Source organism: Fundulus heteroclitus, unplaced genomic scaffold (assembly GCF_011125445.2).
Source record: "Fundulus heteroclitus isolate FHET01 unplaced genomic scaffold, MU-UCD_Fhet_4.1 scaffold_156, whole genome shotgun sequence".
Taxonomy (NCBI): domain Eukaryota; kingdom Metazoa; phylum Chordata; class Actinopteri; order Cyprinodontiformes; family Fundulidae; genus Fundulus; species Fundulus heteroclitus.
Window position 1 is genome coordinate 334,554 of NW_023396568.1, and position 72,089 is coordinate 406,642.

The following is a 72,089-nucleotide window of genomic DNA, read 5'->3' on the forward strand; positions in this document are numbered from 1 at the left end:
TTACCCCAGCTGCTGCAGGATTCACACTTTCCAAAAAGTTTCACTTTTGTCTAGACGGTCCAGTAAACTTTATCAATATATGGTAAATGTAAAACAGCCTTTGTGTTGTTTTTGATCAGCAGTGGTTTTTATCTTGGAACTCTCCCGTGGATGCCATTTTTGCCCAGTTTCTTTTTTTTATTGTTGAGTCATGAACACTGGCCTTAACTGAGGGAGCTGCGGTGCTATAGACACTGTTATTACTTTGCTGTGTTTCTTTGTTTCTTTGTGTTTTACCTCCAGGATTATTTGTTGATGCACTCCTGGTTTTAAAGTTGATTGGCCACTCCAGGGAAAGTTCACCTCTGTTCAACATTTTCTTCATTTCCTCAGTGAGGCTCCGCTGGACTCTCCCCGCCTTACAAATGGTTCTGTAACCTTTTCCAGACTGACAGATTTCCGTCCCTCATCTGTCCGGACATTTCTTCGGATCAGGACAGAGGGTGCTGCTTTTTGAGATCTTTTAAATCTTGCCTGCCTTATGGTGTCAGGCAAAGAGTGAGTGAGCCACTTCTTCATTCTACTGATCTGTCAGTAGGCAGATTAGATTGTGGTTAAATTCAGTTTTCCAAAAACAATTTGTGTGTTTGTGGGTTTCATTTACAGTCAGTTCAAAATTCAGGGGAGCAATTACTTTTTCACATGAGGTTAGGTTGGTTTGTATAGATTGTTTAACCCTAATAAATAAACTCAGCAGCCACGGCACTGTAAGTAAATAAAGTAATTAATTTTAAAGGTTACTCTAAAAGATTATGGGCTCTACTGTACGTCTACACCTTCATTTTAGCTTTGTTTTTGTCAAATACACAATGAGAAATTCTAGGACGCTTTTCACTGTTGCTCATCTGAGGTTGCATTTAAGAAGCTTGAAAGGAAAGAAGGACCTTTTATGTTCTGATATATGAAACCTGACGCCTAAAGAAGGACGAGCACTGTTTTCAGTACAGCTGCAACTTCCAGCTTGATCAGATTCAATACAACAAGTGCAGCCTGAGCTGAATGAAAAGCACGCTGATGCTTCACAAAGCCGGTCTTCTTATCTTTCTTTGGGGTTGAATGGCTTTGATTGCATAGGTCTTCATGCAGTCATTATTGATGTCTCCTCTTTTAGAGTGCAAGTCATCTGAATTCTTTCCCTCACAGACCGGTCAAAAACATACCATTGTCTTTGTCGTCGCTTTTCATGTTTGTGGTGTAATTTCCTGCAGTTGACTCCTTTTCCAGCCAGCCCCTGGAAGGGACTCTGCGTTTTCTACAATAAGCAGTGACCCAGGGACACGAGAACAGGGAGGGGGAGGCTGTTGAAATGTGCAAATGAAGGGAGCAGTGCCTGCAGTCAGCAGTTGGATTCATATTTCTGCTGCAAACACACACACACACACACACACACATCTATATACAGTCTGCATGCACAGGGAGATAAACATGCTACCTCCTCCTCAGAGCGAAGATAGAAAGGCTGAGTGTAGCCTTATTCTCTATCATCATTCAGCACCAGTCTGTGTGGGTTGGTTCTCTTAGTCTTCTTTCCTGATATTATTTCTATTCCCCATTTTTCTTACTCTAATTTCTCCCATAATTTATACACGAGGAACTATTTCAATCCGTTGTTTTACTGTTGGTGCTGATTTTACTCAAATTATTAAGCCCCAGTACAGTAAACCCTTCAAAAGTATTTAGATCTTTTCCCCATTCTTCCAGTTTTTTTTTTTTTTTTTTAGAAGCAACGTTGCAGCAGTTATGCTTTTCATCAGCAGGGGCAGGGAAGCTTGTTAGGGTTGATGGGAAAATGGATCTGAAATACAAGACTATGATGAAAAAAAACCTGTTAGAAGCTGCACAACACTTGTAGCTTTAAGGTGAATGACCCTAAAAGTCCAGCCACAACTACAACGAAGTGGTATAGTCATGAATTCCTGCACAAATACAAATAAGAATTTCATATGCCTTTTTTATACAGCAGGATTTTAAAGATGTTGATTTTTAAACCCTGAGAGAGACCGGACGCGATGATAAAAAAGTCATAGATATAGCAAATTTGTGTGGTGTGCAGCCACATGTCACAAATACGTTTCACTCACAGACATTCAGAGGTCGGACGAGGAATCTTCCGAAACCTCTCGAGTTCAAACACGAGATCAGAGTAAATAAACATGGCAGATGAGAAGAACGACATGGACTAATTTTAACAGAGAAACAACATTGCAAAAAAAATAAAGGCATTGTTTAAAGGAATGGAGACAGCGCAAACAGGGGCTCTGTGTTTGTGGGGCTGTGGAAAAGAAGATGAAGTCCTACAGAAAGCGGCCGGTCTCTCTGGCAACAGTGACAGGATGCACCCACTCAACACGAGGGAGGCGTGCAAGGCTCTGTGGTCAACTACAGCCGCTGGCCGAACAAACGCAGCACAAAGAGACATCGTCTGTTATCTTTCTGTGGTGAATCAAGATTTAAAAGGTGAAAACACGTCAGAGTCTGAGTTTTTTTTTTTTTTTTTTGTGGCATTTTAATCAATACAGTCCACCATGATGCATCTTGTTTCATTTTCAAAAATAAAAAAATTCTTCTGCACTCAAACTACACATCTGTCGGCCACTGAAGCAGTGAGTGATGACTGACAGGGAGCGATATTGGGTCAACATGATAAATTATTCGGCCTTCCTTGTCCTCTCAAAGAGGACATTACAGCGAAAGGCGTTCGACAAGATCTCCCCGCCAACTCTGTTCTGTCCTTCCTCTTACGACAATTTCTTTTCTTTTCCTCTTCTGTAAATAAGAACATCCTAGGAACACGCAGACAAATAGAAGAACACATGTTTATGGCCCAAACATCTGATATCAAAAAGTGTTGCTCTCACTTTAGCTGGCAGCCTAAATGCTGCCACGGTGACAAACCTAAAATAATGAGACATTTCGCCCCCTGTTTCTCACAAAAAGTGAGAGTTAGCACTTCTTTCCTATTCTTACAAGGAAGCATAAAAGTCTTTCGGGAGGCAAAAATAAATTTGCTCTTCCTAATTATGCTTTTTTTATTTTGATTAAATATATGTGTATCACACCTTTTCCCTTTATCTGTTAATTATTCATCTACAAATTAACTTGTGTGGACTACAATTTTATTAAAAAGTGTAAATTTACCCCTAAAATTAGAATCACGCTTTAACAACTTTCAATCAAAGTCTAATAGACTTTAGACATGCTTTTGTTGAGCTTCCAGAGCTTTGTTTTTTTCCGGTTTCTCTGTGTTTGTGTCTCCTTCCTCGTTCTCACCTGATGGCAGCTGGAATGGTCTTCGGTCCCTCGTTTCTCTCAGCAGAGTAAAGCTGCTCTGAAACAGCAATCTAAGAAGCAGCTCTGAAAGGGCCGTTCAAAAGTAACTATATCCTGTGACCTTTATTCCCCTGTACAGACAGCTCAGTGATAACGGTACAAAGAAAAGCAGGGTTAGGTTACGAAACAGCACCCCAAGCATTGTTCAATCCAAACTGGAGTATGGCAAAACCTCAAACCAATCATTACATGGCTATCCACCTAAACTGTCCACCTAAACCAGAGAAAGAGCATTAACCTTAGAACCAGGCCCATGGTAACTCTAGAGGAGTTGTGGACTTCCACAGCTCGGGTGGTAACTATTAGTTTCATGCTAGACCAAGATGGCCTTTATGGACACCTGACAAAGTGCTGTTTATAGTTTGTCACAAGCCATGTAATGCCCACAGAAAACCTGTGGAAGAATACACTCTAGTCAGAAGAACCCTAAACAAAGCAAAATAAACCGTTGTTCAGAAAGACCAACCCTGCCCATTGCCCTGAACACACCATCCCTACCGGTCATGATGCTTGGGTGTTTGTGTTTTGATTTCGTTGTAATTTTGAATCATGCTTTTGTTAGTTATGTATTCTTCGCGGTTTGTTTAGTTCAATTAAATTTTATTTATAGAGTGCCAATTTTATTATATTTTTTTTATTTATTTATTTGACAGGGACAGTACAATTAAACATTGCAACCAAACAGGTGGCCGATGACCAAGTACATAAGGCTTGTAGCCATGGGCTAATTTGCAGCCTTCGTCCCTGGTTAGGCTTTTAAAAGATGTAAGCATTAAGGGGGAGGGAGGATAGTAACGGCACACAAATGCATAAAAAACAAGAGAAGTTAAAAGAAACAATACAGTACAAGCCAGTTTAGTGTTCACACTTTTGATTATCTTTGAGCCATTTTTTCAATCTTGTGGAGAAAAGTCGAACATCAGTCTGTGACTTAAGCTCCAGAGGCAAAGAGTTCCATAAATGTGATGCTTTCACTGAGAAGGCGGACTGACCCATAGATGTCCGACATCTTTTAATCCTGCAGTTCCCACTAGCTCCAGCTCTTGTCCTTCACAACACAACACATGTCCTCTCCAGGCACTTTAGAAAGTCATGTTAAAAGTAAAAAACTTTTCCTTTTTACCTAGTGAGTTTAGTTAGTAGATTCTGTTAGTTCCTTTTTGTTTCTGTTAAATCTCTGTTTTCTTCCTGTCTGCCCCGTCGTTATCCTCATTCACCCTCAGCTCTTCACCTTCATTGCTTTCACTTGTTTCACTGTCATCTGATTGGCTCTACCTGTTCTTCATTGTTCTCCTCTCGTGTCCTCCCCTGCATTCATACATCCCGGCCTTCACTGCCATTTGCCTGATGCTCAATTGCATCTCTTCCTGTTTGCTCCCTGCATTGTCAGAGTCTATAAGTTGTTGTTTTCATTTATTTAAGTGAACTACCTTCCCCAGGCGGCTCAGATGCTCTTGTTTGAATTTTGGATCAGCCTCCGCCTCAGAAAACATGGCATGACCATGAAACATGGTGGTGGTGGCATCATGATGTGAAGACACTCTCCAGCAAATCTGACTGTGATCTAGTGGTTTTGCAAAGAGTATTGGAAATAAAAACTTTTGTGTATGTGCAAAGCTGGTAGAGCCATACTCCTGAAGACTTCCAGCTGTGGTTACAGTGAAAAGTAGTTCAGTGAAAGCATTGACTTAAGTGGGGTTGAATAAAAATGCTCACCACACTTTTAGATCTTCATATCTATACTAATTTAGAAAATCACACCATTTCCCTTCTGACTTACAATTATGCATTACTTTCATGATCAGGACTAAATACAGTATCAAAACATCCAAAAGCAATGAATACTTGGGTGAGGCATGGTGTTTGAAAAATAACTTTTTCTATTCCTAATTTAAAATGTATTTCAGTAATCAGCGTCTTCAGAATCTTGAAGAGCAGATTTTATTTTTGTGTGTGTGTGGGATTTTTGTTTGACTTAAAGGTTTTTCTAATGAGAGCTGTAATTTTTTTAATACGTAACTAATGAGCAAGACAGCGATTAGCTTCTTTTCTTCTCGGCGCAGAACTTCTGTATATAGTGCTTAAAACTTGAAGCTCACGCTGGGCTATATTAACATTTCTGATTTGTTCAGTGGGAGGAAGTTATGACACTTGTTCCAGCTACAGGGGAGACAAAGGCAAAAATATCTGCTCACAAACCTACTGGCTGATTAGTCTTAAAAGGTTGACATTTAAACCCTTGCAATCAGTTATTAATCTGGATATCAAAATTTTCTGCAGACTTCAAGCAGCTAAATCAAGATTTGTTTAAAAAAACAGCCCCACATCTGGAATACGGGAAAAAATATAGTTTTCTGGAAAAATTATTCCAAATCAGAAAAGGTTGACCTTTATCCTACTTCTACGTAGACAGGAAGATCCCAAGCATTTAGTGTTTCTTTTGAATGTGCAGTGTCTGATAGCCGGTGAGGTTTGTTACACCGTGATGAATAAAGATGACTGTTGAACAATGCAGAGAAATCAACAGTCACGCTGAGCTCTAAGACTCAAAATTCCCTAATCCTCTTTTTTTTTTTTTTCAAAGCATGAACAAACAAACAAAGAAAACTATAACATATTTCTACACTGAACAAGGCAGTTGAAAATAATTTCCCATGAATGAGAGCCAGATGATTAGTACCCAGCCCTGAAGCTAGATTGCAGCGGCCCAGCCCTTATGGCATTGTGAAACGGGCGATCTGTGAGTTTGCGGGCTTCCTGTATGAGGTCTTTACCGTATGGTGGGGGACTGTGGTGGAGCACTCTTGAGAAAAGTATTTAACCTTTAACTGCCTCCTCTAATGTCACTCTGTCCCAGAGAAGGGCCATAAGCAAAACATGGGAGAAGAGGGGGGGGAATAATACTGTGGAGCAACGATGCCCCCATATGGAGAGAGGAGGAAACAAATTCTATAAATTAAAAAAATAAAACATTGATCCCAAAACCTCTGAGTTCTGTACTTAACAATATAAAAATTCTATTTGATATTTCGGTTCAGTATTTTGGATATTTTGCTGTCTTATATTTAACTAATTTGATACTGCCATCCTTTTCATTGTCATAGCTTTATCTTTAATAAATATACAAACTCTCTCTCTCTCTCTCTCTCTCTCTCTCTCTATATATATATATATATATATATATATATATATATATATATATATATATATATCGACAAGCTGATAAAATGCATTTTGTCCAATTTGGTTTAGGTTTCAATGAAAAACCTCACTTCAAGCAGTTACATGAGGATTTAGTCCCGGCTGAAAGTTTCCCATGTCCAGATTTTACAAACTGATAAAACATTATGGAAAATATCAAATGAGGGTATCAAATGAGAAAAAGACACTTTGACAGAGGTGCAGCATTTAACATAACAATAGCTTTCCCTTGTGAATGGGATTGGAAGCGGGGGGAGCAGAAGACAGATTTGAGAACATAAACTATAAGATCTTGGTTCTTGAGTCTGTATGCCTGAAAAGTCTTAGCTCAATATATGCGATTTAAATATAACCTGCAATTAGAAAAAAGTATTCATTCCTCTTGCGCTTTTCCCGATTTTGTCACACAACACAAACAAAACTTTCTGACCTACTTGCAAAATGATGCGAGGTGTAGCACTAATACTGCACATCACACTGAACCCACCATTCCTACAGTAAAACATGGTGGTGGTGCTCAATAGGCTGGACACTGAGCAGGCTAGTCACCTTCCAGCAGGACAGGAATGCTAAACCAACACCCAGAGGCACAGTCAAATTAATTACACCAAAGTCTATATCTTTGTTAGAATGTCAAGACCTAAGTCATATTAAGAGGCTGTGAAATGTAAAATGAGCTGCCTACAGATGCTCTATCAGGACGTCTGTCCAAGTTTCAGAAGAAGAATTGGCTGTTTTATTTAATGTATTGTATTTTTTTTTTCTTCTTTTTTTTTTTTTTTTGTTTTGTTTTGTTTTGTATTTTTTTCAAATCCAAGTAAGTCCTGTCAGATGCAAACTGATTTCACATCCAAGATACTGTATGGATTTAATGGGTCCTGTATGTATGCAGGTGCACATGTGATTCACGGAGCTCTGGTTTTTCATTAAACTTCAATGTGAAGGGGGGAAAAAAAGGGTCAGGGTTAGGGTTTGCAAAAAGTTCCATGCAGGCATTGACCTTTGGTCAGGAGCAGATCAAGAGTTTACCACATCCTGTAGCTTGTTTCTCACCAGGGTTGAGACTCTCAGCACTAAAAGATTCTTAAATTACAAGCTATGGCAGCACCTGAAGGTTTGCTATTGTTCAGCTCAAACGTCTTGTTTCAGGAGCAGCAACTTCAACATAACAGCCCTGATCAATAGTGCTTTTCATAGGGATTGTTTCATAGATGCGATCAATCAGATGTTTTGGAAGCCAGCTGGGGAGTCAGACACATCAAAGCGACGGCACAGACATAAACATGAAATCTCACCGAAAATATGAAATCTCACCTGAAGTATTCTTGCTCACGTTCCTTTTTCCCCCCCAAAAGGCATATTCAGACTTGTTACATGTTCAAACTATTTAGGAGGAGAAAATATGAAATTCACTAATTTATTCAGTATTTTGGGGCGACATTTTCAGTCTTCTCCAGCCATGATCCAATGTTGCTTAATAATTAATTGGTTCTGTGCGTTGCATAGTTCGAAGATACATTTTTAAATGATTTATGATCCAGTGACTGTATCTGCATGTCACTCTGGGCTTTTTAATACACATTTTTACCACACGGTTTTGGTCTAATCTGGGGGGGGGACTGGTAGCACTGTTGCCTAGCAGCAATAAAGTCCTGGGTTCAAATCCTTTCCTGAATGGAGTTTGCGTGCGTTCCTGCGTGTGTGGGTCCTCCTTTTTGTACTCCGGCTTCCTCCCACAGTCCAGAAAAATGCATATTAGGTAAACTGGTGTTAAATTGCCCCTAGTGTGAGTGCATGCATAGTTGTTTGTCCTCCTTGATCCACGATGTCCTGTTAGAAAGGGGACATGTCCAGGGTGCACCCCTCGCCCATTGACCCATGGAGACCAACATGCTGCACCCTTCCTCTGACCAGAAACAGGCTGGGATAGAAAATGTAAATGCTCACAAAGCTTTATATATCTTTATATGTAAAAAAAAAAAATCTATTTAGAATTGTACTTCTGCTTCATATATATCTATTATTTTGTGTTGATCTGTCACATATGATCAGAATTAAATTGAAGTTCTTAGTTTTAAAAGTGCCTGAATCACTTGAGTACCAAATACATCAGCAGGAACCTTACATAAAAATGAATTTGTTTCCTAAGACAAAGTTTCTGATTATGAAGAAAAATAAGTTTACTTTTTGATATCACGCTTCTACAAAAAAAAAAAAAAAAGTAGTACATGGACTGTGCAGAAAACATGTTACCTGTCATCTTTAGTTGCATCCAATTGTCTGTAGACTTTATGCACACAAAAAATCTCTTCTGGGAACAGTAGCGAAAGCTGCAAGAGAGTGGTTTTGTCAGGACAGGAAAGGAAATTCTGCTAAAATATTTACAGCTAATCTCGTTGCTTTGTATTGCTTCTGACATATGACAAAAAAATGTTAACTTTTTTTTGCCTTCATTTGTTTTTCAGCAGCTTAGAGAATTACAACAGGCCGGTTTGTGAGAATGACATCCAGCCAGGAGACAAAGATTCATTGAATTTTTGAAGAGCAAAAAATAGCAATGGACATGAAAGTGTTTTTTTTTTCCAGAAATGTCTCCAGTCCTTTGAGTGCAGAAACAGGAGCAGTGTGGCTGTAGGTGTCATGTAATCCCTAAATACCTCCAAAGATGTGTGAAGTGACTTGACCCTGGGTCACACTTGTTTTGATGTGGCAGAACAGGCTTGCTTCCCCTAAGAGGACACCCCACGTCAAATTTGCAGTTCCTATCTGGTCATATGCGGCAGATCTGTCTTCTAACGTGTGTGTGTGTGTGTGTGTGTGTGTGTGTGTGTGTGTGTGTGTGTGTGTGTGTGTGTGTGTGTGTGTGTGTGTGTGTGTGTGTGTGTGTGTGTGTGTGTGTGTGTGTGTGTGTGTGTGTGTGTGTGTGTGTGTGTGTGTGTGAAAAGCTCACTACTCTAACCAGATACATCTTTTAAGATTCTTCCAAGATTCTTCCGCACACAACACATTTTAATAAATTTAGACTCACGGAAATTACCGGTTTACAATTTACAATTACAAGACATTTTCTTAGAAAGTTGTATCTGGGTTTAGAAGTTTGCCATTGGTTTCAAAAGCCCATCAATGAAAGGTGTCAGCTTTTTCGTGTAAGGGCCTCCCAGGGATCAAGCGGTGCTGATCTTTGTTATTCGCTTTTCATTTATCTCCTGGAGAAATATACACCGTCTGAAGCTTGTATTACTCTCCAATGAGTGGATTGAAGCTAATCCATCATAACTGTGAAGGGGGAAAAGGTGCATCATTCCTCAAATTCCCTTGAAATACAGAAATTGTGACAAAATTCAGCAAATAATCTCAGATTGACCTAGTCTAGGTCTGGCGCAAGCTTGATTTTGGTCATGCCACAGGATCAAAGATTTCTTGTTTATCAAGACCTTTCATCAATATGTAATATAGCGCCGAGTGCAAATGGAGGTCAGATTTCAATGACACTTGAAAGTTTTAATACACAATCTGTGTTTAAGAAGGCTGCTCAAATTGAGCAGAATAGTCTAAAAAAATCAAATGCAAGTGTTTAAATTTTATACTGTGCAAAACACAGCGACAGACTTCTAGAGAGAACAGTTGCAGTCCACTGAATGTTCCCGTTCAATGAAGCAATTAATACATAAAATATGAGCTCATTAGGACAAAACACTGATTTTATTGCTTTTTTTAATCCTCAAATGTAGAATGTATTCCTTTTTTTCCTTAAGTCACACATTTGGCTATTCATTACCAAAGTGAATTAGTCATCTCAGGGTACTACTCCAAATGCATGCACAATGTTTGTGGAAATTAGTTCGGCCAGTTTTGCTAATTAAACCTTACCGCACTAGGGCCCCCACAAGTTTTGGTGTTTGCAAAATTCTACACACTTCTTTGGGTTTGTGTTCCTGGTTTAGGTCATTCATGTAAACTAAGTATTTGTCACAATGTTAGAGGTTTAACGAGTTAATTCTTTAACAAACGAGATTGTGTTTGGGCGTACTGTTACTCTTTCTTTTCTTTTAGATTTTAAAAAAGGTTACTTCTTCACTCGATTCAGATTTTCCAGAGTAAAATCTAATTGCCGTTCAATCCTAAATACTACATGCATGGAAATGTTGCTACTTTAAGAACATGTTACCTCATGGTCAATAGTTTTCTGAAAAAGTGGTTCTATGTTTGTAAAAAATAAAAAAAAATGAAAAAATAAAAAGTTAATTTTGATTCTGATCTATACTTTGTTATGAAACTAGAAAACTGAGAGTTTTCCCATGCGTGTCATATGCAGCACTGGAGAGAAATCAAGGATTCAGACAATATCCCTACTTTCTGTCACTAGATGGTGGTTTTCGGTTTTACAGAATCCTTTTGGTATTTGGACATCTTAACATCTGGATTCCTCCTATGATGACATTAAAAACCTAACGCCATCAAGCTGAAAACCAGAGTTGCAGCTTGTTTTCATTGAATGGGACAAAAAGGTGGCGGCTAGCATAATAATTAGTTGTTCTTTTATTTTCAGAAGTTGTTAGTTGGTTGTATTAAGCCGCGTGGTTGTCTTGCATCTCAATATGCAGCTGTGGAATGGTTAACATTTATTTTTCACATGTTTTCTGCCATATATAGTACTTCCTGTCAGTGACGGTGGCACCTCAAAGAGAGTGTTGATTAAACACGGAGGTGTTTGGAAAACTTTTGCCAATATGTACTCACACATCCATTCGCTTCATGTTTTTTTATCATTATTCATAGGCGTGTGTGTGTGTGTGTGTGTGTGTGTGTGTGTGTGCAGGAGGATGGGGGAGTACAAAGAAAACTGCCGAAGGCCTTTGAACATGACAGAATTTAATCAATGAGAAAAAAAAACAATGAAAAAAAAAACGCAGTGAACCTTCCAACTAGTGGCCGACCTACCAAATTTACATTAATAATGCATCGACAGAGAGGTCACCAAAGAACCCAAAACAACATCGTAAGCACTGCAGGACTAATTTGCCTCCATTAAGATCAGCGTTAGCGATTCAAGAATAAAAAAAGAGACTGGGTTCATTTGGAAGATTTTACCAGCTCTCGCATCTACAACAACCGTTTTGATATTCCTCAGAATTCTGCAGAAAATATGCTGATGACTTGTCAAAATAGAAGTAAAACCACATGGGAACGTATGCGTCCACTGAGGTTTGGCGTAAAACTTAAACTTACAGCATTTGTAAAAAGAGAAATGCTTACAGTCTTGGGTTGCTCTCCTTCCTCAGCAGTTCTTGATGGAGCCCTGAATTCTGCTCTCAACCAGAAATCCTGAATGCTCAGCCATCGGGTCGTGACTTTAAGCTCACAACTCGCTTTATGCAGCTGCAGAATGATCCAAAGTGTTATAAATAAATGAAGGCGTTGGAGTGGCCTAGGAAATGTCTGGATACTCGAACTGCAGGATGGACAAAAATTCCTCCATAGAAATGTAAAAGATTACTCACCAATTATTTTTACTATTGTTGCTCCCAATAGTGGCACAACCAGTTATTAAGTTAAATGGGGAAATTAGTTTTCCAGATAAGGTTATGTTGGGTTCGATAGCCTTTTTCCCCCTGAATCTCTAAAATCACCATGTGTACCTTCTTTTAGTATTGGCTCAGATGATCTTTAACTCGGATATTAGCCTTTTCTTAAGACGTAAAGCAATGTGACATAAAGGCAAAAATAAGAAACCTGTGTTAGAGGAACTACTTTTTCATGACACAATTTGTTAAAGTCCTAATGAAACACATGGATCAAAGTTCAGCTTTAGTAACAGCTTGCCAGCAGAGTAAATTCATAGGTGATTACTTTTGGAAAGAGTTATTTAAAAAACACTGTTTGTTTGAAGCAGTAAGTATAGCAACACTAAAAGGATTTTTTTCTCTTTAAATGAACACAACTTTCTAGTTGTTTATATGTGTAACAACAGTGCTATGTGTGTGCGTGTATGTTTGAGTCTTACCGACAGTAATTTTGATGTCTTTAAATTGTATCTTTCTTTCTGAGGTTCTTTCATTGAAAAATCTTTCTTTAAAAATATAATTCACCAACAAAATCTTGTGCACAACGTATTATTCTGGAATGCAGGAGCATCGCAGGAGTCTTTTGTTAACAACCGCCGGAGCCGGAAATATTAATATTGTCATAATTAATGCCAGTTGTGTTACATCTTGACCTGTGATGTCAAACTTTTACTCAGGATTACACAAGATCACCTTCCAGTTGCCCACCTTTTGCCCTCACACCGCTATAATTAAAACCATTTTCCTAATTTTCCTTCCCACTTCACCGAGGATGTCATCTGACTAGTTGCTCAAAGGGCCAAAGCATACGAGTGAGGGACTGTGGTAACTATGGAAACCGATTCTCAAAAGTTGTCCGTTAATGCTTAGATATGTGAGTTCACTCACTAAAGCTCCTCTGCCTCCCATCAGGAGGCACAAAACCATAAATCAAAGCCGCTTTCCGCTGAGCTAAATGATGACAGACAATGCACGCTTTTAAGCTTTACTGCTGAAAGATTTATGTGAAACGGACCGGACGATTCCGCAGGCAATTTCTTCATCCGCATCTGCCCTGGCACAAGAAACAAATAAAGTGAGCCATAAGAGCACAGGTCAGTGGTGATAAATCATCCACAGTTCTGACAGAAAGTATCTAAAAGGTACGTTTTGAATTACAAGCTGAATAAAAAAAATGACAGATGCGAGAAAACTATATATATTTTTTTTTATTTGCCATGAATGGAGCCCTGATATCTTGGCTTAATCTAAAGAAGTACCCAAACTCAGAAGGGAGGAAGGCTGGAGTCATCTAACACAATTTACATACAGTAGCTGTCTAACCTACAGCTCCGCAGAAAAGGAAATTCAGTGGAGGTAAAAAATAAATAAAAAAATAAGGTACAAAAACATAAATCAGGGTGGCTAGAAGCCTGGGTGTCCAGAAAGGAGCAGAAATAATCAGCAGACAAGAACAATCTGGCAAATGAGAACAAGTATGACTGATCGCTAAACGGTCTGTTGCAGAGGGAGGAAAGAGGAGTAATTAACGGAGCGGGAAACTAGCGGGGGGGTTCTTACAAATTTATCTTCTCTTTATTCTTTCTACTGAAGCAGAAACAGTTTAGAAAACAGAGAGAGTTTTTTTTCTTATTCCATCACTCTATGACACTGACTAAATTGATCCACATAAAACCTAACTAACAGTAATGAAGAAATGCCATTTCGCCAAAAAACAGAGCCACATCGGAAGGCTTTTCTTTTCAGTCTCAGAACTGAAGCAGAAAAGTAACAGAGGAGCTCGTCTAGCTGTTAGAAACAGGATGAGAGGCAGCTGTCTGCACCCTGAGCCGCTGCAACAGTTCGTCATAGACCTTTCCTAAAACAGTAAGGTTCTTTTTTTTAATCATCACCAGAAGGTTTGAAATCCTACACAGCAGATATAAAATATTTTATTCAATTATCCAAAATGGATTAAGTTCTCATCTTTGTTGAATTTTGTGACTGAAACCTAAATTTCAGGATATATCTTCCAAAGACAAAGCCACAAAATGAGCCTGCTTCCCAGAGAGCCTGAGAGTAAATTCAGACACAACAAACTGTCGCAGAAATGAATCTGTGAATCCCTCAGCTGTGCACCTTCATAAAACTAATTTGTAAAAAAAACAGGCTTGTTTTTTTTATTTTTACTAAAAATACACAGCTCTCTCTGTGAACCTGCTGGCCTTTCATCCAGATCATCAGCGTGGTTTTCATCCATAAGTACACGTACATTCACTCCTATAACCTTTTATTTTTGTCGCTAAAACCCTGAAAGTGTCAGACAGTTTGGAGAACCTTTTTCATTCTCAGTATATATTTAGATATACCAAGTGTAAACCAAGTGTTGTTGGAAATTCTGGCATCCAGTGACTACATTTGTCCAAACCGCCTAGCTGCGAGACATACATTTAGATATGATAATAATAATAATAATAATAATAATAATAATAATAATAATAATAATAATAATAATAATAATAATAATAATAATAATAAGTTGTTTGGGGTTAGGTTCATGAGCTTGGAAGTGAGTTTCTGCCTCACATGCAGTCTCTTGGCTTTTTTAATAAGGATAAACTGAGATTAGTTAGTCCTCGAGGCTAAAGCTAATAGGTATTATAACAGGGTAAATGCCCAAACAGACTTCTGCTATCTATCTTTAAATAACTCCAAAAATCAAAAATGACATTTTACGAGACTGCCATTTCATTAAGCCTTTAAACCAGGTTTGCATTTGGGCTGTTGTTGATTCAGAAGCTATGATAATAACAATAATCCTTTACGCATGAAGGGGAGAGGAAGCAGCGTGCTGCCAACGATCTTCCAACACATACCGAGAACAATACATAAGTTTTCCAACTTCATAAGACATTCTGGTTGTTTGTCCAACTTGGAACTCAGAAAATCTCACCTGTGAATGCAGGAAAAAAAATATTTGCTTTTAACCTTTGAACAGACCGAATTGGTCCTTTCATGCACTTTATTGGCCCTAATAACGTTATGGTTTAGGGACAAGGAGGTGGGCTTCTACCTTTTAGAAGTAAATACAATAATTATGTTGCTCTTACCTAAAACCTGCTGTTAAAATCCTTAGAAGGTAAGTTGTTTTGAAATTGTGCCACATTATTAACTCTACTACTTAACTTATTATCAGAGCCTTATTCCTTCAGGGTGTTCTGAGTCGCTTTTGGTCAGCGCCTCATGCATTCATGCAAACCTGTAATAGAGATCTGATTATGTGGGGTCTGAAGAAAACTTTAAGGTCCATACGTTTTCACACAACATCCCTCCCTGCTGGCTGATTTGTGCAAATAAGGGTGTTTGAATGGACTTTCTGCATAAACAACATTCGGCCCCCCTGATGTTGTTTTATTATGTGCATTGGAGGATCCCTGGGAGAAGTTGGTTGAAGTTGGTTGATTGAAGATGTCTAACGCTTCTGTGTGTGCGCGTCAAACCAGTTTAAAAACCTTATTGACTAAGGACAGAGAGAGGGACTGGAGTCCAAATAATGAATGTGCTCCATCATCCTCAGCCATAATGGGTGATAAGTGGCCTGGTATCAGGAGTCAATTATTTTGAGAAAGATGATTAAGGAGTATTTTTGATGGATTTTTCCCAGACAGACAGCTCTCTGTAAGCCTTGAATCAGATTGAACACGAGACCACGGAGCGCCTTGTTTACTCTCTTCTGCTTTTTGAATAGCCTAGAATCAATAGAAGTTGATGTGTCATGTCATAAATGTCATCTGCTCTTCACAGAAGGACTCTCTCCTCCTCTAAGACCTTTGCTAAGTTTTAATAGCAGCTATCTTATCCGTGGAGTGTTAGAAAACATACAATAAGCTGAAAAATCAAGTGATGAAACGGCGTTGATTTGCTGAAACTGTTAACCAGCCGCCTCTCGTGATCAAGCAAACCGTGATCCCCGTCTCTGTACCCTCCATCAGCTTGAATTTTAAATACCTTGTGTTTCACTGGCGCAGGAAGATCCATCGCAGCTCTTATATGCCGTGCATACCGGACATGCGTGCCACTGCTTTCACACGACTAATTCTCAAATACTACTATAATGACCAAGCTCAATCTCAAGCAACACAATTTACCCTGCCTGTGCTGATGAGCAAGCTCTCCCCTTAGGTTGTTGGGTCAAAGGTCATGAACCCCACCCTGACACATTTGAACACGTAATTCAACGCCCTGCATCCTATTACACGTGTACTATTCAATCCAGGGTAGCATCCGAAGCCATACACACACACCTCAAAGACATGGCAGGACTCAACATCCTACAAGCTGCAGGATGTTTTCTCAAGTTTCGACCTGTGTAACGTGTTCGTCAATGCGCCGACATCTTTTTGGTCTTTTTTTTTTCTTTTTTCCAATGTCGACATTTGTTCTGTTAGAATCTGGGCCTTTTTTCATGTTTCAGAGCGAGTCATTGAGTTTCAGGCCTGTCATACATTCTAGAAAAGGCCCCATGTGGCTAATTGGGGCTAATAATAAAGTTAGAATATTCTAGTGAGTGATTTCAAGGGATGGTTAAACTGACAAAGAGTCTCAGAGTCCCACAAGAGCAACGGAGGGCTTTTGTTTTCAGTAAAAATATGCTCCTGACTGAAAACTAACCAAGAACTGTCTCATCAACAACAAATCCAAAATCCTTCATCCCAAATGTCCAGATCCCAATTTGCAGTTATCGCTCCAAACATTTATTTTTAACTTTTTCTGTCCTGTGGATGTATATTTACAGACCCCTCACATTTGACGGCGTGCTGGGCTGAAGAGTGAGCAGGGATGAGCGAAAGGTAATAGGCGTCTATATATGTTGTGGCCCAAAGGCTGAGCGAACAGACTCCCAGCACACCTACAAGCTCCCACTCATCTGATGGAAAGCAAACACTCACACAGCCATGTTTCTTGGCTCTGTTTCAGTGCTGCTTATTTCTCCATCCCAGCCTTCCCTCTTAACCGTCTCATAAATGTACACTGAGCCTGAGGCTGCAGGCTATTCTTCACCGAACAATCTCCTGCTCACTGTGTCCGTCTCAGAAGAATCACCCACCCTCTAAAATATACACCAAGCTATGAAACCTTTGCCCTGAGCACATCTCCAAACAATCTGAAATGAACTTATATTGGTTTGCGCCTCAGCAGGAGCCTGACGCTTGCTCCTGTGTGTATACTCCAAATATATGGTCGTGTCACCGGGGCTTTCTGGCCATCTAGCAGGCGGTTCTAACCTAAACAGTGATCCAGAATTACAATCTACTGCCCACTCTGTCCTGTTCCTGACCGGCTCCTCCGCGGAGAATACAAGAACAGAGATGAAGCGATATGAGGGAAAAGGTTATGTGGATTCATCCTGCTTTGTTATGTAGGGAATCTAAATGCAGAATTACTCTCTCGCCACCTCGCTTCTCGCTTTTATTTCTGTTCTTTGCGAAACGGTGGGCCGTTGCAGATAAGATTTTAAAAAGGCAGTCGGTTTAAAAGGCGCATCTCGTCATATTTCAATGCTAGAAAGCGTCAAACTCTTTAGAGAATAAACCATGAATTAATCACAGTTAGACTTATTGTTTTTAAAAAAGAAAATGGATTTCATTGGTCACTTTTGTGAGAGTAAGCCTTTGGATAGGGATGCTTTTTGCCTAAGGATTTAGACGCGTGTGTTTTTGTAAAATTATACAGTAAGATTGTTTTTTCATTGTTTCTGTAAGTATAAAACAGATCTTTTACTAAATGGATTAAACATGATTATTTGTGTTCTTACTTTTAGCTGCTTGGATTCTCTGGCTCAGTGTTGTCAGCAACCACTGCATGGCTCGCTATTATAACGGAGTCCAGCGACACAATTGTTGGGGAAAAATGGAAGTGCTGGTGAATGCCTGCGTGAGTTAGAGCAACAATGCTGGGTCAGAAACGGAGCAGAAATAAAATCTACCTGGACGCTGTTAGAATCATAGCTTTTTTATTATTATTATTATTATTATTATTATTACGATCTTTACCCCAAGTAGTTATTTAATAATGTTGGAGGAATACAGGTGTTACTTGGCTAGCTGCAGTGTGCTTTTAAATCCCTGGCTGGGATATCCGGTTTATTTGGTCTCCAAGCTACTGCTCTCACACAACATTTCTAATGACTTCTTCCTCTTCCTCACTGGACAAATCACCATACAACTTCAAGCGCGAGAGATTCCCAGGGGACCATTGTGTTATGCATCGATGTTCATAATTGGTGATGTTCAGTAAGCCCATGAATTTAATCTGTTTTATATTGTTTTCAATTTTGACCATAGAAATCATAACTCTTGTAAACTACAAGTCCCAACATAATTATAAAGAACATTGTTAAAATTCTATACATATATACATTTTCATTCTGGCATTCGGCTTAGGTTAAAAGGAACAAAAACATCTTAAATAAGACAATGACCTCAATTAAATATGAGGTTATTTATTTTTCTTTCCTGCTTCCATAAGGAGCATCCTATAGAGGTACAAATTATTATAAGTATATTTTCAGAAAATAGTCCCAGGCCTAGTTTGTGTCTTTGATACGCAGAACTCAGGTTTGAATCCCAGTTGCATCAGGAAGAATATCGGCAATAAAAACTGCCAAGTCTGCAGTGGTGGTTCTAGACCAAATTTCCCACAGGGGGCAGTGTTTTTTTCATGGGGGCAGAGAACAATCGTATGAAACAAAGAAAACGGGGCAATATTTCATTGTTTAATATGTCAAGTAGCCACTTGCCAATGAGCCACTTGTGGCTCTGGAACTTCCGGTCGGGGACCTCTGATTGAGCTGAAAACTGTGATCCTATCTCAATACGTCCTGTTGGCAGTGGTGGAGTGGCCTAGTAGTTAGAGCCCCTCTGAGTTCCCCTTAGCCCACAGCTCCTGACAAAGGATGAGTTCAATGCAGAGAAATACTGTCCTTGGGCATCAAAAAAGTATATAAAAGTCGAAAGATCAACCCCTAATTTTTTAATCATCGTTAAAGTCAAACTGTAAGAGTAAAAAATGAAATTGGTCCAAGAGACAAATCAGTTATAGTTTGTATGCCAGCAAATATAATCCTAAGAAATTGCTTAGTATTATGTCTTCAGTTCAGGGGCCATAACAGGAGCCAGGACAGGTTCTACAGGGGTTATGGCCCCTGTCTAGAACCACCCAACTCTGTGTGCAAGTTTTAAGGACTTGCTGTAGTGACCTCTGAATAAGGGAGCAGCCGATGGACTCGTACTTTCAGCCAGCAATTTAACATCAGCTATTCTTCAGTAACATCATGAAGGTCACTGTGAGATGAGTGCTGATTATCATGAAATGCTGATTATGGAGTGGCCTCTCCTTGAGAGTTGGAGACTGACTGCTGTTAATAGGTCTGGGTCAGCACCGATGAAAAAATGAGCTTCAAGCACCGAATTAAAGCAAAAGTCTGACCTGATAAAATCTAAAACGGCAATAAGCAAAGTTAAGTTTTCAAATCCCCCTTTGAGAAAGTTGTAGAGGGTCAACCAGTGACATTGTACATGTTTTTTTTTATGTTGTTGAGCTATTATTTTCCCGACATTTTTCTGCTTTTAATAACAAGTTATTCCCTTGTTCCTCATATTTTAACTAAGTTGTCATAAAGCTCAGTCAAACCTTGCCTCAAAACCAGAGGTGTCAAGTAACGCAGTAAAATACTTTGTTGCCTTACTTAAGTAGCAATTTTGGTTATTTATACTTTAGTGGAGTAATTATTTTTTAGCCTACTTTTGAAAATAGTCTCATTACTTCTATTTTATTTCAGCCTGTTTTTGTTCTGGCTTGTTAATAAAAAACATAAAGAAAAAAATGCATATAATTAGCGCTACGTTTGGAGGCAGTACTGCACCAAGTTGTCTGCCAAGGCCCCAACAAAAACTTATGAAGAACAAAACGTAGAAGAACATAGCAATTTTTGGAATATTTGTATTTTAATTTTTTCTTTTTTTGCTTAACCCCCAGGATTAATCAATAATTTTAATAACACTGTCTACTGTATACAGACAATTATACAATTATGTTATAAGAGGGTAATGCACTAATTTTCATATCCAATTTTGTTATCTTAAATCTGTTGCCCTCATCAGTTCTTGTAGCTGCGCTTGGATGTTCATTTACATTCTAATAAGTAAAAGGTTATTGATAATATGTCTCTGAAGTTTGACCTTTTGCACCAATACTTATAGACAAGAAGATATGCGTTTTCCTGCTCCAAAAACCCCATATTGATGCTCAGTATTACACCTATATAGACATTTAATATATTTGCGTTGTACTAAATGGTGGTTTTTCAATTGGACACATATGTAGGTGAAACTGCCAATCCCATTTTTTGTATATTAATATCATACTATACAATAATTCTAATGGGGTTGGGGGGTATTCTAACCTGACTCTAGCCATATGGATTTCACTCCGCCTAGCTCCACTTACATCCATCTGGGACCTCTCCATAGGAATTGCGTTTTTTGAAGGCTGGGCCTTATCAAAAATCCTTGCATATGATTGGATAAGCCACTTGTCTGTCATCTTTATCGACGTGCTATTTCAACCACTCACACCGAAGCTTACCCGTGACGCTGTGAGAGCGACGCAGGAAAAAACTAAACGTTTTAAATGTGTTTGCGGCTCTAGTGGCACGCGTTTTATTGACAATGAGCTGACAGGAAGAGGGTGGAAGAAGGGGGAAGACAGGCCCCCTCGACCTTTAGTCCTCGACCGCGTCGAGGACTAAAGGTCTCCTAATATCGTTTGCGCTAACCGTCCGCGCCCGCTGTGGCCGCGCCCCGGAAAACAAAACTTGACAAATCTGGTCGGGAGAAGGGCGAAAACATCGTTTCCACCAACAAAAGCCTTCAGAGGCGTTATCTGATGTTCTTTTAATGAAACAATATTAGGTAGATTGGACAACACGGAAGAAATAGCAGCATCAATGTTAACGCTTGCTTCCTCGATGCGAGCCGCTATTGTTGTCTGAATCAAAACAGTCTCACGGTCGCTTCTCCACTACGTCACATCTATGAAACTCCAGCCCTGCGTCCTGATTGGCTGGACAATAAAATTGGTTGGAGAAATCACTCTCTATGGGAGATGTCCCAGATGAATGTGAGTGAAGCTCGGCGGAGCGATATCAATCTGGCTAGGGTAGGGTTAGGGGTATTCTGCTTTAATACTTTAAGTAGTTTTATATCTGGTACTTTTAGATTTTTACTTGAGTAAAACCTGCTACTTATAGTACTTCTACAGAAGTATTTTTAAACCCTAGTGTCCATACTGCCACTTGAGTAATAGATGTGAATACTTTTGACACCTCTGCTCAAAACCTAACACTTAATGGTCTGATCTAAACTGGTGATGCCGTCACAGTTAAGATATCACTTAGACATGATATAATCTGTTAAATTCCGCTTATTGCGTGTTTTGTTACACTACATGGATTAGATAACTATAAAAACGTATCAAAATGTCTTACAGGAGTAGAAAGCCCCTCCATGAAGAGCAGATGGCATTCATGACATGACACACCAGCTTCCATCGATTCTCTGCCATTCAAGAAGCAGGAAAGTAAACAAGACGTGCCTTGGCTTTGTGTTCAGTGGGATTTAAAGCTTATCGTTGTCTGTCTAGACTGCATGAAATATCATTTTAGAGGTAAGCATTTGGATTCTTAAACGTAGAAAATACTAAATTCCAATCTCTTAACAGAAACTCTGTGCCAGGTATATCAAGAATACTGAATTCTGGTGAAATATTGCTCACAGTAATATATTTAGATTATTTATTTAGCATTTATTTGCACACTTATTTAACAAGCATCTGTGATTCTGTTGAAAAAGCATGTTCCATGTTAAGATTGAAAGAGTGAGTTTTTCATGTTAAAATGTTTTTTATGCCTTTAATTATTTGTAATTTTTTATCCCGTGGTATCAAAAATGGTATTGAGTATCAAATAATTTCCTGGGTGTCGATATCGTGTTTTTAATTTTAGCATTGTGACAATCCTAAAAAATATTTATTTATATATATATATATTTATATATATATATATATATATATATATATATATATATATATATATATATATATATATATATATATATACACACACACGACATTAATGCGGACTACAGGTCGAGCTAACATCAGTAATACGTTTAATGTATTAAATTATTAACAAGAACTTTAATTTACTTTATACACAAACATTTTCAATCAAAAATTGTGGTACTATTGAGATAATTAAATAAGACTACTTACAGCTTCTACGCATCTTTTCTGGGTAACAATATTGCTGTGACTGCCTATAAATTTGAAGTCAGGACACTAGCTATGTGAGATGTGATTATTACCAAACTGTACCCAGTGACCGCATTTAATGATGGGTTTGAATTTATTGATGCTCTCAAGGAAACAACAGGAGAAAACAGCAAAAATAACAATTCTGACAACACTGGCTGGTTTTGGGGTTTGTGATTGAAATAAAGCCAATTTTTTATGGAAATGTTTTCACAATAACTTTAATATGAATGCCCAGCTTTACTGAAAACCCTTGAAATCAACCTAAAGTTGCCTCACTGAGGCACTAACCCTGCTTTGTAGCACTGCCTGAACGTCCTAGACTCCTAAGATCCTCCTATGACTTCAGAGAACTACACAGAAAAAAAGCTTTAGTGGATACTGCTGGGACTTTAAAAAGGACAATTACAACCTAAGATTTGATTACTTTACAATAGTTACCATTTAATGAGTTGAGAACCTTTTTTGCTGAGGATAAAGAATTTGAAAGCCATGAGAAAAGAATTCAGACAGTGAGAATGGAGCAGTTTATTAGCCTGTGGTAAATATTTATCATAGAGAAAAGCAATTGAACAATAAAAGAACGGCCAAGGACAAAAGCAGAAACATTTCTGAAGTTTTTAACCAAATAGTTTCTTTTGTGAGGCAACCACAATTAGACAGCATTGTGTTTTTGTTAAGCCACTGGCAGCATGGAATATGTCACAACAAATATATACGTATTGCACGCTGCAGAGCTCATCTTCACTGTCGGCAGGAAGCGTTCAGGTTCTCAAGTGAGCATTCAGCAGCAAATAAAAAAATGCCTGTTTTTGTTTTAGCGATGACCTGCTTGACAGCCAAGCCCAACACAAGTCAACGATCTGCTGAATAGTCGCACACATACATTCAGATTAGGTCCTTCCTCGCACATAAAACCGCGTTTAAAATAATTACAGACCTGCCTGCGACCGTTTGAGCCGCGCGCTGCTTTAACGGAGCGCAGTGCGGAGGAACAGCGTGTGACGCAACGCGAGTCCCAGCCAGGGTTTCCAGCTCTGCAAAGAACCAAGGCTGCGAGGTCTGAAATGTCTCAACTATTTAAACTTTTATTTTAGTTCCTCGTAGACATGGAAATTCCCATATAAAGAAAGTTTAAATAAAAAAAAAAAAAAAGATTAAAACTGAAATACAGTCACAGTGCAGTAAATGTTTCCAAACTAATTTCACCGTCTCTGCTGGCTGTGATTCTTACAGCTGAGATCAGTGATCAGGGGCCACTATATCACTTAGTGTTGTAATTCAACATTCATCCAGTAGGTGGCGAAACTGTTATCCAACTTCTGCAACAACAAAAAAAAAACAAGGAGCAGAACAAGGGCCTGTGCCATAAAGTCTTATTGTGTAAACTAATATCAAAACACTGACTTAGTGCTACATCATTCATTACTTTTACAGAAAATATATATATTAACTCATTTTAACAGCGTTTAGAGCAGGAGTTTTGAGCACAAACCGAACAATAATTTGACACGGTTGCCAGACAACATGGGGTTGGAAACATCAGAGATAAACGGAGACAAGACGGTGATGGTGAGCCCGAATCCAAAAACTGTGCCCACAGCAGGTTTGTCGCCCAGAAGATCCAAAAGAAAGCTGAACAACGGCGCCAACTCTTTACAAAAGACATACCCAGGCTGGCTAGATCTTTCATGTTAAGCTGAATTCTCTGCTCTACAATCGTTTCCCCCTCCCCCCGGCAAGTCTTATGCTGCATATATATATTTTTTTCTTATTGCCAAACTCAAAAAGAAAAATATATTTTCAAAGACTTATTTCTTCAGCTCTACAATTTCCCCTAAAAGAAAACAATCAAAAAAAAAAAAGCAACCTGGGGGCATAATGCTGAACCAGGTGATATAATCCTTCATGAACAAAGTTTTCATTCAGTCCTACACTAAAGATAAATTATTCAACAGGAAAAAAAAGGCCCTTTTTTTTTTAGACGTCGAAGAGTTTGTTTTGGTCTTTTTTTGAGGTTTAAAACCCAACAAAAAACTCCAGCATTGAATGGTGAACCCATTTTAGACTTTGATGGTAAAGCTGTCTCCTTATTAATGCAGTTCAATTCAAACATTCGCATCCAGGAAATGGCCTGCGACACCTGGAGCAGAGGAGCTGGCGCAGACTTAAAGTTGGCCCAGAACATGTTCGTTTGACTCAGTTATTATGCTTTTAGGATTCAACAGAGGAGGCACCAACAAAATTAATAAACTACTTGATTTTGGTTTCTTTTTACCCGATAATTAGACGCCACTAACGCCACCCTTTTAACTCAACTCTAAAGACGTTCAAGGTAACAGTCCCATTTACACCATCTAGCCTATTAGATCCAGCCGTACAGGCAGAGAACCACCGATTATATAAAGTCCTTATGTGTTAACAGCCACCGTTGAGATGGATGGTTCAAAACCATCGGAGACCAAAACAAAAACGGCGATTCACTGCTGACGCTGAGCATCGTCGCCTCCTGAAAACCGCTGGCAGTCCGATAAAAAAAAAAAAAACAGAATTAGAAGACAACCAGTTTAAGTGGCCTGGGTTCTTTGAAACTCCTTCCACTGAACCAATTCCTCCAGATGTCGTCGCTCCTCTGAAACTCAAAGACCAGGTTATGTCCTTCCTGTAGCAGTGATGGTCATGGCATGCTCCATCGGCCACGGACGCCGATTCAGACCCGGGCCGTCGGCCTTGGTGCTGAAAACGAAGTACACTTCGGTCCGACATGGAAGCTTGACGATGTTCTGTAAACTTTGCTCCCTCCGCTCCCTGTGATGAGCAATGGTTGGTCAGAGGAGATGCGGGCAGGATAAACTTAATGACCTCTGAGTGAAGCTTGGGGGATGAGCCGGAGTTCAAAACGTGTCCCTCTCTTCTGTCCTTGTGTGCCTGCTCCCGCTGTCCTCTCATCCTTGTCCGCGCAGCCGGCTCTTCTAGAGGCACGACAGATGTTTCCATGTCCGGCGAGACGTCAGGAGATGTGAAAGCGTACGAGACGAGGGAGGGATGGGAGGCGCCGTTACCATATGTGAGATTCACAGTGAGTCATTTTAATGACGCCCACCCCTCCACCTAGCCGGCGGTAGTTCATTCCACCGTACAACCTGGAGACGGGTGACAAGACCGGTGAAGAGAAGAGGAAGCAGCAAAAAAATAAATAAATAAATACACGTTGAAACAATTAGTCATTAAATAAGTGATGGCAGCAGGTCAATACAAGAAACAAATACAGTGCCTTGCAAAGGTAACCTTGATTTTTATTTTTACATTTTGGAATTTTATAAACTTTAGTTGTTTTTTTATGTGAGATTTAACAAAGTAGCACAGAATTGAAAGGATAGGAAAATGAAACATTGCCTGCCCCCCCCCCCCCTTCCTTTATAAATGAAAATCTGAAAAGTTAGATGTGCCTTTGTATCCGCCTCGGTTTACTCTGGGTAATCTGGACAAAATTGGGGGCGTTAGATTTCATTCAGAAAGCTGCTAATCAGAAAACAGAGCTAAAAGCCGGGTTACGGTATGAAGCAACATCCCAAACTTTGAACATCGGCTGATGGTGGAAAGAGTAGTGCACACCTGCAATCCTACCAAGATGTGTCGACAGACAGACACGACAAGGAGAGCAGAGATCTGAGAAGCAGCAAAGAGGCTCACAGTAACTCTGGAGGAGCAGCAGAGATTCACCGCTCAGGTAGAGGAACCTGGTGATGCGACAGCAATTAGTCCTGCGCTCCACACTCTAGCAATGTTGAAAACCACCGCTGAGAGAAAGCTGCAAGAAGTTCTGTTTGCAGTTGGTCGCAGACCACGGAGGGCACATAGAAAATACGTCAAGCAGTAGTTCTGGTCGGATGAAACCAGGATTAAACGTTTTGCCTCACAGACCGGACTGTGGGTCGTGGAAAAGGAAAACTGCCCATCACCCTAAACGCACCATCCCCACAGTGACACATGGTGTAGACGCTGTTCTTCAGCAGAGAGGTCGGAAAGTGGATCGGTGTTATAAATACTTTTGCAAGGCACTGTAATGACGTTGCTGTATTTGACCATTTGTGCACAACCGTCCATCAACACTCACTATGACCTTTAGCCTAAGAGTTAGATGATTTTTATACCAAGCAGAAAGCAGAGCTTTCTTTTATCAATCAGCAAACTTAAATCAGCACATGCTTTAAAATATCTTTGACGTTGCCTGTACAGACTCTGAGTTATCCCAGTCAATGCAACAGCATAACCCAGCGTGACCACGCTCTCACTGCAAAAACAGAACTAAAAATAAAGTAAAATTTTCTTAAAATTAGTGTATCTGTCCTTGATTTGAGCAGGTAAATAAGATGATCTGCCAATAGAATAAGATTTTTGCACCTAAAATAGGAACAACTCATCTCCATCATCTTATTTCAAGTGCAGGATGTCTAATTATCTTAATTTAAGGGTCAAAATACTCATTCCACTGGCAAATTTTCACATTTACCTGCTCAGATAAAAAAAAAAAACACTATGTTTAAGAACATTTTGCTTATTTTTAGATCCGTTTTTGCAGTAGACAAAAACTGGTTCGTCCCAAAGACTGAGCGGCGTTGTTTTGGCGGCCCTTTAAACGAGGACTGCTCAGACTCCCACATGGGAGAAACTAAAGAGATGCTACATAAAGGCATGGCACAGCACAGGAGGGCCAGCAGCTCAGGGCAAGATTCAGCAGTCCACTCCCGCCTCAAGAACAAAGGGCGACAATGATGTCCAGATTTTGGACAGGGAGAACAGATGGGTTGAAAGAGGAGTGAAAGAAGCCATCTTGGTCAAAAGAGAAAAGCCATCACTGAACAGAGGGGGAGGATTGTTTACAGCTCGGTCCTTCAACACATTTCACAGAGATTACATCAGCAGACTCATCATGATTCAGGTGACCAAGTCCTCCACTCACACCAAGCAACAGCTTCTAACGACCCCGGGCAGTGACGGGTGGGTCACTGATTTGCATCTGACTTAGAATGAGCCTAGGATGATGGGCCTCCATGTGCTTAAAAGCAGCAGCGCTCCAACTGCAGGTTGCTCAGAACTAACAAAGACTGCTGGGTAGGTGCCAAAATGTTTTCAGGCACTCAGATAAACCATCATAAGTGTGATCTACATGGAAAGATTAATCTGTTTTAGAAAAAACATCCGTGTCCCTGTTTGATTCTTCAATAAACACCAACCCAACAGGGCTCCTCTGTCTAAAACCAAACGATTCCACATACTCACTTTACAGCTGCAATCATAAAGAAGTCATAAAATGTCCCATTTACCTCCATGTGTTGGCATCCGGGTCATACACCTCTATAGTTTTTAAATACGTTGTCCCATCAAAGCCACCTACTGCCATCAGCTGACCATTCACTACTGCCAAGCCCACCTATAGACACACACATTTACAGCTTTCAGTCACACATTTAAGAGTCCAATCATTTCCTGCGTCGGCCTGACACGCTCACCCCGCTACGTCTGGACGTCATGGCCACAACGGGAGACCACTGGTTGGTCCTGGGGTTGTACCGCTCGGCGCTGCTCAGCTCCGTGGTGTCGTCCCGCCCTCCCACGGAGTAAATCATGTCCTGGTAGACGGCGCAGCCGAGGTGCTTTCTTCTGGTGCCCATGGGAGACACCGTGTGCCAGCGGTTTTCTTGAGGGTTATAGCGCTCCACTGAGGGAAAGATGGACAGAAAACAAAAGCGACATTAGACGTCGGTGAGTTTTAGCAATTTGGGGGGGTCCCTTTCATTAAGTTTAAAAAAAAAAAGCTGGTTGAAGCTGGAAGTGGTTATTACTGCCCTTTTGCAGAGACAAAGTACCTGTGTTTAAAGGAGACGTCCCATCGGACCCTCCAACAGCATAGAGGAATCCTCCCAGCACAGCGACAGCTACACCAAGCCGTCTGGTGCTCATGGAGGCCACGCGAGTCCACTTATTCTCCTTTGGATCATACCTGGAAGCAAGTTACATTAAAATGCAGCTACTTACACAGCAACCCATTTCCATTAAAATAAGAAACAAGGCAAAGTTACATTCCACGTCACATTAGACAGACAGAAATGTTTGCTTACTAGCAGGAAATGAGATGAGTTGAGCATCGACAGGATTAAATATTTTATAAAGTGTAAAGATTCAGAATGGAGTGAGCTCATTAAATGCACACGGACACCAAACGATACCTTTCAACGATGTTGAGACAAGACACTCCGTCCTGTCCTCCCACAGCATACAGAAATCCACCAAGGACAGCGACACCCACGCTGGTCCGGCATGTGCTGGTGGGGGCCACGTCGCTGCTCCACTGGTTGGTTTTAGGGTCGTACCTGCACAGGTGGAAATCAAACTTTGGTTTGAAGACCATTTGATCACTTTGCGACTTCCTCAGTCTAAAAAAAAAAAAAAAAAAAAGGAGAAATATTCTGGAGATCAGCTTGTAAAGAGAACGAGCCGTTGTTGCAGCAACCTCTCCACGGAGTTGAGATAGGACGAGCCGTCGTGGCCGCCCACCGCGTACAGCAAGTCGTCCAGGACGCTGACGCCGACGCCGCACCGCCGTTTGCTCATCGACGCCACCATGCGCCACTCGTTAGTCTGTGGGTCGTAGCGCTCCACGCTGGAAATGGCGTCTCCGCTGCACCAGCCGCCAACTGCAGGACGGGATGGCATGAAAAGACTCGAACCATGTAAAGTCAGGACTTAAATACTAACATTTTAGAATTTCACACTTAACATATGAAATACTACTCTAATATGAAATATTATTCGTTTTGAAGCGCGCCTGAAGTCACCGACCTGCAAAAAGAACCTCTCCGCATCGAATAGGTTTGCGAGGGCGTGTTCTGGGGCCCTGCATCAGCGGCCTCTCTTGTGGAAGCAGAAGGTAATTCTTGGCCTCATCAACCAGGTCTCTGAAACAGCAGAGAAACTGTATGATGTCTTTGCATGTTTTATTTTAAATTGACAGGAATCAAAAAAAAAATTATTTTATTTTTTTAAAAAGCTAAATTTCTCCAGTTTGTTACACCACCCACCTGCATTCTTCATCACTTTTGATCAGAGGATCTGAACCCACGGTCCCCACCAGAAACTTAGGGCTCAGTAACGGCAGACGTACATGCTGCAAGACCTGCAGAGAACACAACAGGTCAGAGTGCATCACCCGTCTCATCCAAACATCAACACTGCAAAAACGGAACTACAAATAAGTAATTTTTTTTCTTGAAATTAGTGTATTTGTACTTTATTTGAGCAGGTAAATAAGATAATCTGCCAATGGAATAAGATTTTTGCACTTACAATAGGAAGAACTCATGTCCATCACCTTATTTCAAGTGCATTATATCTAATTATCTTATTTTAGGGGTAAAAATACTCATTCCATTGGCAGATAATCTTATTTACCTGCTCAAACCAAGGACAAATGCACTAATTTCGAGAAAATTGTATTTATTTTTAGTTCTGTTTTTGCAATGAATAGCTACCTCTACATGGAAAAAAGTCATCGGAACAAAGGGCCAAGTTAAAAATGGGTCATGTAAACAAGCCAATCGGAAAATTGTGATTGGATTAAGCTCAATAGGAATAAAATTGTATTCCGTACGAGGCAGGTGGTTTAGGCCGACTGACGATCCGATCCGCATGCATCTAAACGCTTGTTAGGATCAAGTTATTCTGAACGTGGTAAACTGATTGCGCCCCACGTCAATGTGCCGCATTTCTGCTTTGAGTGGCGGAAACACATCGGGGAGTAAAACTAGCTGTGCTTCAGATACAACTTTTCTATTCCTAACATTAAAAGAGCTCAAAATATTTATTTATTCTGTAACAACTCAACCGTAATTAGAACCGGGCGCAGGCCTATCCTGGATGCTGGGAAGACAAACTCATACACTACTGCTTGGTTTACTATTTTTTTTTTGCTCAGTAAAGACAAGTTCTTCTTCTTCTGTGTTTTTTTAAAGAAAAAACTGCACATGTCAGAGTGGTTCTATTCTGAATAAAGCCAGGTGGATAGAACCGCACATCACAACCAGATTATTTGATTATGTGCCCATATCAAAAGGTACTATCTGATTATTTTTTGGGTTTTTGATCCAAATACACTTCAATCCGATCATGAAATTTTGTGTATGTAAACATATCTACTAAGGAGATCCGACTAAAACATACAATCCATATATTTAGACAGAAAAAAAATAGACAAAAAGGAAATTACAACAAAACCAACAGTTTTAGATCAAGATCAAAAGAACAATCCGACGAGTAAATCAATCCAGAGAACCAGCGCTCCAACAAACCTGAGGTAGCTGGGGCCTGCGCTCCTGGATGCTGTACTTCACCCAGGCCATCACAGCGTTAAACACCTGCTCCTCACTGCGCACATTCAGCTCGTCACTGGAGATGATGTCGATCAGCTGGTTGGCAGGAAGCAGCATGAACTCCTCGCTCTCCATGACCTGCCGTCAGACGCAGAGCTTCCATTAGTACGGAGTTCTGAAACCGTTCCAGTCTACAGTTTCATGCTCCATAAAAGTGTTTTAGGATTTGAAATGTCATCCTTCTCGCTGTCATAATGTCAGGCACACAGTGCGGTAAAGGCAGATAATGCGTCTGAACATAATGGTAGCCGCGTCTTGAGAGTTTCAAGCACCGCAGTACCAACCGGGCAATGTTATTAAATTACCAGGACACACACGAGCAACACAATGCAGCAGAACAACTCTTCTCTGTCAAGTTTCTTTTCCTGTTGACCAATAAAAAAGTTTAATTTCTACTGACACGTGTATTCAACTCCCACATTAAATCAATTCAACAATGAAACTGACCTCACAGGTCGTTGTTTTTAATCATTATGTAAGCAGAAAACTCACAATGACCATTTAACTGCAGGGTTTAAAACCAAACATACTTGCTCCTGCCGTCACCTGATTCGCTCTACGGATTATTTTTCATAGAGATGCAAGACGGTGAAAAGCGCTGAAGAAAGAAAACTGGCAGTACATTTATTTGACCCCCATCTATTATGCGGCACACATTCTAGCTTAAAATAGTGGAAATAATTGTGGTGTATTAAAAAAAGGAGAGTTGAGTCATGGTTGTTCAGTAGACCTCTTAAGTGAATTTTTGAGCTTGTCCTTCAGCTTAACGAGGACTGATGCCTTGTGGCAAGATGGACGAAATCTAAATCACGATAGAAATGTGCTGCGTCTCCAATAAATTTAATTCCCCTGATGGAGCTTAAAAAGACAGGATCATTATATATATAAAAAAAAAAAAAAACATAACTTCCTCTTCTTAAAACTAATGCATCCATGCTTTTACCTCCTGGAAATTATGCTGCGTGAACTTGTCTGCGATTCGCAGCAGTTCGCGGCAGGAGTGGGTGTCGGCGAAGGCCCTGATGCCCAGACAGTTGGATGGATCCAGCTGTCTCTTCAGGAACTCACAGCAGGCCTCCTGGATCTCAGCCAGCTGGAGAAGGCAGGCGGCAGGAAGCAGCGTCTGGACATTCCCCTCCTCCACGGTCACCTGAAAGGCCAGAGACACACACAGATGTGATGGTTTTTTTTTTTTTTTTTTTCCATCCAGCTGACACAGGTAAGGGTTTTTCTAGGAGATTCACCCTCACCTTTTTAGTTTTAAAGAGTCTCACAGGCAGCTGCTGTTTGAATGAGTATTTCTATCATTTTTAGCTTTAGCATCCAACTGTAAATATAAGTGTTTTCACCCCCTAAACAAAGACCCCTCTTCCTACCTGTGAGGTGTAGGCAAAGTCGATGAGCAGCTCCATGGCTCTCTCATCAATGTCACGGATAACCACTTCTGTCTGCCTGCTCTCTGCCAACTCCCCCGTAAACATCGCCCTGGAGAGACCAGCAAAGCACAGATCCAATATTGCTGAGACCGGTTCTGAGGACCTTCTGATTACTGGCCTGAAATTTGATTAAAGAAGCCAAAAGCAACAAGCCAGAGTGAGACCCCAGGGAGCCTTTTCATACCTAAAGTACGGGCTGCAGGCGGAGAGGATCACGCGGTGAGCGTAAATCTTCTTGGCGCCCACCACCAGCACCACGTCGCACAGCTCCCGGTGTTTCCTCAGCAGATTGATCACTTCCAGCGTCTGCCGTGGGTGCTTGTCTGAAACGTAAGGCATGCGCGCTGGCTGGGGGACCCCTTCAGGGAGCTTGTTGGGGTCCCCCAGAGTACAGCGGCTGGTGATGTCCATTCCAGTGGCGTCCTGACGTGCGCTGGTGGCCCTTGGATTCAAGAAAGGAAATGAAAGGAAACATTTAACAAAGGAAAAATATATATATTTTTTATTAGAAGTTAAGAATCCTAATTATTTTTGTTTCGTAGCCAGAGGGCAAGTTTAGTTTTTTTTTTCATCTTTGTGTAAACTGGGAGAGATTAGGAATTAAATGAAGCTTAGTTAGGACAAAAGGAGCCTGTGGGGCAAATTTTATGAGGAAAAAATATGTATAATTATAGATACTGTGGATTTTATTTCCCCCTCTTGTACCAACTACAGTTTATAATACAGTCCTTTATCTATAATTACCTGGTCACAGATGTTACTGCACCTTAAACCATGTAAACAGCATTTTTTTTATATTTGAAAGCTCATAATCATGTTTTTCAGGTGTACTACAGTTTTCTCCAAGTCAAAAGAAAACCTCGCCGTCATATAAACACCATCTTAGAAAGTCTGTTGTTTTTTTTCATTATGACAAAAAGGAACAGAAACGTTTTATTCAGTGAAGCTTTAAGTAGCAGGAAATGAAAGAGTTTCGGGTCTGAAATAAACTTTAAGCCACCAACACAGAACCAACACAGAACGGACTGAAGCAACGAGGTCAGAGAGTGTTGAGATGTCGCCAGCACTGTTTGAAAGGTGAGGAGAGTGGTGACGGCTGGCCTTGGTGGCTCAGCACTCCAGCTGGCACTGCATGGGATAAGCAGCTCATCGTGTCTAGCATGGCACAGCATTACTACGCAGAACCTTTAATGGAAAACTTTAATGGAATAAGGTTTTATTAGAGGGCAAACCAAATGGATATTTTTCACTTCTCTGCACCAAAAAAAACCTCCAGGTTGCATGCGTTTATTCTCTATGGGCATATGATACTGATCTACTGCCACTGCACTGACCTGGGCTGATTCTTAGTCAGCTGAACCAAATATAGTAGAGCCGCTGACCCGTGGATGCAGCAGTCAGTGCAAGCGTATCCACACCAGACGGTACCCCGGTGCCCACCCCCCCCATGATCTTTTTAGCACAGAGACCACACAGTCACTTTGATGCTGGGTTTCACTGAAGCTTATGTTCACAGCACCAGTTTAAGATCGTTGGCATTTCAACTAGAGGTGCAACAATCCATCAATCCCCATCGATATGTCAATTCAATTATTAACGATCCAATTACATCGATGCAAAATGAAAATATCGATCATATTGTCATTTTAAAATGCACATTTATTTTGAATAAATGTTTATGATTTAAACGCCTGCTTAGAAATAAATTGGTCAAATCATGGCAGATGATATGGCATCATATCGGTCGGAAATCGTAACAGACTTTGTGATATCGGCAAATATTGTATTGTCATCTAAACAAATCGATGTAACATATTGTGACAAAGCTGCTGATTTGCACCCCTAATTTCAACGGATCTCACTTAACTTTATTGTTTCCTTGCCGTGTCTCAGTGGTCCCGGCTGTTAAATGAAGACAATAAATAGCAATCCAGAACATAAATGGTTAGAGTTTATTATCTGACGTTCAGTGAGACAAGTTCAGTGAGGGAGGGGCACCCATGTATTACAAACTCAAGGTGTTGTTTTGACAGACAATATCTACCAAAAATAAATCGAATCTGTTATACTCATAAAGCAACATGATCACTTTCCTTTGGAGCACAATTCAAAGCAAACAGACTGCTTTATTTCTGACCTTTTGCCTTCAACACAAAAGAGAATTATAGAAACCACAAGTCCTCGTTTCTAGGCTCCACTGATGCTTGGAGCTCATTAGCTCTAACTAAACTACTAAGACTCAATCACATCCACCGTGCCTTACCATAGCATTCATCCCCCCACAATTCATTAACATTTAGTCATGTTAGACACACAAACTACAACTGATTTTATTCAGCTATTAATTGGACACAAATAGCTAATATTTGAGAAGTGGATGGAAAATAAAAGCCAGTTTAGAATATTTTGCTTTAACACAAACGTGAAAACGACGGCATGTAATTTTATTCACCCTTGGTCTCCTGGCTACTTCTCTGATCAATGCTTTGCTTTCGGGGCATCTGAAGTTTAGTTGGACGGCCACTAAACTACCTCATGGAAACATGCATTTCCGTTGTCAAACAATGGATTGACCAGGGCTATGAAAGATGTTTAACCCGGTGTTTTTAGCCTAACTTCATCCACATCCTAACAGATGTGTTCCTTCATCTTCCTGATGCTGCTTATTCACTAACATTACCTCACAACCCTCTGGGACCTTCCCAGAACAGCTCTGTAGATATAATAATGAGGTGATCACAAATTCATACCTTGCTATTCAGTTATATTTATACAAAATTACTACAACCTTTACCTTCCACTTCACAATTATATTTGTGTACTTTGTGTTGGTCCGTCACATCAAAATGCAATAAAAGCATTGAAGCTAGTAGATGTAAAGTCACAAAATGTGAAAAAGTTACAGGGCTAGAAAGAAATCCTATTTTAATTCTCTTAAAAAAAGGTACATAGCAACATTATATGCTTATATTTAAAGAGAATAAAAAAAAAAAAAGACCAAAAACCATTTGATCATGATAAAATATGGTTTTATACACCAAGCGCCCATCCTGATAGTGGTTTGATGGTTTATTTAATATAATCCAGCATCGGGCGCAATGAGCAGATAAACGGACATGGCACCTACAAGCAGTATGGCAGAACTATCAGATAAATCACTAAGAAATAATGCCGGACCGAGTCTCACCCCCCGGCAATGCTTTGCGGTAAAGTGTCAGCTCCACATGATCGAACACCAACCGTTATTAATTAAATAAACCCATCCACAGCAACTCTAAGAGCCTCATGTCAGAACATCACAGAGAAAGGAAATTCTTGTCCATAAACCTAAACAGGGACACGGCATCAAGATAAGAAGAACCAATTAATCAATTTATGATCTTTGTACTTAAGACTAGAGGCTAAGCAGAGCATTGCTATTACTATTATCACAGGATTAATAAGGACGTTTATTCACGTCAGTCAACTCTGCAGTCATTTCTGAGCATTCGCAGGTTTAGCGTCTGCTTCAGTGAACACTAACATTCATACTGTATTCCCAGCACTATTCCAGTCTTTTCCCTCTTGGAATAATATTTTCTTTTTCTTACACTGGATCTTGGACATTTGTTCATTATTTCCATTACTTCGCTGGGAGATGCTAATAGCTGTTAGCTGCTTCCTTGTTTATCCCCTCCATGCACAGTGTCGAACTTCCGTTGTTATTATAAATAAGGGCTTTACTTACTAACAAATTGTGCAAAGACAAAGCGTAAAACACCAAATTAATGACTAATACGTCTGCAGGATGTGATAATACTTCAGAAAAAGTTTGTATGCAACCAGAGTGAGCTACTGATGTATAAATGAACAAAAAAAGTCAAATAACGTGCCTATGCACCTTTAAATAACATATAGCCACAGCAATAAATATAGCAACTCCTTTAAAGCAATTGATATATTGACTGATAATAAATATATGGAGGTGTTCAACATCAGCCCCCACCCCCTTTCACCAATTAACCTCTCCAGCCTCTTAAACCCCACTCACACATGGTAACCCAACAAGCTCTTTTTTTAGTTCTGGATAAAGGGCATGGGTTTGGTGCCGTTAGGCATGGTGATGCCAATAGTTTATTTATAGGATGTGGGTGTGTGTCTGTATGACCACATTCCTGTTCATCCTTCAACCAAGTCATTACGGCAGTAAAACATTAGGAGAATATGAGATACGCCATAATGTAATGTGGTCATTGTTGAGCTAATGGCAATGGGTCTGGCAATAAATAATCAAATAATTAAAATATGTTAATACCTTTCAGGCCTAGTGTCTTAATGACTCGACCACCTTAACAACTTTGTACCTTCTGGAACTTTAGATGCGGAGTTCAGCAACGAATGTCACCAGATATATTACAGGCACAAGACAGCCTGAATGCAAATATTTATTGCGGTTCTTGGCAATATGCATATTGCAAACACTGGTATTCTGATAATGCAAAATTTGCAACATACAGTGTTGTGCAGCCCTACAAGACCTTAACCCTAAGAGCTAGAGGATGAGCGCAGGTTTAAATAATAACCACAAAGAAAGAGACAAGATCAGATCCAACCCAACCTCAGTTAGGACGCAGTGGGGAATCCTGCCTGTAAACCAATCCCAAACAGTTTTTTTTTTTTTTTTTATATAAAAATTGTTCATTTTGATTTATTCTTCTTGTAGGTGAATGGGTGTGAAGAGTAAAATTGTATTTAGTTTCGTTCCAGAGCATTTTCCTCACCTTGTTAGGCCACTGACCTTTTCCCCTATGAATCACATTTAAATCTTGATCATTAAGCTGCAGTAGTACAATTAAATGCCCCCCAGAGGGAGCTCTAGAGCGAGTCCAGAAATAAGAAAGAAACACTGATATTCCACCTACCTTCGCATTGGTTTTGTATCCATGCACAGAAGAACAATATCTGGTTCAGGTCACCCTGTGATGACAACAAACAAATCACAATCTACTTTTAATCTGGGGGTTTTCCCTCCGACATATTTAAAGCTTGATTGCGTCAACCTCGATTTTTTTCTGCACCGATTTTCTTTTGAAAATATCGCACATGATTCCACAACCTTAAAGACCAGGCTTCTGTAAGATATCAAGTATATTAAACTACAGTAAAAAAAAAAATAATAAAAATAATGATGGGTTGAGTGTGCTTAAAATGTTCTTCCATCAACACCATAGCTGCCACAGTCCAGTCAGATTTGCTCTTCGTTGTTTGAAGATCCCAAACGATCTTCTAACAATTATTAATTACAACTTTATTGCAATGACAGGTGAAGTCAACAACACTGATGTATAGGTTGTTTCATACAAAAACTGTTAAGTCGTTACTTTAACTACCTTAAAGCGGCACGAGAATGTTACTATATTGCAGACAGGCAAATGGAAGACCCAGTTTAGACTGCACTGAGTTTGTGTTGAGGTCCTCTGATTTATTCTAGGGCTGCAGCTTTTGATTATTTTAGTCATCTATTATTCTATCCATTGTGTTTTCGATTAATCTAAAAAGAGATACTCTTCAGAAACATAAACGTACATTTTAAATGCATTGTAAGTGGCAGGAACATGCAAAAAAAAAACTCAATTTAATGCAAACATGGTAATTTAATAACCAAGATATCTATCTATATATCTATCAATCCACCTCTAAATCCCTGCTTGGTAACAAACCAGACAACATAACTAGGGATGCAACTATTATTTTGCCAATTGTTTAATCTGTGTACTATTTTTTGTTAAACAGTTTTCATTTTAAATGCAAAATTGTATATTTTTTTGTACTGTCCAGGCTTTGTTTACTGCTCTGAGTGGGTTTTTCTTTCAGCAAATTGCATATTTTAGAGCCTGTAGACTACAGCTAACAATGCGATTACTAACTTAGCTGACAATTATCTCAATGATCGATCACATTATCATGATTAATCGGATGAATTGTTCCAGCCCTAATTTATTCCAATCAAATTTAAGCATTTACAGCTAAACCATTTGAAAGTATGATGTGAAGACCACTGGAAGCTTTGTGAACTTTGAAAATGTTATTATTATAATTATTATAATTATCGTCATTATTATTAAATCACAAATAAGTAATCTCTGAAGAACAAAGATTAATTTATCCCTTTCTTTATGTTCTGGTAGAAAATGGCAGGTGCTTAGGTTAACATAAATAAGGCATTATAGGTAAAGATAGCATGCAGAAAGTGATGCCTGTGGAGAGTTGAATATAAACTCCATGCACAGCATCATAACTGAAAAGATTTAATTAGTCAAGATTAAACAAATATCTCTGAATTATTTAAACTTTCATCACAGATATAAAACGTACAAACACAGCTTTTATAGCCTCTAGGGGAGGGTAATAAATGTACAAATATCATCAGGTTTTATTTCTTTACCGGGAGATCATGAAAAGTCTTGTGTTCCTACTTTCTGTAATGGGTTTTAATACGCCAAACAAAACGCGTGTAAAGTACACTCTTGCCACGAAAATATTAGTTTATTAAGCTAAAGACAAACAGGGCACACATAAAACAGATGTCTCTACACAACAACGTAGATCTAATATTGCCAATTTGTTCACCATTGTGTGCCTCCGATATATTTGGGTTCTTTTTAACATCAATGAATTATAAAAAAAAAACACTCCTAGTATCAGTCTACCAGATGTTATGTTTGCAAGGTCAAACACCTGAAGTGTCCCTAAAAGAATGTCCCTTTTTATATATAATCTGCTCCATTCATTTAGGGCTACTGGGGACTAAGCTGGATAGTTTTTAAAACAAGTGATGATCTGTGATCACAGCAGAGAAGGTCACCAAAGTAATGAATGATGGACACTGGTTAGCATTGTGCTCTATTCACAGCATTCTGTATGACAATAGATCTGAAAATTCTAGGGGGCATGTTTAAAATCAACTCTCAATCTTACCGCTATGTTTATTGTGTCCGATTACGAAATGATGAATAAATGTGTTGAATCCTGCATTTATATTGGGGAGTTTTGACAAGACATCGTATTAATTTGCTTTGTTTACCTCTCCTAGGACCACCAATGGAAATCAACCAGTGATTAAATCGCATTCAACGCATATTTTATCAGATAACACTGATTGCATCGTCCGTGGCCCCCCAACAGAAAAAAAGCAACAAAAACTTGAACTTAAGAAAAAGGCTCAATAATAAGACGTAATGGACATTTTTCACGAACCAAGACGAAGCTAGGCTAACACAAGCTAACTGTTGACTTCCTTAAAAATAGGAAAGACACAAGGCTAGCAATGACATAACCATCACTTTGTTCTGTAATAAAAAGCTTAACTGTGTCTAGAACCAATGGGGGGGAACATATCTGGCAAATGCTCCCGTTAAAAAAATATATAAATAAAAAAATAGAACAAACGAAGCAATCCTCGCTGGCTAACTTCCCCAGTCTACCTGGGAGAGGCTAAAGATCCAGAGCTAGCACCCTAAAAAGCAGTTCCCGGGTACATGTTGATACTGCTGTACAACAAAGAGACACCTTCTTAGAGCCAGGCGGATTGATTGCCATGAGAAGCAGACCTTTACGACTTATCTTCAAAGTTCTAATGTATGAGGCTGTTAAAGCGCTAGCTGTAGATCAGGACAGAAAAGCAGATGACATGAACTGTGCCCTAACGTCTGTACAAATAACGTTGGACTATTCTTATGTATCTGTGTGCAAAAACTGACAATACGCTCTAGAAGCAGTGATATGTAAGACGAGGTTTACCTTATATTTCCATCCCAGTGGCTGAGAGGGAGGCAGTCCTGGAAGCTAGTGTTTACGGTTCCTTCCCAGCCGCTGATGAACGCTGAAAGCTGTTCTTTTCCTCCTCGGTGAGCTGCGCATGCCAAATGCCGAGCCCCATTTCTTCTTCTTCTTCTTTTCCTTCGTGGAGTGTATTTGGCGGTTTGCAAAAAAAAAGGTGTACCGCCACCTTACGGTATGGAGTGTGGCACAGAAATGGCACATTTAATCATATTTTATTACTTGCTATCCTTAAATTCTGTTAATCAACTTTGTTATTTAAAAAAAAAACTTAATCAAACTTATAAGAATTTTTCTTTCTGAATCTTTTTGCAATATGTTTATTACATTAAATTGTTCTTGAATCTTTTCAAAATCTTGTATCATCTGTCTTCTTTCTTTTTCATATCACCCACATTCTAATACAACATATTATATTGTTTCCTTTTCTCCACAATGTTCACATCATCCTGTATCATGTTTATTATATAATATATTATAATCATTAAGTCTTGTGTGGTCAAACCTTAATTATGTCATTAATTTATCCTCTCCTCTGTTTCTCCTTCTTGTTCTCATTTATCCTACTTTTTTTTAATCTTATACCATCTTCCCTTTTCCCTTCATTCCAATCTATTTGCCACTTTTCCTTAATTTTTTGTTTAACTATACTTATCGCCTCTGATTTGCTTGTATTAACTCTAAACTTTATCCCCTTGTTGTTGCCCTTTTTGACACCCTATCTGCTCTTTTGTTGCCCTCAACTCTAATGTGGGCTGGTACCCATAAAAAAAAAAAAACATCATCTGAATTCTCTACAATGATGGCTGCATTTCTATTAAAATGTCTGGTCTGCTTTCTGAATGCAGTAAACGTATAAGTGCTGATCTTGAATCTGAACATACCAATGCTTTTAATGATTTTATTTCCTCTATCCACTGAACTGCTAACATTTATCCTGTGTATACGAACAATCCATTATTGATTTGTATTTTTTTTTATTATTCTGGTACAATGAATTAGAGATCTTTAAGAGATTTTTAAGGCCAATACAGATTATTCTGACATCAGTCTATGTGCTGCCAATTTTTTGTGGCCGATTCTTGAGGCGGATATTGTTAATTCTTCCTCCATTTACATGATAAAAATGAAAATGATAACACATGTTGCACAAGTATCAAAAGCTTTTAAATCCGCTAACATTAACAATCAGCTTCAGACTGCAGTTTGAAAGGTACACAGAAAAAACATACATCACGACTCTTATGGCAGCACTTCATTCACAATTTCTGAACGTGTCACAGCGATAAAAGAGCTTCTTTAGTTTAATGGGGAAAAGGAGGAGAAAACACACTGACCACCGCTGCACTGTCTGGACAGTTTATGTAAAGTTAGATTCTGTACGCATAGTGATTAGTAATCATTTTTATGTGGATACATAATTCTCCATTGGAACAAACACATGCACAGCAGCGGCAGCTCACCAGCTGGAGATCAGATGTGGGTTGTTAGATACAGAAACTGTAAACAGACAACTATACAAGGATAATTGTTAGCAGAGGGTAATGCACTCATTTTCACGTCCAGTTTTGTCTTACATCTGTAGCCTTCATCAGTTCCTGTAGCTACACTAGGATGTTCATTTACATTCCAATAATAAGTTAAAGGTTATTGATAATGTCTCGGAAGTTTGACTTTTTCCACCGATACTTATAGGCAACCAGACCTCAGATTTTCTGGTCAATGAAACCCATATTGATGCTCAGTATTACACCTACATGGACATTTAATATATTTGCATTGTACTAAAAGGTTTGTTTCCAATGGAGTTTCAATTCAGGAGATAGAGGAAATTTCATATGTGGGTGAAACAGCCAATCCCATATTTTGAAATATTAATTCTACTTAAATATTTTAAGTAGTTTTATATACTGTACTTTTATATGTTTACTTGAGTAAAATGTTTGAGTTGATACTTATACTTCTACAGAAGTATTTTTAAACCCTATCTATACTGCTACCTGAATAATAGTTGTGTATACTTTTGACACCTCTGATCAAAACATATTAAATGACGAGATATATACCAGAGAAGGTTTGCCAAGTATTTTACGAAGAAAATGGGCTTCGAAACCCAAGTTTGTTTCAAAATGTGAACATTTCCTTATATGGAAACTCTGGTCAAATCCACTTTTTATTTTTACTCTCGCTGTCCACCAGAGTGCGCTGAATCCCACAGGATTATTGCAACTTTTATTTTTCTGTCCAGAACCTGTGGCTAAATCAGAGGAAGAAGAGATTAGTGTGGCATTTATTTTTTTGTAATTACAAACATAACCTTATGTCTAAATTTACCCCTATCTCTATTGATAGGTGCAGGCTCCCTAGGAGCTTGGGTGAATTTACTTTCAACAACTACCTCAGAGCTTCAAACTCTTGAGACCTTGAACATTTTTTCTCATAGTATTGTTCTGAACTTAACTCCATCCTCTTTGCTGGTACCTCTTAACCATGTCCCTAATGACAGAAAGCAACATCACAGTCACCATTCAGGGTGACTTATTGTCATGTTCACATTATATAGATTAACACAGACTGAGGATGTTTTAAAGCCTTTATTTCAGTTAATTATATATATCCATCCATCCATGCATTTTCTGAACCGCTTAATCCCTCATGGGGTCGCTCTGTATATATATATATTTTTATTAATTATATATTTTTCCACCACCAGCTAACAAAAATTGCAAACATTTTTGAAAATTGCATCAGACCAATAAAAAAGGCAACATTTTTCTTTGAGAACGTGGTGCTTAATGAAAAACACGTTTGATACTGGCTTAAAAGTTATTGTTTTCGAAGGGTACTTTTAAATGACAGACAAGCCTTCAAGAAATTTATATTCTAATTAATTGAATATGACTGCATAGCATTTTTATTTTTGGACGAATGTTTATTTTCCTATCCTTTGACCACACCATCTTCTATCAATTGACAACTGTGTCTCTTACATGGATTGCAGCTTTTAAGCTGTACAACAGAACAATTTCTTATTGTTTGGGGGAGGGGGGGGGTTTCACCTTAAGTAAAAAACAGTGATGCTAAGTGTATAACAAAAAGATCTTATACTGATAGAAATTATGGCCATCAAAGCAATTTCTACACTATCGAGCAACCCAGATTGATGTGTAGCACTCTACATTCTGCATATTATCAATATGGGCCTCAATCAATCCGTTAACAGAAAGGAGGGATATTCAGCAGAACTAGCAGAGCTGATTGGGTGAACCAGAGGTTTGTTTTAGCCAATCATGGTATCAAATAAAAATGTAAGCAGCATGCACCATTGGAAATCTCAACAAGTTACGCTGGCCAAGGCACTTGACGTTTTTCTTTCAAATAAGACATTGTGGATTCTAACAAAACAGACACCTATTTTACAAAACCAAGATAGAGGATTAAGCCAGGATTTTCCTGATATCCTGGCTTAATTGTGCCTGGACTCTGTTTTACAAAAGCAGTAACACATAAGTTACCATGGCAATTTATTTTTTGCAACTAGCCTGCTCCCTACTAGGCTAACATCCAGGCTTATTTAATCCTGGTGCCTTCTCTGTTCAATCATTGGTCACACCAATCAGAAACAAAGAGTTTTGTCAGTGATTGTTTCCTTATCTGTGTGTTTTTTTAAATCAGGCTGCATCGAAATGCTACTGTTACACACTAGTATTCAGTCAAGTACTCTTAACTATTTTTAAAATTATGATGGTAGTCTATACCATTATTACCTTTATTATCATCCATCTGGCCATTGTTACTGCTCAACTGTGTTTTTGAAGACTGCTGCTGTTCTGAGTTTGACAGAAAGGCCTTTGATAGACTATTGCATGTGTTAAGGGAATTAGAAAAAGTGACTGATTAAAAAAGCTAAATCTCGTCAATAAAGTCTGCCGTTACACCATTTTCCACAAAATTCTGCGACTCCAGAGGACGCCGTTTTGCTGATTCCTCTAGAAAAAAAAAGTGCATAAAATAAGCGATCCCACAGCTCCAAAAGGAAAACAAAACTATACAAACCATAAGCCTCAGTGACCTAATGGAAAGAATATTAGGTTATTTGACATATTTTTTTTTATCATGGATATGTAATTTCATATCAGATATTCTACATTAACTTCTTTCAATTTGTTTTAGAGTCTGATTAATGATTTAAATTCAAACAATATTTGTATTCATCATTTATGCCTTAGAGGCAAGGTTAATACTTTCATCTCTATGTCAGAAATGCATGCAGAACTTTAAATCAGACTTCAACTGCATATCTAGTAATAGTGTTAATTCATAGAAGGTAATCTTGGATAAACAGCCCAAAATATTTTTGGTTGAGATAATATAAGCAGTGGTATGAAATGGAAACAAAATATTGATCTCCTAGTTGCAATGCAACGGTTGGTGTATATAGTTCCTGATAAAAAATAAAATAATTCACATCGCAATACTAGATGTAATCCTACGGCTCTTCCATTAGCACACTTTATTTAACAATTCTTAAATATTGATCCATGGACTGTGAGGGGAAGGTTAGTGAGGTACTGTAACAGGACAATTGGAAAGGCAGCCTCTGCTAAATAAATTGCTCGTACATTGCACATATCTCAGTTTTGTTTAGATGAAAAGAGAAAGAGACATTTTTCTAGTCATTTACAATCTGTGATGGTTTTAATTTGTTGTGACCTAGTCCAGTAACCGCTGACAAAGTTTCAAATTGAAAAAAAAAAAAAACATTTAATTTTCCCCATTGCAAATGCCAACATTGTCTTTGCATGCTTAACAAAAAGCACATACAATAGTGTACACATATTATAAAGTAATTTTCCAATCATTAACAAAGTGCCTTATCTCATTTAATAGAACAAATAAATTAAATATACATAAATTCCCAACATACATATGAACAGAAGTTTTCTCTTGAAAACATTAATATTTTAGCAACTTTTCATGTGAATTCATGCCCAAGTTAAATTAATCTATTGACTTAACCAGTTTGTTCTTTCTGCTGCCAACATCTCAAGTAATACAAGCAAGTAGGCATTCTCATCTGACAGGACAGTTAATCATTCACCCTTTACATGCCTGAAAAGACAAATTATAACTTCAATAACTGTTCCGCCTTTTAGGCTCATTTCTCAGGAGATGTGCTGAAACTCAGGCGTGGCTGATCGGGACCTGCGTCAGTGAATTTGAGATGAGCGGCTGAAGCAAAAATTGGTCTGGGGTTTGAACTGGAAAAATTAGAAAAAGGGGAAAAAATTAAACAGAAAGTCAACTCAGTTGGGATCAACTTAACGGGGCCATGACAATAACATTGATTTTTGAGGTTTTGGGGGTATAATATGATCTATTGTGCACTGATGAAGTTGTGTGAATGTGAAAACCAAATACCAAAGCCAAAAACCTGCTCAGGGGCAGTCAGTTTTGTTGCTTTGCTCAAAACCAGTCAGATCAGAAAACAGTTTGTCTTTCTACATAATTGATATTCTCCAATCAGAGCACACCATCAAGCACCCCCCCCCCCCCCCCCCCCCCCCCCCCCCCCAGCTGAAGCACCAGCTATAAGCCGCCCTAGGATGTCTGACTGCATCACTCCTAAGGAGAGAAGCGGAGGAGTGGCAGCCCCAGATCAGCCTCCCTGTATCGGCTCGAAACTAACTTCACAGCGGTTATAAAAAAGGGGAGCTGATATGTTCGACAGTGGTCTTAAATGCATGAAGGTTACACTCACTCCCGAAAGACGAGAGAAACACAAAAGTGTGGCTGAAGTTAATTTATGGGGACTTTACTGAAGACGCTTTCCTGTGGGGGAATTCAAGTTGGGGTTTTCAAACAAACGCATAAGAAATAAAAAAAATAACTTCTGCGCAAATACAGAAGGTGGAGACCAAAATGCTGTTATCACCCATAAATTTATATAATTTCTAAATATTGCCAAATGTAAGACTAACTGAAGTTAATCCCCCGTCTGTGGCATGATTTTCCTGTCGCTGCCCAGGAGAGCCAGCCCTCTGCCGTAGTCACCGCGGTGAAGGGCTGGCAGCCAGCTTCATAATGTTTCTGTGTCACGGGTATGCATACAGCGAGTTCTACGGTGTGCTAACACGATGAAGAATTGGATCCCACTATATATTCCTGTGTCACGGCAGTTCTGGCAGCGAGCTGTGGTACCGTGATGGAGCTGGCCCCCAGCTGCATCAGTGCAGCCGCAGTGAGCTCCCCGCTGTGCCGCGGACTACGTGGCTATTTATTTCAGTCCCACTGTTGAATCACGCCTCCAGGTTAAAGCAGTTGCTCAGCTTGGTCTCGCCTGTACGACATCCTGCAATGTCGGACGGGGGGGTTGGGTGGATGCTGCGTTTGACCCGTTTTCCAAATATGGCTGTAGCCACTCTGAGTGAAGTCATCTACAGAGCTGCATATCATCAACGCCACCAACCCTTTTACTGAGTAGGGAAATCTGGCCTGACAAAACACCAAGCTGATTCAATATTTTGAAACGAAACTCTGAAGAATTTATACATGTACCAATATCAACTACATGAAATGATTTATACAGTGATGTCATGGCCCATTTAAGAATTACAGAACAAACTGGTAGTTTAACTGCATTTGGTCCTTAAAAATTGTTAGATGTGGACTTCAAGAAACAACCTTGTTTATTTCAAACAAATAGATGCACTTCCTCTCGCAAAATGAAGACCTTGTCAAGACGTGGTTAAAACATATATCTGTTGGCTGATTCTAGCAGTAGGAGTTAAGTATAATGATGAGACTTTGCAGAGCTTACCATCCATATAAGTCAGAGTAGCTAGAAGGGGTTGGTCAGGAGACAGATAGGTTGTATATTGTAGATCTTCCATCAAAGATGGATTAAGCTGACCAGGACCAAGAGAATTCATCATGGATGAAGAGCCTTGAATTGGGCTGATGTGTTTCTTTTGACGGGCTCGACAGTTCTGAAACCAAACCTGAACATGGAGATCAAATTTATGACAGGTCAAGACAGGTAGTTATTTTTGGTTGGAATAATACTTTTCAGACATACATTTCTGAATCATATTTGTATTATTATAACTCAGCAAACAAAGAGATGAACACTTATAAATGCATGTTAATGCACAAACATGTGTGAGGCTGTAGGGCCTGTTAACAAGATGGTAACTGGGCCCCGTTTCAGAAAGGCCAATCTACCCTGAGTAGAAAGCAGCTACTCTGAGCAGTTCTACCTTATGCCGTCATACTCAGCGTTTTCAGATTCAGAACAGGTGATATCTAACATGACTCTCGCCAGATGGATTCCATTCCACAAAGCTCCACACATCCATCTGGAGTCACTGCCACTGGGAGGGATTTCAATACCACATAAAATGGACGAGCCAACCAGGATCGTCGGGCAGGATTTTTGTAGATTGGTATTTCAGAGAAACAACTGCTTGGATTCAGACAACAATGGCAGCTCGCAGCGAGGTACCAAGCAGTAACATTGATGCTGCTATTTCAGTGTTGTCCAATCTACAGAATATTAATTATTTAAAAGAGAACCAGAGAACGGCTTTGAAGGCTTTTGTTAGTGGAAATGATTGTTTCACCCCTCTCCCGACTGGGTTTGGCAAGAGCTTGATCTTCGCAAACGTCAGCGTCACGGGTTGGTTTCGATGCGAGTTGTTGAAGTAACAAGTCAGTAAAGATGATGAACAAGTAGTTTATCCAGTCATATGCAAGGATTTTTGATGAGGCCCCGCCTTCTGCAATGCATCCCCAATTGAGCAATCCCAGGTGGATGTGTGAAGCTCTGCAGAACTACATCCATCTGGTGAGAGTTCGATTAGGTGATATCAGGTAACTAAACTCAGCATCCAAATCAACCCAGAGTTAAGTGCGAGCATGACAGAAACCCTCATTAATGGAACGCAAATAATACAACTCACCATGGAAATAGCAGGAAATAAGAAGCATCAAAGTGCGCGTTTCCCGCAAGTGGAATTAGTAATCTCTAATGACGCCATATGGAGAATATCAAGACATAATCAACAAAATGCTGGTGAAGATTCTCAGTCATCCAGGTCATGGTCATTCCAAAAAAAAATTTGGAATAATCAACAAAAACAAACAATGCTGCTGATGCCAAAACAAACTTGAGTTAGCAGCAGAGAATTACTAAAAATAAGTCAATGCATGAGTGATATGAGAGTTATTTGACAGAAAATTAAAGCTGTATTCTCACAATGCACTCATTCAATACCCCAATGGGGGGGTGGGGAATTGGAGCACTGGTTATGCGTCTATAGGTCCAACCTGACAGGCATAGACAGGACATAACAGAAAATCAAGATGAAGAATGAAAACACAGTTTAATCAGGTAAGGTCCAGTTATAAGTTTTTCTTATGTTATTTATATTGTACAGTTGAAGTAAACGTGCCATTATTAAAGTGAAGAAATGTGGCATAGCCCTAATAGTGTTGATTAATGGAAACTAAAATATGCAGTATGAATTGATAATTTGAGTTGCAAGTCTCATTCTGTGTAGTTCATTTATTAATCTTGTAGGTCTCAGACTATGGAACACCTTTAAACGCTGAGTGCAACCATAGCATTCCTGACAGTGCGACATATTATATTGTTGCTTTTGAAAGATTTTCTGCATCACCTACGATATTAAAAAGCTGCCGTTGGCATGAAAACAAAGAGCAGCACAAAGAAATTGTTCCGAACTGAGAGCGTCCCCTCGTTATAGGAGCGATGTCCGGGCTGAGAATATTAAGATAAATCAATGACAGCGGCAGAAAAAGGTAACACTTTAAAATATATCAATCCCAAAATGATAAGACATTTAATCGTGACCCGATCAGCCTCAACCAAGATTTCTGTGGAGTATTTGCACTCCGGGATATAGGCTCCTCCCGAAAAGGACACGCCTTTTCTGACACTTTCTTGTGCAGATCTCAGCTAAAAAAGTAGGAAACACTCAGGGTTAGCCCAAACAACTCCGCTCGGTTGCAGGGTTGTTTCACGGAATAATTTGTTGTCAGAATTTGACTCAGCGTAAAGTTTGACTTTCTGAAATGGAAAAGCTAGGGTATGCAGGAATTTACCCCAGAAATTACTCTAAATATCCACTAACCCAGCTTTCTGAAATGGCATCATGAATGGTTGTTACCTTATCTTTTTTTTTTTTTTTTTTTTTTTTTTGCCTTACTCAACTAAGCTAAGCACACAAATACCTTTATTCTCAGACTGAGCATGTGTGCAAAGGGGGAAAACAGATCTTGCCATTTAATTTATATTTATAAAATCACCTGAATTACTCTGCGGCTGAGACCAGTCCTCTCTGCCAGCTTCTCCAGAGTCTGGGCATCTGGGTTATTATCTTTAGCAAACTGGGTTTGCATCACCTAAAGACATGGAGTAACAGAGAACCTTTGGTAAAGTAGGCATGATAAACACTGATCAGGACCTACTAAACATATGTTTGTTGGGTCTTTAAAATTATCTGTAGTTACATCTAAGAACAAGCAAAACAATTCTCTGTAGCAAGTGGTTTGTAATACCTAGAAAGGCCTCTTTATACATTCAGTAGTGCCAAGAAAGAAATGCTCTGACAGAAGGTATTGCACAACGGCAAAAATCTACATTTGACACAAAATTGTTGCCGACATTGTGCACTTAAAATCTGCATCTGAGCATGTTTAAATAACAGGAACACCTAATGGATGCATTGCATCAATCAATAAATTTACCCTGCCCTTGACAAAAGGGTTTTATAAACGACTACTAACAAGTCAAAGTACCTGTAACTGGTCTGCAGTGAAGCTGGTCCTGGCCCTCTTTGCTGGGCGGGCAATAACGCTCGAATCATCTTGACTGGCTGGGTCATCATCTGATTTTGGTTGCTCTTTAAAAAAGACAAAACACAATGGAAAAATTGCAGGGGGTGCAATTACTTTAGCAATCCTTATTAAAGATATTTATCTTTTAGTTGGTGTGAGCACCAACAGTTTCTCTTAACTTGACAAAGAAGCATAACACCATCTATCTGTATATGCTCACCATTCTCCTTAGCACGTTTGAGATTCTCCATCATCATGTCATAGTGAGCTCGACAGAAGACCCTGTTCTCAAGCAGTCCACATTCCTCTCCAGTAGAGAGCTGCCGCTTGCAAGAGGAGCAGGAGAAACATGCTAAGTGGAATGTGCTTCCTTTTGCACGGCGCACCCAATCTGTAGAATGGATGTTACGGCCACAACGTGCACAACGAGTGCCATACCTCCTAAAAATAAAAAAACAACAAGGGAGAGAAATGGTAAAAATATCTTGTCAGGTAAAAATTCCTTCAATTTTTCTTTTTTTTTTCAAGTTTCATACTTTCTTTACAGACTCAGTCATGGAAATTATTTTTTTTTTAAAGTAAACATTTATGAAAACTTGTGCATAGCTTTTGATAAATGCACAGACACATTTGATAAAACATGTTTTTGAATATAGAAAGAATAAAAATACAATTGTTAGACCCCATATTTGTGATTTTTCAAGACAAGGTTAAACCTTTCTTCCTCTTAATATTTAAACAATGTTGTTAATGAAAAGTATTAAAACAAGTGCTGGGAATAACATACCTGAAGTAGTCAAGTTTGCAGAAAACCTGTTTGTCTTTCACATAACAGCTGACGTGTCGCCCCAGTGATGCTTTACATACACTGCAAGCTAGACAGCGGACGTGCCAGCACAAGTCGCTCACCTGAACAGGGAGAAAATGGGTGAAGTTTCAATTCAACAGTACCCACATGCTACATCGAAAAGAAAAGAAACTACAATTTAACAATATTGTAGTTGGGGTGGTTCTTTAACACAATAATTCAATACTGATGTTTACAGTATTTTACTGATTTTCTGCTTCAGTTAGTGTTGTCATTATCAACAATGGTGACAGTGAAGTAATAATTAGGACCTTGAGAAGGTATCTATCCACAATTTCCAGGCCACAGGAGGTGCACAGGATCTTCACATCCTGGGAGGTAGCTGGAGGGACAGAGGAAAAGGAAGAAGAGGAGAGAGAGGAAGGAGAGTAGCAGTCGTCTTCAAAAATATCATCAGCCCCAGATGAACCCTGTTGGTGACAAGTAACCATTAAATGAGAGTCTTTACTCAAAAAAAGGAAACCATAGCTCTCCACTTCATGTTAACGTTTCATTTCCAATAAAAACATTTTTTCCTAGTAAACATTACATCATTGTTTTTAAGCAAAAAAAAGCACTTATGTGTTAATTGGAAATTAAATGTTAACCAGGTTGACAACTGGCCCTTTGTGAGTGTTTAATGCTCAGTTAAATGACAGAAAGTAACATATTTATGAGTTTGCGCTGATAAACCAGGTGGTTATAAAATGTGAGTCTCAAAGAAAAAAAAAACTGAAGTTTCAAGGTTTTGCTTTGTTATTCGTTTGTCGGTTGCTTTGATTTTTTTTTTCAATGCATCATAGCTTTTTTTTCCCCCCTTCTTTCCTCTTTGTACTTCAGAAGAAAATATAAACATTTATTAAAACCTTTATCCATCTGATCATGTAGGCTTTAAATGTCCATTAAATAAGTCATTCAGATTTGTAAAATTGTACAATACATGCCATTATCCTGTTTAGAAATGTGTGCAGATATAGGTACTTCCAATTGATTAAGATACAAGTTGCAAAATATGTGATGTTGTGTTGCGGGTTTAATTCAATATACCAGAAAATTGTTAGAACCCCAGTAATGCATTAATGGAAAGTGCTAAATCATTATACTTTTTAAATTGTTGGATTTTAATTAAGTTAGTAAACATCAAACGTTTGTTGGAACTAATTTATCTGGTTGTCTTCTAGCTATTAGATTTTTATAATTTCACCTCAGAAATATCTTTGTACTATACCCAAATAAAATGAACTACAAATCACTAAGTAATTTTCATTTTAAATAAAATATGATGCCCCAGAGCTGACCAAGCAATACTCTAATGCAAAAACACAGGAGAATCTTAGCTATAAATCACTTCAAAACATGATTAATGTTATTTCAAAAAAAGGAGAGGGTGGGGGGAAATCAATAAAAATCCATACTGACTTCTCAAAAAAGTTTTTGAATGTCAATGTGTGCAGGTTTTTCTTAATTGGATGCAAATAATTTGACCTTTTTAAAATTTATTAAGATTATTTTTTTTTTTACATTAATGCAATTTTTTATTTGTGACATTTGTGAAGTGATTCAACATGACATTTTATTTCAGAGATTCTCATGTAAGCCTACATTGTCTTCAGATACAGAATCATGACTTGACATATAGCTGTTTAAATCATTAGCCTGTAGCTACCATTTTAAAATGATTGTGATTTGATGTACAATATTCCCCATATTTAAGTTACATATAATTATGCAAGCCTCCGTGAGGGAGTAACACTGACCTAAATGTTGCTATGAGTAGACCATCTCTGTGGACAAACGTGCATCTTAGTTGATTTTTGAAAATATTTTAACAGTTTTTTAGTCTAGAGAAAAACGTAATTGAAACAGACCGAAAAAAGTTAATAACCAGAGCTACTTTCAGCCTGTTTACCAAGCACATTATTTGTGGCTATATATACATACATACACACACAAACAAAAACGTCCTGAATGTTTGTAACTTTGTATTACATTTCAGAAGCGCTCCCTTGCGCGAGCAACCTTATTTTGCTCACTTTCAGTCTCTCTCTCCAAATATGTGGAGAAAAAGTTGTTAATTTGATATTGGAAACACCTACTGTGTCGTAAAAAGCGGACTCTTGATGCAGCTGAGAGAAAATTGCTTCCGCTGTCAGCGTCTTTCCCTCCGACATGGTGACTGCCACAAGCCCCCGCAGCGACGCACCAACCCTGAACGAGCATAAGCCGGCGTCCTCCTAATATTTCCTTCACGAGCCCGGTCTCCTACATTAATAACGACCAACGCAGGAAAACGAAAAAAAGTTTTGAAAACGCTTTATCACTGTCGTTTATGAATAATAAATGAATGGCGTTATGATACTTGAGACACTGGCCCAATAAACAGTGCCGGCTTATTTACTTTACTAGGGTCGATTTGAAAAAGTTTACCAAATCGGTTTGAAGTGGCGTACAATGAACCTGCAGCTTCACGCGCAGCTGATTCTCATCGTCACCTGATTGTACTCTACCACGCACGTGCATGTGATGAACGAGCCATTAACCAGGAGTGTTTATCACCTGGCGAAATGTCGCCTTTAAAGACTTACTCTCATCTCTGATTTCAGTTCACATGCTGGTTTTCTTTCCTCACATATCTGTTTTTTTTTATCTTTGCCGTTTTTCTTTTTTGGCAACCCTTTACATGAAAACAAGGTCACGCGCCTGTCACCTACATTTAAAAACACCCATTAACTTATTTCTACGGCATTCGATACCTTGTCCTTTTTTACTGAAAGAAGACAATGGCAAAAACGTCCAATGAACTGCGACTTTGTACACTCGTTTGCATTTTGTAAGGCCCGACATGTTCTTATCATATAAATATATTTTAGCAATTAATTTTCTGCTGGAAAATGTTTTGCTCCTACTTTATATTGCGTCATTAGCTTTTATATGAGCAGAGTTATGAACCACCCATTAACGGTATGTCCAATATTAATGATAATAATAAACACATATTTACTTTTCTTGTATAATAGCTATGAATTAAGACATATGTAGTTAATACAAATTTGTGAATTAAAGTCGTTGTATGACCATGGACCGGAAACACATTAGAAAAAAGCTCACTTTATGATTTTTTTCATACACTTACCACGCTGGTAGAGATGGAGTTAAACATTTGCGTCCAAGATGGAGGCCAATCTTCTCCCTTAGTTTGTGCCTGACCTTGGCAGCGGAATACCTGTCCAGGGTGCTGTTTGTGGAGGTTAGTCCGCCAGGCACCCGCTTCTTGGAGTGGCTTCAACTCACTGATTGCCGTAAGAGCTAAACTATGTTTTGTCTAGTGCACCTCCCACTGCGGGGCCCGCCCTGAAGCATCAGTTTCACATTTACAGTCTTCTCGTCATATAAGCCACATAGAAATCAAGACTTTCTATTTAGAACTTTTTTATTACGCAAATGTTACGTTGCATTACAGAGTATAGCTCCAAGAAAAAGTCCTGTAACAACAATGCAAAGCTGGCAAGATTGGATGGGGCCCAAGCAGCGACGGCACCAGAGCGCATTATGTGTGTGTGTGTGTGGGGGGGGGGGGGGGGGGGGATCCCAAAGAAAATGTAAACTGCATGCTACTGACTACTGTTTTTAATGATTTAACAAATATGAAAGAAGCTCAAATAAACCACAAAAGACCTCTTTATTAAAGTGGAAAATATGACAGATAATCCTGGACCTTCCTTGGGCCCTCATCTTGTTATCAGTATTAATATTTCACTTACTACTACTGCATAAATAAAATGGTATCTTTGTTTTATTTTTTTCTAAAAACTGTATCTTTGTTTTATTTGTTTATCTCAATTTACACATATTGTTCAGAAAAAATAAAGGAATCAATTATGCTGCGATAGCTGCATTTGTGATCGATTACTGTGGCTTCTTTCTTTCTATTACTGCGCCTTTAAACAACCCAGAGCAGTGTGTTTTGAATCAGGACAGAAATGTGGTAGAGTAGAGGAAGGCTTACTTTTGAACTTACTGTGTAGATGTGTTAAATGTTCACCCTATATTGCACACAACCTTCTGTCAACAGAGAATTACTGGCTGCAGGAATGAAAAGTAATTTGGTGATCTAAATTACCTTTTAATGTTTGTAGCTACTCCAGGAATAAATGCTCTGGTTTTCACCAAACCAAGCACGATATCTATTTCACATTTTGGTGCAAAGCTAGAAGCTCCAGGGTTGCTATTATTTTCTATTTTAGCCAGAGCTTTTAGGTCTACCTGTATATCAGGTGAAAGTTACTCTACCCTGTTCCTCAGAGGACCCTAAAGCTTTTTTGAGTTGGGTGAATATATGACTCAATCGTTTTTATCGTAATTTTGTAACCATAATGACATTTTTAATATTTTTTACAAGTGATCCGTAACTTACAATCAGCCCATTCTGGACCAGCATTCGGGTTTTACTGCTAACTTCAGACTGAGTTACGCCACCTCTTCCACATGCTCTTGGCTCCGCAGTTGCTCTGAATTGAGATGTGTCCTTTTACTGCGGCCCTGTTTTAGTAACAAACAGCCGTGGACCGCCAGTCCGTCCATGCCTGCGCGGCTAATTGCGCGGCTGTGGTGTCGCGTGTGCGCAAAGAACCATTTTTTTTTTTTTTTTACTCATTGTCAGGTTGTGGTGGAGCGGGGCACTGTGACAGACTGGTGACCTGTCCAGGGTGTACCCCAACTCTCGCCCATTCGCAGCTGGAGATAGGCACCAGCACCCCTCGCAACCCCACAAGTGACAGACGTTTTAGGAAATGGATGGATGGATGGATGGATGGATGGATGGATGGATGGATGGATGGATGGATGGATGGATGGATGGATGGATGGATGGATGGATGGATGGATGGATGGATGGATGGATGGATGGATCGGGTAGGTATAATAGAGCGGTCGATTTGGTTCACTCTTCCCAGTGGCTTGTATGTAGTGTCTGGCCAGCGGCCCGAGTGACGCAAAGCTTTTAATCCGACCGATCAAATTACACGGTAAAGGAGCAGCAGGTTCGCGTGAATGCTTTTTTTTCTGCTAAAGGTGTGGCGCAGATCCGGGGCCAGTTTGATAGACATGAGAGCTCACAGAGCAGGCATGATGGCCTCGATTTGATCTGACTTTGGATCAGATAAACAACCCACCGGAAAAATATGACTCTATAGTCATATGGGCTCGGGATGGGGGTTATAAAGGGGGGGGGGGGGGGCATAGTCGTTTTCAGGGGCTCCTGAAGGGGTGCCCACCATGCACCCCCACTTCCGCTGCCATTGGGCCCAAAGCAGAATTTAATTTGGGATCCATTTCCAACTTCGCATGTGCGCCCTGTTGGCTGGACTTTGCCAAGGGCTTCAAGTTTTTAGGTCCTCAAAATGTATTTATTTATTTATGACTGTGGTGTTTTGTTGGATTTTCATACATAATAATGATGTCTTAGGCTCCAACCTAACCTTCAAGCAGATGCACCAGTGTTTATCTTTGAGTAGTTTTTGTCTTTGGTTTGTTTCAGTGGCATCATGTGGTATTAAAACGCTACGTAGTTACTATAATGTTTGGGTATAGATTGAGACATTTCTTCAAATGAAGCTCTGTTTATGAGGGGCTTTTAGGAAAGACCCAGTGCCAGATGTAAAGATCGTTTTGGAATACCTCTTTTATGTGGATAATACATATACCCTGAAGTTCATGTGTACCTAACTTGCATTTACATCCAGCTGCAGCACAACTAATGTTGTTTAGTTGGCTGTCAACACCTGAAATTTTATATTCACTAAGCCAACATTAAAACTTATCACAGAAAAAAATGCCACGACAACCTTTAATTATATTTCTGGTTGTGATTTAGTCTAAAAGGGATGTTGTATTTCTTTGTTTGCAAAGCATTTAAGAACTCTGCTTTACCACTGACAGAGACTGATGCAGAAATTCAAAGTTAATTGTACACTACTGTAATAAACATGTGTACTTCATCATGGTTCCAAAAGGGCCCTTTGGTGCCTGTAATTCAGCTTGGAAACAGAACAAGTCCAGAAACAATTTGAATGTCTGTAGTTGTTACATAGTTTCCCTTATTTAAAGAATTACTCCCTCCACTCTGAAAAAATTTGATCATTTTTAAAAGAGCCTTTCCTGTGAGAGGCATTTAACTTCATGTGCTCAGTTAGATTGTTTTATCAGTGTGTTTCATCTTTTCCTCTGCTGCCATCAGGGACCTTGTGAAAGGTCCCATTTTGGCATCTCAATTCTATTTATTTAGACATCCACACCATCTGACTCCCCTCAGAAATTAACCTAAGCATTCAAACCTGGCTATTTTGTTATACAAAGAGCTATTAAACATATTCTTTAAACTACACATTTAAGAATTAATGCCCATAATAGTTTTCAAACTAATTAGGTTAAAGCATTGATCAAAGAATTTCTTTTTACATAAACAGGAAGTTGTTCCAATGTTAATAACATTTTATTTTAGAGATCACTAGTGCTGCATTTCTCAGCCATGGCACATTGCATAATTTTTAAGATCTTTTGAACTCCTGTTTCAACTATATAAAGCTTTACGCATGGCAGAATTTTCCTCTTTCTTTCATGATTTCTATATCAGAATTAAAGTTAAGATGATTGCCAACCAAAGAAAGTGGTCAGAAAGGGCTGAATAAAACGTTCTTTAAGATCACTTTGTGAATGTCAAGGAGAGAAGCAAGGTCGAGAATCCCATTGGGTTTTATCTGTGCTTTTATGAAACCCAATACCACAGGCCCCTCTAAAACTGGCCCTTTAAGATCAAACTTAGGAGCTTGGCTGTGGGGCACAGGGTGTGTTTGACCTAAACCAGACAAGCAACACCCTTTAATACTAAACTGAACACATTGGCACCACAACATTTTAGAATTAAATCATGTATCAAATTTAGATCCCGTAAATTCCTAACAATAGAATAAATTTTTTTCACATGCAATTTATAAAAATCTAACATTGTGCAAAAAAGTGTTTTTTTAGTGCTGACTGGGAGTGGAAGAGTTGAACATTCCAGGCTGGTCCAAAGCTCCAAGTGTAAAACTTACACTCTTTCTGGCCGAGTGGTTATTGTATTTACAATAACATTATGCACTGAAGGAAATCCAGCACTGCTTTAGATTTAGCAAAAAAAGAAAGCCCAATCATAACAAATAAGATGACCAAAACTTTAACCTTCTCACCTTTTGTGATATTACAACCACAATCTTAAATTTATTTTAGTGGGATTTTTTCTTTTTTTTGTATTCCAACATAAAATAGGGCATAATGGTGTAGCAAAAGTACCTTTGGGTTTTCTCTTTTTTGAAAACCACAGATCAAAATCTGAAAAGTGTGGTGTGTATTTTTTTATTCAGCCCCATTGAGTTAATAGTTTGGAGAAACGTCGTTCTATGCAGTTACAGAAAGAGATCTGTCTTTCTTTTGTTCGGGCATTTCTCCATCATAAAATTATTTAAATTAAAACCAGTCCATTGCATTGAGGAATGAATGTTCAGAGTCACTGTACTGTTCGAAGGTAAACCTTTGTCCCAATTTTGGCACTTTTTTTTCAGTCTCAATGAGGATTGCCTGTTATTTACCACAACATATCTTCCCATCAATTTTGACCAGCTTCCATCTTCCTGCTGACAGAATGATATTGCCACCACCATGTTTCACCATGTGAATGGTGCCTGTCACTAACCGATCTGTACCAGCAGCACGAGCCGTTACATCAGCTCATTTGCCCACGCGCGAACAGAATAACTTCCGGGTCGCCAAAAAATTACGTAATTACGGTACTGAAAATACTTATTTCTCTACTTAAATCATTAAACAATGCTAAACTATATAATATAGAAAATATTCAAGACTTTTCTGGAACAAATGTATGCGTTTTAAATTTTCTCCATTGTATTGCTTGACGTCATCATCGGATATGCTCAGAAGTCCAGCAATATATTATTGCGTAACGTTTATCTGTGTTGTCTGAATGCACTCTATTTGTTTTATTATTTGTTAAAACAGGACTGGAAAAAAATATTTTCATCCTTAATAATAAGGTGAATTTTGTTATACAAATAATCTTGTACTAAAAATTTGTTTTATTGGAAAGTTAAAATTATCAATTGAGATTTTAGCGCCCTCTGGTGTACACATCATAAACAAGAGAAGACCTCGTCATTATAGTAGCCGCATTGTTTATTTTTTACAAAAACCGAACAGGAAATAGAAAAAAGAACACATAACAAAACCAAGTCATACATTGCCAAAAAATGGCATCGGCGCAACACTAGTTAAAAGTAATGATGTCCAAACATTGCGCTCATGTCAACTGCTCCATTGTTGGTTGCCAAAATAAACATGCAAATGTTTTCAGTTCACCTGCATCTTTGGACCAAACTACCAGGGAGCAGTGGATTAAGTCAATCTTTGATAACAATGTTCCGGTGACTTTCCCTGCAACTCCTCATGTATGCGCTTCACATTTTGCACCCGAGTGTTTCGTTAACTTGGAACAATACCAGGCAAAGATGGCATCAAGCTTGCATTTGGAGAAAGGGGCGATTCCAACAACCAGGGACTCATCTGCAGTGCAGCCGGTAAGTGTTGTTCCTTGTGTAACATTTGACCTACTGTGTAACCGGGAAACGTGGGTAAATGAAACATGGCAAACTGCTAATGTTGCTAATGTGACATCCCCATGTAAGATACACATTTCTAGCATTGTAGTTTAAAATCTCCTAATTTCATTGCTTTGCTATGTGGATGTTCGTAAACTGCTCAACATGTTTGAATGTGCCTGAGCAAAGGATACCAGGTTATGACTGCTTTAACATGCAGTCGCTCATTTGGCCTCTAAAATAGGCTACCATAAACACAAGTTATGGAGACCAGCTCACACTGCTATGCTCAAATATCACTCTGACCCTCTGCGTACACACATACTCTGAGAGGGAGACAAGAGGAACAAACTAGCTGTCTCTGCTGGGAGGACAGAGTAGTTGTTGGACTTAACTTATCTGTCTAACACAAAGCCTGCAGCCTCCACATCCATTTTGAATCCCTGCTCCCTCATGAATTGTCTCCACTCCAACTGGTAATAATAGCTGCAAAGATGTAGACTCTTGTTTTCTCCCGGTTATTACTTCTTTTTTTTTCTTGGTTACTTTCTCTTTCCTCCCGCTGGGCAAAGAGTATGAATGGTCCTCCATTTCAACAGGAAACGACAAATAGAATGATCTACGGTCATCTTTGCTTGTTTTATACTCCTTCTCCATGACAGCACGTCTTCATATAGAAGACTTATAGGGAAAATGAGTATGCATGACAAGTTTGGCCCTTTTCAGCTACTGTAATCAAATATGGCAACGCAACATGGCGCCTTCTTGTGGTTGCATCACCACCTATATATAATCTACTAATTCTAAATTTTGAGAATGCTTTCATTTTTGTTGTGATGTTATTAGACTTTGCTAGAATGTGTAAAAAAAAAAGAAGCAGTACTTGATTTTTATTCAATCAAAGTCAAATTAGTTACACACTGGCCCTTTAAAATTTTATTTCTGAGGGGGAGAAAAATGTAATCACGTACCCTTTTCTTGTCACGGCACAATTATAAATGACTTTGTTGCTCTTTCACATAAAAATCCCATTAAAATACATTCCCTTTGTGGTAGTAACGTCACTACATGGAGATTCCAAAAGATATGAATATTTTTGCAAAGCACAGCATTTTTCTTTACATTAAACTTCAGCCTAATAAAGCTAATTAATCTAAAAATGATTGTGACAAAACAAAGTCACTCAACTTTGTGGAGCAGTGGTTTACCATAATTTCATTGTGATGGGAAAAAAAACAAACAAATAACAAATCTTTACACATACATTAGGATCCCAAAATCTCTGCTGTTGTTAAGCCTGTAGCAAACCTTTCAACCACACTGTTTTCTAATTGTAGACAAGGATGTGTGATTGGAGACTGGCGACCTGTCCAGGGTGTACCCCGCCTCTCACCCAGTGGGCGCTGGAGATAGGCTCCAGCAACCCCCGCGACCCCATGAGGGATTAAGCGGGTCAGAAAATGGATGGATGGATGGATGGATGGATAGATGGATGGATGGATGGATGTGTGATTGAAGGCAAGACAATGAAAGATAACCAAACTCTATTTCCCGATATGAACGTGACATTCAAAAATGTTCTTTTTCTAAAAAAAATAAATAAAAAAATCTTATTTTTGCCACAGTTATCTTTCTGGATTTTATATTTATAAGCATTGTTACAAACAGCAATTCACCTACATCTTGGAGGACATGCAATTACTAAAGTCTCGAGTCAGCCTAATACACAGATCGGATTATTTGATTTACAAGGGAAAGTTACATGAGATTTAGGGTATTAGGTGAAGATCTTTATTTATTTATAAAGGATTCTGCTTTAAGACAGCTACATTATGGACTTCTACCCTCTTCTTCTCTAGAGAAGAGGGAGTATTAAATTAATCAATGTTATCCAGAGTGAGGTGTTTCTATAAATTCTCTCTTCCAAAGCAAGGCAGGGTGAGTTAATCTTTTTAGCTCCAGTCAGTCTAATTTAAAGTGCTGGTCCTGGGAACAAAGAGTGAGCTAGTCTCTGATTACTGGATGGCTCTACATAGTTTATACCTTATCAGAAATTTTGAGATGCGTTTGCGCCCAAGGCTACCCGTTGCCGTATGGACCTATATTGTTGCAAACAGGAAGCCAGTGCTGTGATATAAGGAACTATGCAATGAGATCTGATTTCTTGGTGTTGGTCAGAACTTTTGCAGCCGGATTTTGAATAAGCTATAGATGCCTTACAAAGACTAGTCGAGACAGCATTACAGTAATCTAACCTATTACAAATGCAAGCCTGCAGGGGCACTTGTGGCGCAGCAATTAGTGCGACCCGTATATGGAGGCCTTAGTCCTCAATGCGGTCGACCTGGGTTCGAATCCGACCCGTGGTCCTTTGCCGCATTGTCTCTCCCCCCTTCCTGTCAGCCTACTTTCAGAAAAATCGAGCCATTAGAGCCGCAAAAAAAATCCTGCCCAAAAAAAAATAATAAAAAAAAATGCAAGCCTGCATCAGTATTTCTGTGTCCTGTGCTGATGTAAAACGTTTTAATCTGGCAATCTTTTTAAGGTGATAGTACTGAGAGACTTTATTTGGTTGTTAAAATTCGTTTCTGAGCTCATGATGAGACCCAGACATTTACATGTGCTGTGATCTTAGCACCATGGTGATTAGTTGAGGTGAAATTTCTAACCTCACATTTTCAGAACCAAAATCAATGACTTCAGTTTCTTCTCCATTAAGATGGACAAAATTCTGACCCATCCACTTGCAGGAATTTTGGACTCTCTTACTTAGTGACTTAAGTGGACTATGATCAAGTGGTGACCAAAGAACACACAAAAAAAACGTTTAATATTTTTCCTAACAAGTTTACGATATTCCTTTTTTCAAATTAATGAGATTTTTAGTATTATGAGAAATATCAGTTTTGCTGTTTTGACTAGAATTTTGAAGATCTGCATAAAACCCAGAAATAACTATTGCTGATTAATAATGGATATAAGAATAATATATTCATGAGAGAAGAGAGTCAGATAAACCAGTCACTATCAACTATAGTTGCTATATGTATTGAATAATTTCCTTGCTTGATGGCTAATGTAATAGTTTTCAGGTTTGCCTTGAACATGTTTGTCTCAGTAAGCCCCAAATATAAGTATCTGGCAGAACCAATGTTGTAGTGACAGAGTAAAAACTGATAGCTAGTTTATCTGTTCTCAAAGAATTTGGTATAAACTTAAAAATAAATACATGTTTAAAATTTCAATGCTTTCATTTGTCTGCAGAGCAAACAGATAATTGATCGTCACTGGCCTAGGGTGAATGCAATTCACACATACATGAAAGATGTTGAATTCAGTGATTAAAACTACAGTCTTCATGAAAGGGCAATGGTGGTAATCATCCCTGCATCTCCTGTAACATGCAGTGAACTGCTAATCTCTGATCAGACAGAGAAAGTGCAGAGGTGATGGTTGTGTTCACCAATCCAGTTGTTCTATTTAATCCAACGTATTTTAAATATGGACTTGCTCGTTCATCTATGTTTTTTGGATGGCTACAAGAGTTAAATAGAGTCCTTTCCCACCAATCACAATAGGAGGATGTTGACACTAACTACCATTCGACAAAGACTTTATCTCATGCACGCGCATTTAATTGCATGTAACATCTACTTCCTTTCATCTTCAATACATCTCAAACAATTTTAATATTGTGAAAAAGTTCAATACTTTGGGTCCCTCATTTCAGAAAGTAAAACTCATATCTGGCTTTATCACGCACAGGTAGAATATTTTCAAGCCTTTATTTCATGTAATTTTGATGATCATGAAAACCCAAAATTCACTTTCTCGGATGATTAGAATATTGCGAAAATAATTATATTTATATATATATATATATATATACTGTGTATATATATATATATATATATATACTGTGTGTATATATATACTGTGTATATATATATATATACTGTGTGTATATATATACTGTGTGTGTATATATATATATATATATATATATTTATTTTTTATTTATTTTTTTTTTACCAATTATTATAGGTTTGGGATGGTCGTACTACGTTTGCTCGGGTCAGCCGTTATAGCAGTGTGTGACAAGGAGATAGACAAGAGGGCAGGCTGCAGTTTAGCCAGGGGTGTGATTACTTTGTCTCTGCTGTGGTTCTCAATAAAGTGCTGGAACTTGATGGACTCACCGTTTCAAATAAGTTACTGGGGAATCAGTTCTCTTTATTACTGACAAAACACACCCGTGATGATTACCATGATATCTGCAGGTGTTGGTCCACTATGTTTTCAGTCCACAGTGAATTCAGCCGCCGAGCAGGAAGTTTCAGAGCACTTTCTGCTTTCTTCTGCTGTCAAACTTTATAGAATTGCTGATTTTATTTTCCAGCAGGATTAGCACCTACCTAAAGTGCTAAAAGAACCAAAAGCTGGTTCAGTGACCATGAAATTACTGTGCTTGACTGGCCAGCAACCTGAGCTTTAATACATCCCATAGAGATTTTATGGAGCATTGACAATTGTTTTTTTTCTTATGCAATATTGACATTTTTTGAGACACTCAATTTTGGGGTTTCATTATCTGTATGTCATGATCATAAAATTGACTAGAAATTGAAATATTGTGTGTAATGAATCTATATACAATATATGAGTTTCTCTTTCTGAATCGCAAAAAATATTGAACTTCTTAACATTCGATTTTTTGAGATGTATGTGTGTATGATAACCAAAACCAAAAGGCTTGTGCCATTTTCTGTGCTCTTTACTGCTTATCATCATGATGTCAAGGTTCGTGACCAGTGGCAGTGTTTGTTTCTGGGCTTGGTTTCCCTCTTCGGTCAAAAACATCCCAGCATCCTACAAACACACTTTTGTTTTTGCTTTAACGCAGCAGATGCTTTTAGTTTGGTCATGACATGCAGCGGCTTATCTCCCTACTTGGAAGTGTGACAGTACGGGTGTGTCGGCATCTGTGTGTGTGTGTGTTTGTATTTGTGAGGAAGTACATCTGAGATCGCTAAGCTTGATGTCAGGGTAAGTCGCCGGTGAAAGATGGCACTTGAGTGTGTGTGCTTTCTCCACTGTGTGTGTTTGACCGCTGCAACTGCTACTTTGGTGACCTGACCTCTGACAGAAATTGTGTATAGGCAGTGATGAGTATGAAAGGTACAACATATCTTGAAAATGGTGGTCCTTTCACACTATACACAATGAAATTATAGAAAATATTCTTCAATACCAGAACTCCAGCAATATTACTGTTACCTTCAAAAAACATCTAAGTGTAACTTCTCCTACAAATTGTTTATGGCAAGTTAAACTCCTGATGTCTTGTTCCTTTCATGCTCACAATCTCCTTTTTCATCTCAGTCGCAGAAACCCTTCACCACGACAACTACAGTAAACAGCGAGGATTTTTGGGCCTTGTGCTGCCATAAAGAACTTCAGCTGCAGCAGGGCCTGTTTGGATGAGAACCGGTGCCACATCTGGACCACATTAGCTTCAGTGGCCCGTGACTTCTATTCTGCCCAGAGACACGGGCAAAACTGCATGGAGAAGGCTTCCAAAAAACTTCTCAGAAGAACAGTTTTGTTTATTGAAATTTTGTTCAATGTTTTTATTTATCAAAATTTTGTTTATTAGAAAAGGTGTTGAATGTTTCAGTTGTCACAGCATTGCGTATAACTAGAAGTTTGCAGAAGAGTAACAATTATATAACGGCTTAATTTAGCTCATAACACTGGCGATGTGAAACTAGTTGATCCTGAAGAGCAGCAACTCTGACTTTGGTTCTGTGTCTGATCTCTATAGGGTATTCCTGGCACGCCGTAGAAGAAGCTCGATTTAACTGCTGGTCTCTGGAATCTTGTTCTGGTAAATTGGGGACATGCCTAGTGAAAGCAGTAGAGCACACCATATTGACAACAGCAAAACAAGGTTGCTCCGATTCAATTAAAAAACCATAGGTTTTCAATTATCTTCTTCTAAAAGCCACAATAATATTTTTTAAACAGGTGTTTCAGTTAAATTGTTGACTGATCCATCTATCAGTCATCTGTCACTTGAGCCAAGAGGCCAACAGAAACCAAGTCCATAATGATATCTCCCTTCGCTTCCCTACTGACCAACCAAACACAGGTCATGTTGACTAAGAAATGCCCAATGAGAGTATTACACAGTGAAGAAGCATATGATTTATTTTCTAATGATTTTTTTATGCTTTCATTTTTGTTTTGTTTCTTCTTTAAATTTTCTGACTTCTTCGTAATTATTTTCAAGTGACTCAGAGCAGATGTGGGGACCGGAGAGAGGGAAAATGCAATAGAAAGACACATCTGTTTCTTTCTGTTCTCCAAAGGTGTCTGTGCCCCAAAGTTTTTTTCCACAAACTGATATTGTAGCGCCGAGCATCAGCATGTGGGGGTCGTGATTTCTGTAGCGGTATGATGATTCAATTCTTTAATAGGAAATTATTACATTTTGTGATTGGGGGATTTAAGATGAGTATAGTCTCTGTTCAACCCTCGCAAAACACTCTGTACCTTCACTTTGACACCATAGTGAGTGTTTAGTAGAAAACAACTTGCTTTTACACATCTTTCTGCTGGGTTTGCATGCATTTGTGTTGACTAGCAGTTTTTTTTTTCATACCTGATTTGATGTGATTTTTTTTCAATGCAAACCTTCACCTCAGAGATGGCAGTACCTGTACATGACAGGCACACGGGGAAGTCTTTTTTTTGTCACTAATGTGTTGTAATACTAGGAAAACATTCTTTTTGATATTAAAACTCCAAGCAATAGTAGGCTGTTCTGTCCTCCTTGTTTTGAGGTTTTGCTCTGACCATGAGAATGTAACTTTAGCTTCAAAGCTTGGTCTGTCAGCTAACTGGCTAACAGAGTTAAACAATCTCCAATCTCATTTGAAAGCTTGCTTTTGGTGTTGACACAACACTTTCATCTCATTTCTGGATTTCCAACTGGCAAATACATGTATGTTACAGTAAAAAGTTTGTGCTAGATTCCCTCACAGGCTTCGCTGAAGGATCCACAACAGATGCACAATTAATGTAAAAAGAAAGTAGACCAACTTAAAGTATAACGGGTCTAAAATAATTCTAATTTAAACAATACATCAAAGATTTTTCACCACTTTAATACTTCTTTAAGAAAAAAAGTCAACGTGGAAAGGTTTTGTTGAGGCCAAGTGTACCCCCAAAGCTCTAAAAGTCTGTACAAAAGACAAAAGGGGTGTTGAACTCATTTACACCCAGTGCATTAAAAATAAAGTAACCATCAGAAAACTACTAAAAATTTAATCACAACAACAGTGTGTGACACATTTATTCTGTTTTTATACAGAACTGCTCCTGAACAAACTATACTTGCCTGACACCTAGTGATCTGTTGTTCCTCGGTGCCCTTCAATCAGTATGTCCAAAGCAATGTGTATTGACAGCTAGAAATGATGTGTCAAAAATGCACTGTACAGGTTATCTCTGAGTATTTTTGTTTGAAATCCCCTGGCCAGCTTGCTGCCAGTTTGTCTGTATTTACTGACTTGATCCCTTATGCCAAGCTAGTCTTTCTCAGGTTGATGTTAGTCGCCTCGCCGGCTTGTTGTTGTCACAAAAAAGATGGCAAAAAGGTGTCTTTGATCCTGACTTGAAGGGGTTTTTTTTTTTTAAGAGGCTAAAGGGATTCCCTACAAAGCAAACAGTCAGAACCCCAAGACCAGGAAACCAGCAGAGGTCAGGCAGGCACCCACCACAGGGACACCACACATCCACTCAGAGGACAGCAAGAGAGAGCCTGGGACAGAGGCCCCCCAGCCATGGGACAGGGGACCTTTAGGAACCAGGGGTGAAACCTTGGCTGTCACCTCTGGTTACGAGGCTCTGATCATGAAATTACAAGTCAGGTGCAAAATCCAGCGCCCTTGGCGGCAATATTTGCCATCAAGTATCTACGGTCACCGACAATGAATTTTTCATTTCTGTAGAGGAAATTTGACCTGTTCCTCTTTGCAGAATTGCTTTAACTACGTTGTGCTTTGATTCATTGTCTTGCTGCATAACCCAAGTTAAGCCTCAGTTTATGAACTGGTGGCTGGAGAATCTCCTTCAGGATTCTTTGCTAAAAAAGCAAAAGTCACAATTTCTATCAATCACAGCAATGTTTTTGGAAGTCCTGAAGCAATAAAGCACCCTCAGGCCAAAACTCTCCTACCACAAAGTTTAAGCGCCAATTCTGTCTGATCTTCTTTTTCTGAAGTGCTGCTAATTTTATGAGTCGCAGACCTTCCAAAACGTTTCACCTCTGTGTTTTCATATCACAGTTTACCTTTCTAAAAGTAAACTGCTTTTAATTTACAGAAAAGTAAATCAAAAGTTTACTTTTCTAAAAGTCATGGGAAACACAAAGTAGAAATGGCTTTTTAACCCTTTCCAAACAATTAGATATCAGTAAAGTTGTTTATCATCTGTTCTTTTCTTTAGAGTGAGGCATGATATGTTGTTTACCCAGCCTACTTCATGTTGTCGGTCAGGCTCTATTTCAGTGATTTCTTGATTCTTCTGATCTGGCAGCAATCAGCCCAGGGTGTGGCTTGTGAAATTCAACTAGACTCCAAAAAAGTTGATTCATTACAGTTGATTTATAACTTAACACGGGGGCAAACCTTTCAGCATACAACCTGCCTTAGTCAATAAAATTATTGTTTTGAAAGCTGCATTTTGTGTACATTTAGATTAGCTTTGACATTAAAATTAGTTTTGTGTGAAATATAAAAGTACTTTAAATAAGCAAACACATATGGGAGGAGGCAAATAGTTTTCCACAGCATTGCAACTACAAGTTGCAACATCAGATAGGGCATTCGATTGTTGAGCTAAAAAGTTGAGGCGAAAGAAATGTGGGGGGAAAATGTACAAGCCTTAGTATCCAGCTAAAAATAAAAATTACAAAACAAAAGATATTTTAAAAAAATTAAAAATTGGGTAATTGCTAAACTGTTTTCCCGAGCAGTTATTCAGTAAGTTATTGACATGCTGTATTTTTATATGAAAAAAGAATGCTCTGATAGTTATCTTTCATTAAAAGCTATATGACTAATCCTTGACCTTTTATTTTAGTAATGCGATGAGAAGGATATTCCTCTTTGCCCTCAGCTTTGGACCCTGTTAAATGTAACCTTCAGATCAAAGCGACGTCTGTCAGCCTGCTGACTAATGCTGCTAAAAACCAAAGGCTTTGACTCAGTTCTGTTATTGGAAAACTTTCATCACTTCATCTGCTGGGATACTGTTTATCAAATCATATCATAATCACAACAAACTCCTTTGTATCTTAAAGTTGACTTCAAAGGTGCAATAGGAAAAAATGTTCCTCATTCTTTTCTTTCTTTGTCGTCCCGTTATGTCTTTATTTACTACAACATCTGCACTTTCTTCCGTTGTTAATCTTTTCGGTGCTTCCAATTTCCTTTCTCCTTTCCCCTTCTTTCTTTCTGTCTCATTCATTTTTCTTAACCTCATTCACCACTTGGCTTCACTTACGTCTCCCCCGCTCAGCCTTCTCCACCGTCTATCTGTCCCTCCATCTCTGCCTCCAGTTCTCTCTGACATGTCTCTGGGTTTCCTGTCCTTTGTGAAACCCTCCTTTCTGTCATATCTTGTTTTTCTCATTCTGTCCTGTTTTAATCCAGCGCCCGCCCCCTTGTTTGGCAGACTCACGCTATTGGAGGAAACGGGTGAACAGTGGCTGCTGAGTGACAGGCTATTCTGAGCCGAACGGGGAGGTAAACATGGCGAGGTAATGGAGGTAAACGTCCGGTTGCTTGGCTGGGCGGTACGCAAACAATGGGCCAACAGGTTCAGGCTGGACAGAGACTCAGTCATGAGCTTTTGGTGACCGATTCATGTCAAATAAAACTTGAAACTTCTTACTTAAGTCACTGCAGAGGTTTGATAACCACACTGAAGGAACCTTTCTGATGCCCACCACCTGTTCTGTCTGAAAGCTGCTTATTTGATCTGAGTTTTAATTTCAGCTACAGTAAGCATTAAAAAGATAAGAATTTCTCTGAAAATGAATGGGAGAGATTGATCAAGGATGTGTCCTTTTACTTGACGACTAGGAGACTTATGATGTACACTCACCAGCCACTTTATTAAGTTCAAATGCATAACACCAATGGTCAGTGAGCCAATCAAATGGCAGTAACTCAATGCATTAATTCAACCTAGATGGATTGAAGATGGAGTCTCATTTGAGTTTCAGAATTTGAAAGAAATGGGGATTTAAGGGACTTAAGCCTGCCTTATTCGCTGGGGCCAGTTGGACTGATATGAGTATGTCACCTAATCAGCTGGGCTCCTCACTCAAAAACATCATCTATTTTTACAGAGAATGGTGCAAAAATATCCAGCGAGCAGCAGCTGTTTGGACGAAAGTACCCTGTTGATCTTGGAGATCAGAGAAGAATGTGTAGACTGAGTTAAGAAGATAGGCTTTATCATCCTAACCCTTAAGAGAGTTTGGACACCATTGCGAGAGCGAAACAATAGTTGCTAAAATACCTACTAACTAAATCCAGGGAATGCAAAATAATCTCTCTGAATAAACAACATATTAAGCCAATCAAAACCAGGATTAACAGATTACAAAACATTGACCGGTCTGATAAATCTCAACTGTATATGAAAAATTCACATGTTAGGGTCAGAATGTGTTGGAAAAGGGTAAATCCACTGTGGTTTTGACCACACCGATTATTCAGAGCACTTTCATACATTCACTCAGTTACATTCAAAGGCGCTGAGTGGCTCAGTGGTAGAGAATCACATGTCTGGCGTTGAATGCCTAACCCCAGGACCTCATTTGCTTCATGGTTTTCCCTTCTCTCTCTGCCCTTCTTTCTGTCAAGCTACTAATGAAAAAAGGTAACGTGTCCCACAAAATCTTCATTAACGCACACACAATTCACAAATCATTAAGCAGATAGGTAGGCCATCTGGGGTTAAGTACCTTGCCCAAGGCCACAATGACTTGTGGTGACTAGGGAAATGAGACATTGAGACAACTGCAATTCCAACTGACCCACAGCTGCTCCACCATGAAAAACAACATGAAAGCATGAAACATCCTGCCTTATATCAAACGCTTGGGTGCTGGTGATATAATAGGGAGGGGGAAAGTTTCTTGCCACACATTTATCCTCTTAGTACCCACTGAACAATCTTTAATCTCCAGAGTATACCTGAATATTGTTGCTGACCATGGTTTTGCCATGGCCAAAGGTGCAAGCAACCTGGTGCAAATAAAGTTACTTAATAAAAATGTTGTTACAAAGTTACAAACAAACAGATATACTGTCTTTGTTACAAAGACAGTATATCTGTTTTATGCAACACTCACAGTACCTTGCAAAAGTATTCAACCCCATGTTTTGTTTCCTCACAACCTGGAATTAGAATGGATCATTTGAGAGTTTGCAAAGTTTTATTTACAGACACTTCCTACCACTTGGTAGAAACATTATTTTTTTACTGTGTAGCAAAGAACATATATGACAAAAATCTGAAAAGCCTGCATAACTGTTCACCCCTCTTAAAGTCTGTACTTTGTGGAGCCGACTTCTTTTGTCCGTTCATCAAGGCTAAACTGCTCAGACTCCTTCATGGATGGTTTTCGCTTGTATTCAGGGATCTTCAAGTCTAGACACAGATTCTCATTTGGATTGAGGTCTGGACTTTGACTAGGCCACTCCAAAAGATTCAAATGTTTCTCCTTAAACTACTCAAGTGTTGCTTTGGCAGTATGCGTTTGGTCAATACCCTGCTGGAAGGTGAATCTCCACCCCAAACTCAAATCACAGGCAGACTGACACAGGTTCTGTTGAGGAATATCCCTGTATTTAGTACGATCAATCTTTCCCTTGACTTGGACCAGTTTGCCAGTCCCTGCCACCACCACGTTTCTCTGTGGGGATGGTGCTCTTCGGGGGACGGGATGTGTTGGGTTTCAGACATAATACATTTTTTAGTATGTCCAAATCATCAGGCACAACACTATTTCTATAAACATACATCCTCTGGCTCACTGTGTTTTATCACACAGAGCTGAATGCTTGAGTATGTGTTTTTTCCTTGCAGCTTGACGGTAGGTGCTTCAACTCTCAGCTCAGACCTTTCTTTGTTGAGTTCGCTTTTTTTCACCATGCAATGGTTGTTTTTCTTGTGGTAATCCAGCATCCTCCTTAAACAGTTAAAACATGCAGGTTAGGTTTACCAGGGCTTTCATATCTCCCTTGGGTGTGCATCTGTGCGTGCATGGGTGTTATGTGATCCATTCCTACTTATCAGGGTGTTTATGTCACGAGCAAAGTTGCAGATGACAAAACATCACTAAAGATACTGATAAGTGAGGGACTTAAGAACTTACTTCCCCACAGAACCCACTTTAATCAAACACAAATAAAGGTAGCACTTAACATCAAATAATGAAATATATCTTTGGATGTTTCTGTCAACCAAAAGGATACACCATTCAG

At 39.0% G+C, this 72,089-nt stretch overlaps 2 protein-coding genes across 6 annotated transcripts; both read right to left on the reverse strand.

The window, feature by feature from the left end:
* Window positions 1-22,992: 22,992 nt before the first annotated feature.
* klhl20 (kelch-like family member 20) lies at window positions 22,993-40,263 on the reverse strand. Of its 3 annotated transcripts, none has more exons than XM_036129324.1 (14): window positions 40,129-40,263; window positions 37,251-37,305; window positions 32,534-32,791; window positions 32,290-32,398; window positions 31,857-32,063; window positions 30,833-30,991; window positions 29,567-29,661; window positions 29,328-29,443; window positions 28,999-29,182; window positions 28,715-28,858; window positions 28,355-28,488; window positions 27,998-28,206; window positions 27,812-27,918; window positions 22,993-25,627 (listed from the first exon to the last, which is right to left on the reverse strand). In XM_036129324.1, exons 2-14 carry the CDS (start codon window positions 37,271-37,273, stop codon window positions 25,543-25,545), a joined length of 1,830 nt encoding a protein of 609 aa, XP_035985217.1. In that variant the 5' UTR covers window positions 37,274-37,305; window positions 40,129-40,263; the 3' UTR covers window positions 22,993-25,542. The 3 variants fall into 3 exon arrangements, with proteins under 3 accessions (XP_035985217.1, XP_035985216.1, XP_035985218.1); XM_036129323.1 differs by having other exon boundaries at window positions 28,984-29,182; XM_036129325.1 differs by lacking the exon at window positions 37,251-37,305 and having other exon boundaries at window positions 28,984-29,182; window positions 40,129-40,259.
* Window positions 40,264-45,134: 4,871 nt separating this feature from the next.
* LOC105940321 (LIM/homeobox protein Lhx8) lies at window positions 45,135-54,143 on the reverse strand. Of its 3 annotated transcripts, XM_021308739.2 has the most exons (9): window positions 53,274-53,368; window positions 52,972-53,158; window positions 51,148-51,218; window positions 50,816-50,937; window positions 50,249-50,469; window positions 49,990-50,093; window positions 49,498-49,593; window positions 46,988-47,168; window positions 45,135-45,428 (listed from the first exon to the last, which is right to left on the reverse strand). In XM_021308739.2, the coding sequence occupies exons 2-9, from the start codon at window positions 53,093-53,095 to the stop codon at window positions 45,352-45,354; spliced, it is 996 nt and encodes a 331-aa protein (XP_021164414.2). In that variant the 5' UTR covers window positions 53,096-53,158; window positions 53,274-53,368; the 3' UTR covers window positions 45,135-45,351. The 3 variants fall into 3 exon arrangements, with proteins under 3 accessions (XP_021164414.2, XP_012738282.2, XP_012738281.2); XM_012882828.3 differs by lacking the exons at window positions 52,972-53,158; window positions 53,274-53,368 and adding an exon at window positions 54,009-54,143 and having other exon boundaries at window positions 51,148-51,306; XM_012882827.3 differs by lacking the exon at window positions 53,274-53,368 and having other exon boundaries at window positions 51,148-51,306; window positions 52,972-53,267.
* Between the last annotated feature and the right edge of the window lie 17,946 nt (window positions 54,144-72,089).

Bases quoted from the DNA above. Each gene is read 5' to 3' on its own strand.
- klhl20 (XM_036129323.1), bottom strand. From the start codon at position 37,273: ATGGATACAAAACCAATGCGAAG. The intron at 32,399-32,533 runs GTATGAAAAGGC...TGGTCTCTCCAG, and splicing joins GCCTGCAGCCCGTACTTTAG to GGCGATGTTTACGGGGGAGT. The intron at 27,919-27,997 runs GTGAGCGTGTCA...GTGTGTCTATAG, and splicing joins TGACGTCCAGACGTAGCGGG to GTGGGCTTGGCAGTAGTGAA.
- LOC105940321 (XM_012882827.3), bottom strand. From the start codon at position 53,046: ATGTCGGAGGGAAAGACGCTGACAGCGGAAGCAATTTTCTCTCAGCTG. The intron at 50,094-50,248 runs GTGAGCATATAC...TCTTTTTTAAAG, and splicing joins CAAACGTGCTAAGGAGAATG to AGCAACCAAAATCAGATGAT. The intron at 47,169-49,497 runs GTGATTTTATAA...CTCCATGTTCAG, and splicing joins TCAGCCGCAGAGTAATTCAG to GTTTGGTTTCAGAACTGTCG.